This window comes from Nicotiana sylvestris, chromosome 12, assembly GCF_000393655.2.
Source record: "Nicotiana sylvestris chromosome 12, ASM39365v2, whole genome shotgun sequence".
NCBI classification, from domain to species: domain Eukaryota; kingdom Viridiplantae; phylum Streptophyta; class Magnoliopsida; order Solanales; family Solanaceae; genus Nicotiana; species Nicotiana sylvestris.
The window spans coordinates 81,382,888-81,454,976 of record NC_091068.1 but is presented as its reverse complement, the minus strand read 5'-3'; the positions used below and the strand labels follow the sequence as shown (position 1 = coordinate 81,454,976).

Below are 72,089 nucleotides of genomic sequence, written 5' to 3'. Positions count from 1 at the left end.
AGGTATTAATGGCATTGGCACGTGAGTCATCCGTGCAGCACGAGAGATGTCCATGCGGTTGTGATTAGTAATGTAGGCACAAGATGCCAAGTGATTAAGGTTCATGATTTGGGACCCATGATTTGTGATTATGAGGTGTGGTACCTCGGGGTAATTCTTGTATAAACCTTGTGTGAGAGTGGTTGATTATTGGGTTGTTACTTGTTTTTATTACTTGGTTTGACTGGACTTTAATTGTATTCTACTTACTTTACGGCGTTATTACATGTTTTCTCCTCGTTGATAATTGTTGCTTCTAGTTTCCATTTGTAAGTATTGTATTGTTATTCTTACCATGTTTAGCTTACATTGATATTGTTCCCTATTAGTTTTATATTCATACTTGTACATGTTATTATGTCTAGTAGGTGTCTTGATTGTTCCTCGTCACTACTCTACCAAGGTTAGTCTTGATATTTACTGGGTACCGTAGTGGTATACTCATGTAACGCTTGCTGCACATTTTTATGCAGATCCAGGTACCTCGAAGCTTGCTGGTCATTAGTTAGCTAACTGTGAGTTGCGGCAGAGACTTCAAGGTATACCTATCATTGCGTTCGCAGGCCTCGGAGTCACCTTCTGAAGTTTTATTTAGTTACTGTTTACTTCTATTCCAAACAATGATATATTTGATATTCTTAGTTAATCTTATAAAGGTTTTTGACTTGTAATACCGGTTTTGGTTTGTTGTATATCTACTTTGGATTGTTGGGTTTGTATAGAAATTCTTGTTTCATGTTTAATAATTAACTGTTTAAGTTTATTGATAACTTCTTATGTGTTAGGCTTACCTAGTCCTAGGGATTATATGTCATCACGACTCCTAAGGAGGGATTTTGGGTCATGACAAGTTGGTATCAGAGCTTTAGGTTCATAGGTGTTGCGAGTCATAAGCAAGTTTAGTAGAGTCTTATGGATCGGTACAAAGACGTTTGTACTTATCTTCGAGAGGCTATGGAACTATTAGGAAACTTCACTTCCTTCATTCCTATTGTGCGAGTTTATTGATTTCAGAGTTTGAGCCTTTTCATTCTAGTGGTTAGGGCAATTTTAACAAAATAGGTGGACGAGAGATGTTTTTTATAATGACCCGGCAGGTCATTTTAAGTGTTGTAGCCCCATTCCCCCGTTTACTGCTTATTTTAAGCTTAGTTGTTGTTATATGACTTGCCGGGGCAGTTGGTTCGATTCTGGGAATATTTTGGAATTAGTTGAGACACTTAGTCTCAAGGTTGGAAGTTTAAGTTGAAAAGGTTGACCAGATGATGACTTATGTGAAAATGCCCCCAGAATGGAGTTTTGATGGTTCTGATAGCTCCGTTGGGTGATTTTAGATTTAGGAGTGTGTTTGGATAATGATTTGGAGGCCCGTAGTTGATTTAGGCTTGAAATGGCAAAAGTTGGAAAATTATAAGTTTTTGAAATTGAGAAGTTTGATAGAGAGTTGACTTTGGGGTTACCGAGCTCGGATTTTGGTTCCGAGAGTTAGACTAGATCTATTGCATTTATCACTTGTGTGCAAAATTTGAGGTTAATCGGACGTGATTTGATAGGTTTCAGCATCGATTGTAGAAGTTAGAATTTCCTAGTTTTCACTAGGCTTGGATTGAGGTGTGATTCATGTTTTTGATGTTGTTTGATCTGATTTGAGGCCTCGGCGAAGTTCGTATCATGTTTTGGGACGTATTAGTATCTAAAAGTATGTTTAGATGGGGTCCCGGAGGCCTCAAGAGTGATTCAGATTGAAATCTAGAGTAGAGAGGTTCTCTAAAGTATGTTCCTAGCAGAGTGATTTCATATTTTAAGGTCCAACGGATGGTTGGGAAGGAGTGTCTATCATATTTGGCTTTTGTGAGGGATATTGGTATTGATACCCCTACTATTGATTCTACTCCGGTGGTGCGAGACATTCTAGATGTGTTTCCTGTAAACCTGTCGAGTATGCCACCCGACAGGGATATTGACTTTGGTATTGACTTGGTGCCGGGCACTCAGCCCATTTCTTTTCCTCCGTATCATATGACACCAGCTAAGTTGAAGGAATTGAAAGAGCAACTTCAAGAACTTCTTGATAATGGGTTTCTAGTGTGTTGCCTTAGGGTTCACCGGTTCTGTTTGTGAAGAAGAAGTATAGTACTATGCGGATGTGCATCGACTATAGGTAGTTGAACAAAGTTACAATCAAGAACAAGTATTCTTTGCCGTGTATTGATGATCTATTTGACCAGCTTCAGGAAGCGAGGGTGTTCTCTAAGATTGATTTGATGTCTAGGTATCACTAGTTGAAGATTTGGGACTCAGATATTCCAAAGACTGCATTCAGGACCCATTATGGTCACTATGAGTTCCTTATGATGTCTTTTAGGTTGACCAACGCCCAGTAGAATCATGCATCTGATGAACAGTGTATTTCAATCATATCTCGACTCGTTTGTCATAGTATTCATTGATGATATCCTGATGTACTCTCATAGCGAGGAAGAGCATGCTCAGCATTTGAGGATTGTATTATAGCGGCTGAGGGAGGAGAAGCTTTATGCCAAGTTCTCCAAGTGTGATTTTTGGCTTAGTTTAGTGGCGTTCTTGGGGCACGTGGTGTCTAGTGAGGGGATTAAGGTGGATCCAAATAAGATAGAGATGGTTTAAAGTTGGCCCAAACCGTCTTTAGCTACTCAGATTTGGAGTTTCCTCAGCTTGGCCAGATATTATCGTTGCTTCATAGAGGGTTTCTCATCTATTGCACCGCCTTTGACCAAATTGACCCAGAAGGGTGCTCTATTCAAGTTGTCGGATCAGTGTGAGGAGAGTTTCAAAAGCTCAAGACTGCCTTGACCACAACTCTAGTTCTAGTTTTGCCTTCAGCTTTTGGCTCTTATCCAGTGTATTATGATGCTTCTCGGATTGGTATTGGGCATGCCCTAATGCAGGAGGGTAGAGTGGTTGCAAATGCTTCGCGTCAGTTTAAGCCCCATGAGAAGAACTACCCCGTTCATAATTTAGAGTTGGCGGCCATCATTCATGCATTGAAGATTTAGAGGCATTATATCTACGGTGTGTCTTGTGAGGTATTTACGGATCATCGGAGTCTCCAGCACTTGTTCAAACAAAAGGATTTAAAATTGAGGTTGTGGAGATGGTTGGTGCTACTAAAGGACTATGATATTACCATTCTATATCATCCTAGGAAGGCCAATATGATGGTCAATGCCTTGAGTAGAAAGGTGGTGAGTATGGGTAGCCTTACATTTATTCTTGTTGGTGAGAGACGGCTTGCAGTTGATGTTCAGGCCTTGGCCAACCAGTTCGTGACATTAGATGTTTCGGAGCCTAGCTGGGTTCTACCTTATGTGGTTTCTCGGTCTTTCTTATATGATCACATTAGAGAGCGCCAATATGAAGATCCTCATTTGCTTGTTCTTAAGGACCTAGTTCAGCACGGTGATGCCAAAGATGTTACTATCGGGGATGATTGGGTGTTCAGGATTCAGGGCCGGATTTTTGTGCCCAATGTAGATGGGTTACGTGAGTTGATTCTTGAGGAGGCCCACATTTTGTGGTATTCCATCCATGCGGGTGCCGCAAAGATGTAACAGGACTTGAGGCAGCACTATTGGTGAGGAAGATGAAGAAGTATATAGTGGGGTTTGTAACTCGGTGCCTAAACTGTTATCAAGTGAAGTATGAGCATCAGAGACTGGGCGGATAAAGTTCCAGAGTGGAAATGGAAGTGTATCACCATGGAATTTTTAGTTGGACTTCCATGGACTTTGAGGATGCTTGATGTTATTTGGGTGGTTGTGGATCGGTTGACCAAGTCCATGCACTTCATTCCAGTTGGAACTACTAATTGTTCGGAGTGGTTGGTTGAGATCTACATCCACGAGATTGTTCACCTTCACGGTGTGCCGGTGTCCATCATTTCAGACCAAGGCACGCAGTTTACATCGTAGTTTTGGAGAGCTGTGCAGCGAGAGTTGGGCACATAGGTTGAGCTGAGTACAACATTTGGGAGGTTCTTGGGATCAGTTCCTGCTGCTCGCAGAGTTTGCCTACAACAACAATTATCAGTCAAGCATTCAGATGGCTATGTTTGAGGCTCTTTATGAGAGATGGTGTCGGTCTCCGATGGGTTAGTTTGAGTCGGGTGAGGCTAGGCTATTGGGTACTGACTTGGTTCAGGATGGTTTGGACAAGGTTAAATTGATTTAGGATCGGCTTCGATGAAGCAGTATAGACAGAAGAGTTATGCCGATTGGAAGGTTCATGATGTTGCTTACATGGATGGGGATAAGGTACTGCTCAGAGTTGCACCGATGAAGGGTGTTATGAGGTTCGGGAAGAAGGGCAAGTTGATCCCTCCATATATTGGGTCATTTGAGGTGCTTCAGAGGATTGGAGAGGTGGCTTACAAGCTTGCCTTGCTGCCTAGTCCATCGAGCGTTCATCCAGTGTTTCATGTTTCTATGCTCCAGAAGTATCCTTGATCAGTTACATGTTTTAGATTTCAGCACAGTTTAGTTGGATGGTGATTTGACTTATGATGTGGAGCCGGTGGCCATTTTGGATCGACAGGTTCGAAAGTTGAGGTCAAAATACATACCTTCAGTGAAGTTGCAGTGGAGAGGTTAGCTTGTTGAGGAGACTACTTGGGATATCGAGCGGGAGATGCGGAGCAGATATCCACGCCTATTTGAGACTCCAGGTACGTATCTAGACCCTTTCGAGGACGAACGTTTATTTAAGAGGGGGAGGATGTAACGACCCGGCCAGTCATTTTGAGTGTTGTAGCCTTGTTCCCCCATTTACTACTTATTTTATGCTCAATTGTCATTATGTCACTTTGCCAGGGTATTTGGTTTGATTTCGGGGATGTTTTGGAATGAGTTGAGACACTTAGTCTCAAGGTTGGAAGCTTAAGTTGAAAAGGTTGATCGGATATTGACTTATATGTAAATGGCCCCGAAATAGAGTTTCGATGGTTTCGATAGCTCTGTTGGGTGATTTTGGACTTAGGAGTGTGTCCGGATAGTGATTTAGAGGTTCGTAGTTGATTTAGGATTGAAATGGCGAAAGTTGGAAAATTAGAAGTTTTGGAAATTCAGAAGTTTGACCGAGAGTTGAATTTGTGGTTACCATGCTTAGATTTTTTATCCGAAAGTTGGAGCAGGTCATTTATATCATTTATGACTTGTATGCAAAATTTGAGCTCAATCGGATGTGATCTGATAGATTTCGGCATCGATTGTAGAAGTTGGAATTTCCTAGTTTTCATTAGGCTTGGATTGAGGTGCGATATGTGTTTTTGATGTTGTTTGATGTGATTTGAGGCCTCGACTAAGTTTGTATCATTATTTGGGACGTGTTGGTATGTTTAGATGGGGTCCCGGGGGCTTCAAGAGTGATTCAAATTGAAATCAGATTGGATTTTGGAATTTTGGAAAAGTTGGTGTGATCAGGTTTGGTGCAACCACACCTGCGAGGGATAGGCCGTAGGTGTGGGGCCGCAGAAGTGGCCATGGGGTCGCAGATGCGATTCTAGGCGAGTTGGGGTGTTTGTGCAGGTGCAAGGGAAAATTCCGCACATGCGATCTCGCAGATGCGGAAGGTTGGTTGCAGAAGCAGAAAGGCTCTGGAGTGATCGGTCGACAGAAGCTGATGGTTTTGCGTAGAAGCGCACCCGTAGGAGCGGGATTTGGACCATAGAAGCGGTTGTTCGGCCCTTAAGTGAGTTCCGTAGATGCAGATTTTTGACCGCAAAAGTGATACTGCAGAAGAGGATATTTGGAATGCAGAAGCGGAATCTCTGGGCAGAATATTTAATTCGAGGATTTCTCTCATTTTGAACTTTGCAAACTCGGACTAAGGCGATTTTTGAGAGCGATTTCGAGGGGTTTCTTAAGATAAGTCACTTGTGATCATTTTTATTCAATAATTTTGCTTCTCCATTGAATTTCCCACCTAGTTTGTTTGTTTTTTGAGGTAGAATTTGGGAGTTTGAGGTTATGGATTTGGAGAGTTTAATTTGGGGATTTGAGTGGCTTATTAGAATTTGGTAAACTTGGTATGGTTGGACTCGTGATTGAATGAGCTTTAAGATTTAGCGAATTTTATCAAATTTTGAGACGTGGGCCCGGGGGTCAACTTTTGAGCTGACTTTTTCACTTTTGATTAAGAACTTAATATTTTCTTATGGAATTGATTCCATTAGCTCGTATTGTTTGTATCGAATTGTTTGTGGCTAGATTCGAGGTATTCGGAGGCCGATTCACGAGGCAAGGGCTTATTGGAGTAGGGATTTGCACGACTTGAGGTAAGTAACACTTCTAAACTTGGTTCTGAGGGTATGAAACCCCGAATTTTGTGTTATGTGATTGGTGTTTAGGTGACGCACATGCTAGGTGATGGGCGTGTGGGCGTGCACCGTAAGGATTGTGACTTGGTCAATATGGAACCGTATAGTTGAAAAATCTTGTCGTTATTGGTATATTCTCCATGTGTTAGAGAAATTGAGCTGCAAGTCATGTTAGAAATCATGCTTAGGCTACATGTTGGTATTGTTGGGAACCCCAGAGGTTGCATTACATGTTGAATTATTTGCTTAATTTGAAATCATGCACTCAGTCACAGCTATTATTTGCATATCATATCTCAGTCTCTATTACCATTTATTGATACATCATATCATCTTTGTTTGGGTTGTTCATCATAACTCTTGTGAGCCTGAGAGACTGGAGATATTGATGACTGAGTGAGGCCTAGGGCTGATTGTGGGGATATTTATGAGATCGGGTTGCACGGCGCAGCCTGTGTTATTGATCCATGCCATGATTGGCTTATTATAGCGCTTGGGTTGGATTTGCCCCTCCGGAGTCTGCACACCTACAGTGAGTGCATGTACCTACTGAGTGCGAGTGCCGAGCGATTGGGAGGATTGAATGACTGTGAGAATGGAGTGAATGGGAGGACTGAGTGATTGATACTCTAAGAGTATGCATATGATTTCATCGCTATTTTGTCATATATATATATATATATATATATATATATATATATATGACATGTAGATATCGATATGCATCATTTCTTATTTCAATTGAACTAGACATATTTTACATGTTTGGGCCTTAATTTTTAAACTTGGAAGCACGCCTACATTTCTGTACTAAAATTTTATAATTGAATTGTACTTGTGAAGCCTGTCACTTATTTTAGACCAATAATTAGACTTGTTACTTGCTGAGTTGGTTGTACTCACGCTACACCCTCCACTTCGTGTGCAGATCCAGGTATTTTCGAACACGGTGGTTGCTGATTCTCAGAGTTGTTCAATCTTTCATAGATTTTTGAGGTAGCTTCTTTGGCGTCCATAGACCTTGACTCTCCTCTCCTATCCCTCAGTTTTTATTTATTCAGTTTTAGTTTCTTATACAGTGGTTCAGACTCTGTATTTGTATAGATGAACTCAATGACGCCCTGATTTTGGGAAACTTCTGTATTGAGTTGCGACGGTACTATCAATTTTATGAGGATTTTATTTATTTAAACATGTTTTAGCATATCTTAAATTTGAAATTGTTGGAATGTATAAGTAGTCGGCTTGCCTAGTACCATGATAAGCATCATCACGACAGGTTGAGTTTTGGGTCGTGACATTTTTTAAATCAAAGCGAATAGGTTAGGGGCAGTTTTGGCCCTTTTTCGAATTGTGAATTTGCTATGTGAGTAGAAGATGACAAGATGGAACATCAGTTTATTGCATGCTTCAAAACTGCCTATGTAATTAATGCCAGAATTTTTCCATTGAGTCAACTGACTTGATTTTAGTGGCATTTTCTTACTTTTTCTTAGTACTTTGTTGGATGACATGAATTTGGTATGGTGTAGTTCCATAGTTTGACATAACTTTTCTTAGGATTTCACACAAGCAATTGGCTACTTTGCTAGGAGGTATCAAGCATATTGTGCTTCTTGATTCTCCCCTATATTGTTGTATCAAAATTAGTTCTTTAATATTTTATATTTACAAAGATCTCTTATTGCACTAGTGTAGGAATTCAAGAAAGTGAAGGAGAAGACTTGTGGAAACTATAGATTAGATGTCAATTACCCTAAGGATAAGCGTTTGTTCTTGTTACATAGGCAATATGACAGAGCGGATGGCAGTTTCCCAAGGGATAAGCCTTTATTCCTATTTCATAGGCAATATGACAAGGTCATTCGGAAGGGCTCCATACAGTTTGGGGTTAACACTGTGGTTGTTCCCTTTCCTTTCAATCGAGTGATTTTGACTTATCCTTATTGTTTACCTTAAAAATGGTAATAACAATTAAATTTGGTTATGGGACTCTAAAAATACGTGATCTATTTTATGCTAGTTTGTTAAGCAACTGATGCTATGTATGTGAAACTTAGAAACAAAATGAGAGTTAAAGATAGGGTGATAATCAAACCGATAGGTTAATTATCGGGGCCTCGAGCTTGTCGATTCGGGGGCCTTGAGGTCGATTTCGGAGCTCAGCTGGAGCTATCGGGGGTGGTCAAAGTATGGCTAACAGTTATAATAAAATCAACGAAGGCTCTTTATGGCCAATGATAAGCAATAAATGATGAACAACAATGAAGATAATAAATGAAAGCAATAATATTAAGAGAGTATGTTAGAAAGCAAAGGGAATGTTCTTGTATATTTCGTGTGGAGAAACTGAAGCAACAGATATTTACAAAATTGCAAGGATCCCCTTTATATAAGAGGGGAATCTTAACATAGTACAAACTACATTTATTACAAAAAAAAGGGATGGGACAGCTAGTTGATGTCATGATGCGGGCTCAAACTAGCCTCAGACTAGCCTGACAGACTTTATTGGCTCTAGCTGCACCTCTTGGGAACTCCCCTATTTTCCAATATAGCCGTTGGTCTACATTGCCCGGAGGCTGAGCCTCGACAGCCCTCGGAGTCGAAACTCGACCCTAGTCTCGAGCCTTGGGAAGTATGTTCGTGGGGCATCATAATGACGAGGAAATTGGTCCCTCCGATTTCACCGTGCACAGATAGTCTCCGCATTTCTTAGAATGAAAGTTATAGGAAACGACTTTGAACCTTTTCCCCCTCCAATATTCTTTTAACGACGGCAGTCATAAGGTGTCAAAAGATGGTGCATACACAACCCTCGAAGGCCTCCGCATTAATTATGGTAGTTAGATACCCCTTAGCCTCCTTCAATGCGTACGCGGGGCTTCTATAAATACTCCCCTTCTCGTTCTTTCCCACTTGCTACATTTCCAAAACCCAAAAAAGGTTCCCTATTCCTTTACCCTTGTTCTTTCCTAGGAACGCGCCTCCCCTTTTTCTTCCAGAATTTTTCGGTAGTGGCGAAAACTTCCACATCTGTTTCTCAAGAGAATGTGGCCTCATCCTCTTCTTTTTTATCTCAAGGTGAAGTGGAAATGCCTCATCGTGCTGAGGAATACATTCCAGGATTTTCACGATGGCTTCTGATTTCAAGGTCGAGAGGCTTTCTTCGAAGCTGGGGCACAGTGAGCCCGTGACTCAGTATATTAGCTCGATAACAGACGTCGAAAGAGTGAAAGCTGATTGCCGTTGGGGGGATGCGGTTCTTGTGGAGATTCTTCCTTAGGAGGAGGATATTACAACATATAAAGCCGGTTTTCTCAACATGTATACTTATCTATTTACTCTAGGGCTAGTGGGGCCATCTTCGCCCCCGATCGACCCCGTGATTCTTGACTTCTGCCAATGATACCAAGTGACCCTTGGTCAAATTCATCCTTCATTCTGGCAAGTTGTTTACATGATCAGGTACAACGTGAACATGATCGGGGAGATGCCCTTCACCCTTGATCATCTGATCAGGATGTACAGCCCCTGTCTCATCCGTGGGGGTCTGATCAAACTCTATTGCCGAGCCTCGAGAACCCTCTTCGCCTGCACCAAGGAGCTCGAGAATATGGGATGGATAAGCCACTTCGTCTGAGGTGGAAAAGATGTCGTTTCCCGAGAGGTGGAATGTGGAACGTAAGTAGACATGTTACCTAGTTATTTCCTCGCTTCTTTTTTACTCCACTCCCTCAGGCACTTAATTTCTCTTGCTAATGCAGCTGCAGCAATTTATTCTAGCACAGTCACAGACCTCCTGAGTTGGGTCGGCCGTGTGGACTCGATTTGCTCGTATGTTGAGCGAGTGTGGCGTGACTTGTCCCAGGCTCGGTGGGAAGCTAAAGATCATGGTGAGCCTCTACCCCTGCAGCGGTCATTCTTCTCGAACTAAATTGCGACTGGTAGCTCTCTTGTCCCCTGTGCTTACCTCTCGCATTTGTGCAGGTTTGGGGGAAGTCCCCATGATGAAGGGAGCATTACCTGGTGGGGAGGATGATTTGGTACCCGATGAAGAGAATAAGAGACAAAGGGATCCATTGGACGGACCTTCTGAATCTAATAAGATTAAGGCAGAAGAAGCCAAGGCCGACCCGGCAGCTCTAACCCCGAAGATAGCAGGAAACCGTCGAGTTGAGGGTGAGGAGGAAAATATCTTCTCGATAGCCCCCGAGGGAGGGGTAAACTTGGTCGATACTGGGGCCGTAGAGATGGCGACTTCCGAGCTGGAGTTTGATGTGGTTGTGGTCCTACATCGTGGCAGAGAGACAACGTATTCTTTCCCCGAGCTGGTCGATGATCAGAGTTCCTCTCGGTCTGGGGTGCCTTCATCAGGTGGTTCGGAGGGGCCTAGTTCTAGGGCCTTGAATGGATAAGGGATGGTCCTGACTGACCCTGCCAGTGCCATGGTCGTGATTGATTCTCCTCAGCGAATGACCCTACCTTTTAAAGGAGTGTAAGATGCCCCGCATGAAGAATCTCCCGATGCAAGGATGCCCGTCAAAGGCAGAGATGTGCTTGAAAGGATTCCAACCGTTCTCGAGGGAGTCCTTGAGATCGATGTTTCCCTCATCTTTGGTGAGATGAGCAGGCTTTGCAAGCAGGTAATCTTTGCGAACCCTGCCTGTCACTCGGTCCTTGATTGTCTTTACCTTTGTCTTTCTAAATTGTCTTTTTTTGTGGCTTCAGGCCAAGGTGCTTTACAATCAGACTTTCGCCAAGTATCAGGTCGAGGTGACCTGTCTCGAGCATGAGAAGGATCTTCTTACTAAACAGGTTATCTAGTCCCCGTTTGGCATTATCTGAATGTTTTGCCATATCCCAATATTTTAACATCTTCGATATGATTTGTGCAGTTTGAGAAGGAAGGTGTCCTACTGAGGGAGGAGCTTCGGGACAGAGACTCTGAGGTCTCCGAATTCAAACGGCGTGAGAGAGAGATAAATTCCGAGAGGGATTCTCTCCAGGAGAAGGTGACCTTAGTTGGGCGTCAGCTTAGTGGGGTGAGGGAGGATAGTAACAAGTACATAGGTCTCCATTTTGAGCTGGTGGCTGCATTATCTGGGATCAAAACTGAAGTCGAGACGCTTATATCTTTGCATGGAGATATTGTGACAAGTGCTCAAGCCGGGGGGTGACCTAAGGGGCCGAGCTGAGATTAAGTCGGGTAGTAGAGCGTGCTCGATTAAGATTACTGAGGCACTTTTGGGGACATACATGCAGGAGATATCATTTTGCCTGCCGAGTTCAAGAGGGTGAAGACCCTAGAGAAGAGAGGTGCTACCTTGCTTGCTTTCGGATGTGCACCGAATAGTGGCTTAGGAGGTGATAAAAATGAAAGTGGAGCCCCCGGAGAGGAAGAGGCCATCGAAGAAGGGCCGCTGAAGGACCCGTAGTTGTCGGGGTGCAACCTTTGGTAGAGACATTGAAGATGTAGGTTCGATAGTAGATTAGGATTCTATTTAGTTCTCTCTTTGTAAGGGTTCTTTTTCAAAACTTGTAAACATCCCCCTAGAGGTTATAAGAAGGCTTTTTATTTCCTATCCCTTCCTTCCTTTTTGTTTTTAGGAAATACTATGTGATGTACTTTGACTTTCGACCCAAGGTCCCGGACTTCGGGTTAGACCTTCGGGCTTTGCTATCGTCGGGTGACTTGGCTTTTATGTATCCATCTGGCACGACCCTTGATCTTAGCGCTGGTGACAATGACTCATACATACTGGGTCAGTTTGCCCTTTTTAGCGTAAGCTGGCATTTGAGCTCTTATGATTTTGCTCTCAGGAGTTTTTATTAGATTGGGCTCAGTCTCCGAGTCGGATCTCGACTTGATTTCATCTGACCCTCAAGTTTTTAGAATTTTGAGCTGGCCCTTAGGATCTTACGTGTCAAGTTAGAATGACCTTATGTGTGGGCTGGCGACTATGGCTCTTATGCCTTGGGTCGAAGCGACCGCTTATGTGGGTTGGCGACAATGGCTCTTACACCTTGGGTCTGAGCGACCTTTTATGTGGGCTGGCGGCAGTGGCTTTTATGCTTTGCTCTTAGGCATATTTTGTTAACTATTTTGGGTTCAGTCTTCGAGTCGGGTTTCGACTCAAGCTTATTCAACCCTCAAGTTTTGGATTTGTGTGGGCTGGCGACAATGGCTCTTACGCTCGGGTCGAAGCGACATTTTATGTGTGTGGCCTTGAGGCTCATTAGGTTGGCGACAATGGCTCTTACGCTTTTCTCTTAGGCATATTTAGTTAACTATTTTGGGTTTAATCTTCGGGTTGGGTTTCGACTCTAGCTCATTCGACCCTCAAGTTTTGGATTTGTGTGGGCTCAACAATGGATCTTGCGCCTTGGGTCGAAGCAATCTTTTATGTGTGTGGCCCTGAGGCTCATTAGGCTGGCGACAATGGATCTTATGCTTTGGGTCGAAGCGACCTTTTATGTGGGCTTTATTTTTCCCTCGATAAGGATTTTTTGAAATAGTGTTTGCCTGACTCTTCGACAGCTTAATAAAAAACCTCGATTGTGAGTCGTTATATGGCGATGATCGAGCACCTCGGAAGGTTTGGCTCGGAGGCTGAGTATCTCGAAACCGATGTTTAGGAGTCGATATGGTCGAAGCTCTTTTGCCTGTATCGAGATAGCCTGTTTAACCGGTTCTTTTCGAAGTAGATTCGAAGTAATTGAAGGCCTGTGATTTTGTAGCGATGGTCGGGCGTCCTTGAGTCGTGTTAGTTCGGCTGGTACAGCCTTATGACCAGAGTCATTTGTGTTTGGACGGAGCCTTTAAGTACCGAGTGAAGTAGTTTCGGTATCTATATCGAGGGTATGCCTTTTTAGGGGTCTTACAAGTTCGATATATAGCTGAGACTTTGAGATCGGGTTTATGCCTTTAGTAAGGTCTTACAAACTTTTACATTCCTTTGAGGTCTTATAGTTTTGCATAATTGGTACAAGTATTGTTCATGCCTTGCTTGAGGACTTACAGATATTATTTTTGCCTTATGTAGGTCTTGCAGGATCGAGGCTGCCCGCATGTGGCCTTACGACCTTGGGTTTTGATAAGTTGATGGAGGTGGCACTTGATGATAGTCCCTGAGTTGTCGAGAGTTTCTTGACTTGGGAGCCATTACTTGTAAACTTGGTATTGCCTCATTGAGGGCTTACGATTTTGACGATTCCGACCCTGAGGTCATGCGATTTCTGAGATTTCGACGTCAGTCTCCGAGTGTTCGGGACACCTTCAGTTTTGGAGACATTTTATGATCTTGATGTTGCCCCGTTGAGGGCTTATGAGTTTGGAGTTTTGACCTGGGAGTCGTTCAGGTGTCAAATTGTTGATGCTAGTCTCTGAGTGTTCGGGACATTTTTGACAGAGGAGTTCTTTTTGCTAAAATGTCGAGTTTCTTTTGAAGTGTGAAATGCTTTGATGAAAAGTGCTCTTCAATTACTTGGTACAAGTAAACGTGTTTTGCCATTAAAAGATGGGTTGCTCTATATGGGCACGGTTCGTTCGACCGTTTGGCCCAGTATATTACTTTTCCTATCGAGGTCCCATTTAGGGTGTCTTGGCTTTCCCGAGTAGGTGACCTTCCAGGGGGGCAGTATTCGAGGTGGATTGTAAAAGAAATCTCGAATACTTGTTAAGTCTCCTTAGGTGTCGTATGGCTGTTGCCTAGTTAAAAACCTTGCTGGTAAAACCCTTCTAGGGACAAAATCCGGTCAAAGGAAAAGAGCGTAACGCATGTTCGAGGATGTTCTCAGAAGTTTCAATTGGATGCCCCAGCAATAATATCGTTTTAGCATTGATATGTTCCAGTTGCTTGGAAGTTGTTCGCCCTCCATGGTACCGAGATTATAAGACCCTTTGCCGACTACTCCGAGGACGTGGTACGGTACTTCCCAATTTTGGCCTAGCTTTCCTTCATTAGTGTTTCGGGTGTTAAGGGTGACTTTCCTTAGAACCTAGTCCCCAACTCCGAAATGTCGGAGGTTTGTTCTCTTGTTATAATATCTTTCGATCCTTTGCTTTTGGGCGGCCATCCGGACCAGCGAGGCTTCTCGTTTTTCATCTAGCAACTCGAGGGCAATTGTCATGGCCTCGTTGTTCGAGCTTTCAAAGGTGTGTTGGAATCTGGCGCTCGGCTCCCTGGCCTCCACTGGTATCAAAGCCTCGGTGTCGTTTACTAGAGAGAAATGGTTTTCCCCTGTGCTTGATTTTGAAGTTATTCGGTATGCCCACAGCACTTCGGGAAATATCTCTCTCCACTTTCCCTTGGCGCTTTCCAGTTTTTTTTTAAGTTTTAGATGATGGTTTTATTTGTGGACTCGGCCTGGCCGTTTGCACATGGGTGTTAAGGCGTCAATAGGATTCTCTTGATTTTGTGATCCTTAAGGAATTGTGTTACCTTGCTTCCGATGAATTACCTCCCGTTGTCACGTGTTATCTCATAAGGAATCCTGAATCGGCACATAATGTGGTCCCAGATGAAGTTAATGACTTCCTTTTCTCTTACCTTCTCAAAGGCTTGAGCTTCCACCCATTTTGAGAAATAGTCAGTCATAAATAAAATGAGTTTAGCTTTACCTGGTGTCGTCGGCAGGGGCCCGACAATGTCCATCCCCCATTTCATGAATGGCCATGGTGATAAGACTGAATGTAGTTGTTCACTGGGTTGGTGAACCATAGGGGCAAATCTCTGGCATTTATCGCATTTTCGGACGAACTCTTAAGTATCTTTTTCCATGTTGTCCCAGTAGTAGCCTGCCCTGATTATTTTTTGGACCAAGGAGTCGGCGCTGGAGTGGTTTCTGCAAGTACCCTCGTGAATTTTTTGGAGCATGTAATCTGTATCCCCCGGCCCTAGACATACTGCTGGAGGGCCATCAAAAGTTCTTCTGTACAGAGTCTTGTTTTCATCGAGCAAAAATTGGGCTGCTTGGTTCGCAGGGCCCTCGATTCCTTTGGATCCACGGGCAATTTTTCGTCTTTCAGATAATCAATATATTTATTTCTCTATTCCCATGTTAGGCTAGTGGAATTAATCTCCATGTGACCTTCCTCAATCACTTATTTAGATAGCTGAATAATAGCCCCGAGGAGTAGGTCATCTTCTTGAACAGACGATCCCAGGTTTGCGAGGGCATCGACCTCGCTATTCTGCTCTCGAGGTACATGGACCAAATTCCATTCTTTGAAGTGACGTAATGCGACTTGGATCTTGTCCAAATACCTCTGCATCCTATCTTCTCGAACCTCGTAGCTCTCATTCATCTAGTTCACTACTAGGAGTGAATCGCATTTTACTTCGATGGTCTCGGCTCCCAGGCTTTTGGCCATCTCTAAACCTGCAATCATAGCCTCATACTCGGCTTCATTGTTAGTCAATTTTGCAGTTTTTATAGATTATCTGATCACGTCGCCCGTAGATAGCTTTAGGACTATACCGAGTTTGGAACCTCTCACACTTGTGGCGTCGTCAGTGAACAGGGTCCATACCCCGGAAGACGTGCTTGATTTCACTAAAAGTTCCTTTTCTACCTCGGGCATGAGGGAGGGCAAGAAATCGGCCACGAAGTCCGCCAGAATCTGGGACTTGATGGCCGTTCGAGGTTGATACTGGATATCATACCCCTCGAGTTCGATGGCCCATTTGGCCAATCGACCCGATAGTTTGGGTTCGTACAATGTGCTTTGGAGGGGGTATGTCGTCAGATCGCAAATATGGTGGCATTAAAAGTAGGGTTTCAACTCTCGTGATGCGCTTATTAATGCAAGAACTAATTTTTCAAGGTGTGGATACCTAGTTTCAGCATCCCCTAGGGTCTGGCTTACATAATAAATAGGGAATTGCGTACCTTGATCTTCTCAAACTAGTACGCTGCTTACCGCTATCTCGAATATGGCCAAGTATAGATATAGTGTTTCATCCTCATTTGGCGTGTGGAGTAGAGGTGTGCTGGTCAGATAACGCTTTAGCTCTTCTAAGGCGCATTGGCATTCCGGAGTCCATTCGAAGTTGTTTTTCCTTTTGAGTAAGGAAAAGAAGTGATGGCTCCTGTCGGATGACCTTGATATAAATCTACCCAAAGTCGCTATTCGTCCTATTAGCCGTTGCACGGCCTTTACATTATTTACCACCGTGATTTCTTTGATGGCCTTTATTTTATTGGGGTTAATCTCGATCCCCCTGTTTCATACCATGAAGCCTAAGATTTTGCTTGAACCTACTCCGAAGGCACATTTCTCGAGGTTGAGCTTCATGTTGTAACTTTTGAGGATGTTGAATGTTTCTTGCAAATAAGTTAAATGGTCCTCTGCGCGCAGGGACTTAACTAGCATGTCGTCAATATAAACTTCCATGGATTTATCTATTTGACTTTCAAACATTTTATTAACTAGTCGCTGCTATGTAGCCCCTGCATTTTTTAGTCCGAAAGGAATTACATTGTAACAGTAGGTACCATACTTCGTGATGAACGAAGTCTTCTCCCTGTCCTTGGGGTTCATCTGAATTTGGTTGTACCCCGAGTAGGCATCGAGAAAGATGAGGGTGTCGTGGCCGGCCGTAGCATCGATCAGGCGGTCGATATTAGGCAAATAGAACGAATCCTTAGGACACGCCTTATTTAAGTCTTTATAATCTACGCACATTCTTAGTTTATTTCCCTTTTTGGGTACCACTACTACGTTGGCCAGCCATTCAGGGTACTTTACCTCTCTAATAGACCCTATTTTAAGGAGTTTTGTTACCTCATCCTTCTTGAATTCATGTTTTATCTCGGACTGGGGCCTTCTTTTTTGCTTCACCAGTTTAAACCTGGGGTCGACACTCAGTCGGTGGAAGGTTATTTCTGGCGGGATACCTGTCATATCTAAGTAAGACCAAGTGAAGTAGTCGATATTGGCAATAAGAAATTGAACGATTTTTTCCTGAGTTCGGGGGTTAGTCCCGTTTCCAGGTATACCTTACGATCGGGGAGATGTTCGATCAAAACATCTTGCTCCAGATCTTCGATTGTCGATTTCGTTGCATCCGACTCTTCTGGTGCAACGAAGGTTCGAGGAACGAGGAAATCTTCTTCGTTATCCTCAGGGGTCTATATGCTCCCAAACACATCCGAGGTCGGGAGTATGGGGATAGACTCCTCCTGGTAAACCACGGACATTTCTTTCGCTGCATGATGTTCTCCATATATGGTCGTTATGTCATCCTTTGTCGGAAATTTAATCATCTGGTGCAGGGTTGACAGTACTACCGTCATGCCGTGTATCCATGGCCTACGAAGCAAAATATTATACCTTATGTCGCCATTGATGACTTGAAACTTTATGTTCTGAACTATGCCGGGCGTGTCGACTGGGAGGGTGATTTCTCTTTTTGTTACTTCGCTGGTGATGTTGAAGCCGTGGAGGACCCGGGAGACGGGTATGATCTGGTCGAGTAACCCAAGCTTTTCTACTACCCTCGACCTGATTAAGTTGGCCGAGCTACCTGTATCCACGAGCACACGTTTAACTTGGACGTTGTTTAAAATAAATGAGATTACCAGCACGTCGTTGTGTGGTTCTGTCAAGGTCTCGAGATCCTCTTTGCTGAACGCAAGGGTGTCTTCAGCCACACGATCTAGGATCGGCCCTTCTATTGCGGCAGATATTTTTGTCCACTTGATCATGGGCCCTTGGGGAATGTCAATCCCTCCAATAATCATATGAATTACATGCCGAGGGATCTCTTTTAGTGCCCAGGTTGGAACAGCCACACCATTCTCTCCCCGGTTCTCCAGGTAGTTGTTTTCTTCTCTGTTTATTGAGTTGGGCATTTCGACCTGAAATTTGAAGATCATGGACAAGAATAGGTGTGAAAGATAACTTGTGTTGCGTGACGAAACCAGCAAGAAAATAATTACTATTATTTTTAGCCCCACGGTGGGCGCCAAATTATTTACCGTGAAAATGGTAATAACAATTAAATTTGATTATGAAACTCTAAAAATAAGTGATCTATTTTTATGCTAGTTTGTTAAGCAATTGATGCTATGTATGTGAAACTTAGAAACGAAATGAGAGTTAAAGATCGGGTGATAATCAAACCGATAGGTTAATTATCGGTGCCTCGAGCTTGTTAATTCGGGGGCCTCGAGCTCGATTCCGGAGCTCAGCTGGGAGCTATCGGGGGTGGTCAAAGTATGGCTAACAGTTATAATAAAATCAACGAAGGCTCTTTATGGCCAATGATAAGCAATAAATGATGAACAACAATGAAGATAATAAATGAAAGCAATAATATCAAGAGAGTATGTTAGAAAGCAAAGGGAATGTTCTTGTATATTTCGTGTGGAGCAGCTGAAGCAATAGAGATTTACAAAATGACAAGGATACCCTTTATATAGGAAGGGAATACCAATATAGTACAAAATACATTTATTACAAAGAAAAGGGGATGGGACAACTAGCTGATGTCATGATGTGGGCTTAGACTAGCCTCAGACTAGCCTGACAGACTTTATCTGCTCTAGCTGCACCTCTTGGGAACTCCCCTCTTTTCCAATATAGCAGTTGGTCTACGTTGCCCCGAGGCCGAGCCTCGATAGCCCTCGAAGGTGAAACTCGACCCCCGTCTCAAGCCTTGGGAAGTATGTTCGCGGGGCATCATAATGACGAGGAAATAGGTCCCTCCGATTTCACCGTGCACACTTATCGAGAAAAACAAGTTCATTGGTAATATAAGATCAGAAAGGAAACTAATGAAAAAGGTGAAAATCATGACATCCAAAACCATATTGTCTCAGTATGCTGAACAACTATAGACTTTCTAAGGCTAGCTTTTAAGAAATAAATATTATCTGTTTGAGTGCAATGATGAGGTGTTTGTTTTGGAAAGCTGTCACTCAAAATACAAGGAAAAAATTGTAATTGTTAAATCCAATTGCTTTTTATATGATTCAATTTTTCATGGGTAAATTTCTACAACTATTGTCCCAAGAAATATCTTATCTGTCAAAAAAGATCCCAAATGCAACACTTGTAACCTAGTTTATAGAATAGCATGCATATGTCACATAATAAGCTTATATCATTACAGGTGAATCCTTATGCCAGAGTTGAAATATGAATCTTCAAATGCATTTAGCTAGATACAAGTTCTTTGGTGTTCCAGTTGGATCAACTGTTCATCACTTTAGCTATTATCTCAGCTTGAAGGTATATATTTTTTATGTATTATCTATAATGACCGGCCGGTTGATTTTAGTATTATACCCCAGTTCTCCTATTTATTCCTTATTCCATGCTCATTTTTTGCTATGTGACTTGTTGGGGTGGTTCGTTGGGTTCTGAAGATGTTTCGGAATGAATTGGACACTTAGTCCCAAGGTAAGAAGCCTAAGTTGAAAGAGTTGACCGGATGTTAATTTATGTGTAAATGACTCCGTAATGAAGTTTTGATGGTTCTGATAGCTCTGTATGGTAATTTTGGACTTAGGAGTGTGAACGGATATTGATTTGGAGGCCCGTATGTGATTTTGGCTTGAATTGCCGAAAGTTGAAAAAGTTGAAATTTGGAGAGTTGAGGAGTTTGACCGAGAGTTAACTTTGTGGTTATTAGGCTCGGATTTTGGTTCCAGGAGTTATAATAGGTTAGTTGTATCATTTATGACTTTTGTACAAAATTTGAGGTCAATCGGAGTTGGTTTGGTATGTTTCGGCATTAGTTTTAGAAGTTAGGAGTTCATAAGTTCATTAGGCTTGAATCGATGTGAGATTCATGGTTTATTGTTGCTTGATGTAATTTGAGGCTTCGAACGAGTTCATATGATATTTTAGGACTTGTTGGTATGTTTGGTTGAGATCTAGGGGGCCTCGGGTGGATTTCAGATGGTTAACAAATTGAAATTTGACTTAGAAGATTTGCTAAAGTTGATGTCATGACTCTTGTTGGTTTCCTTTTACGCGATCACGAGTGGAAGTTTGCGACCACGAAGAGTTGTTTGGCGACTGGTGGAAGTTGTTCTATGCGATCGCGAGAATGGGTCTGCGATCGCGAAGCTTGGAGAGTCAGTGCTAAGCCAATGCATGTGTTGGGTCACATCCGCGAAGAAGGAAAGATAAGGCTAGGGAAGTCCACGTGATTGTTCTTCACGATCGCGTTAAGGAGTCCGCATTCACGTAGGTTGATGGATCTATGCATCGCGTTCGTGGTGGTTTATTCGCGTTCGCGAAGGGTACTTTGAGGGAAGCATAATTTTGTTGGGTAGAATATAAGATTCAAAAACGAGGGTTAGAGTAATATTTCATAATTGGACTTTGGGAGCTCGGATTGAGGCGATTCTTGGAGGTATTTTCAAGGAATTGATTGGGGTAAATGATCCTAACTCAGATTTGGTTAATATACATGAATCTATACTTGATTTTACCATTTAATTAATGTTTTGAGTTGGAAAAATTGGAAAAAATTGTAGAAACTTCATAGACTTAAATTTGGGGATTTGAAGGTCGAGTTGAGATTGCAATTGAGTAATTTTGGTATTGTTGGACTCGTTGTCGAATGGGTGTTCGGATTTAAATAATTTTTTGGTTTTCGAGATGTGGGCACGGGGTTGACTTTTTGACTTTGGTTAAGAACTTAGCTTCATCATGTGGAATCAATTCCTATGGCTTATATTAATATTATTACATTATTTTTGGCTAGATTCTAGCCTTCCGGAGATTGATACGTGTGGGAAAGGCTTGCTAGCAGAGTGACATGATTTTTTTTAGGTAAGTATCTTATTTAAACTCGGTTGAGGCACTAGTTGCCTTAGTTGTTATGATAGCTACATGCTATTGGGTGCGCACATGTGTGGGGATGAACCGATGTGTGGACACCCGGGTTTATTTATTCATGTTTGGGTTGTGCTCAGGCTCTCATAAACCTAGAATTTGACTATTAAATCTTTAACTATTATACTTCACAAATTTGTAATATTGTTGTAAACTATTGGGGCCATGTTTGAGGTCACATAGGGGTTTGATCCCTTAATGACTGATAAATGTTATCCTTTGATGAAAATTTACCAGTTTGAGCTATGATAGTACACTTGTATATGCCTATGCTTAGAATGTCGTTTATACCAAAACAGGAGCATGAGATATGTTATTCACTCATTTCATACATGTATATTTGTTTAATTGCTCATGTATGATGTGATTGGACTGGATGCATGTGACCACACCGGGCAGATTGTGTTGTTATGCCTGCGACCACGCCGGGCAAATTGTGGTGTTATGCATGTGACCACGCCAGGCTGGCAGCACGTTGAATGTTTCGTGGTTGCGTATGGATATGGATCCATACCCCTAGGGTTACCCTCTCATGTTTCTCTCTTGATGGCATAAACGCGGTTATTGAGAATACTGATCAGTGGTTTGGAATGGATATGGAAAAGTTGAGGTTATTTGGCTAGTGTTTTGTTGGATTTTGTGTTTCATCTTTACTTGCAATTTCCTGATCATTTATCTGATTTAGCTGCATATCACCTCAATGTGCCAAGATATTGTCTGAGTAGAGTATTTGTGAAACTGTACATATACACACACGAATTTTTTCTCCCTAAACTTGATGAGTTGATTTCAATATAGTTTTGTACCGGAATTAAAGATGAAACAACATAGGTGATAGCTACTATCATTAATATTTTGTGCTCATTTTACCTTGCCGTGTTAATTTACGATACTTATTGAGTATATTGGGTCGGTTGTACTCATACTACACTTTACACTTAATTGTGTAGATCGAGGTATGGGGACCAGTTATCAGTAGTAGGTTGCTTTTCGGACTATCTACTAAAGGCGAGGTAGAGTTGCATCCTTGGTTGCAATTTGAGCTGTCTTTTCCTTTCATATTGTTGTTATAGTTCATACAGTGTATTTATTGCTTAGTTTCATACTTGTATTCCATTATAGTAGCTCATGACTCCGTACTTACTAATTTTTGGGGGGATTTACACTATATTAGCACTTTTTATTTTATTGAGACCTTAGGTTTATGCTATTTCTATGAATTTCATATTATGTTGCCTTCGTTATTATATTTCGGCTTGCCTAGTTGGTATGTTAGGCGCCATCACGATGGGTTAAGATTTTGGGTCGTGACAAGTTGGTATAAGAGCCTTTGGTTTATAGGTATTATGAGTCATGAGTAGTTTTAGTAAAGTCTTGCGGATCGGTACGGAGACGTCTGTATTTATCTTCGAGAGGCTACCAAACCCTTAGGAAAACTTCACTTTCTTGTGTTCTTGTGTTCTTGTCGTCCAGATTTGTTGAATCCGAAAACTAAACTTCTGCTATTCTATTCTCTCATAGATGGTGAGGACACATGCTATCAGAACAGGTGGACGGCCACCAGTACCACCCGCTAGGGCCGCGATAGAGGCTGAGGTACAGCTCGTACATCAGCTAGAGCAGAACTTGTAGACCCACCAGTTGCTCCAGCTCAGGAGAAGATCCTAGATGTGGTTGAGCTGGTAGGACCAACTCAAGCACCGGTTGCGCCCATTGTGATTCCAGGACTTCAGGAGGTTTGGACCAGATATTGACTATATGCACTAGCCTTGCTCAGGCAATTTCAGTTCAGGCCGCACCATCCACTTCTCAGGCTAGGAAAGGTGCTTAGACTTCCACCGCCCGTACTCCAGAGCAGGTGATGCAGGTACTTCAGACACCGGGGCTACTACCAGCCCAGCCGATTGCAGTTGCTTAGTAGGTGGGTCCCCATATGAGTGACGAGGAGCAGAAGAGACTAGAGAGGTTTAGGAGGCTCAAGCCTCTATCATTCAGTGGGACTAAGTCAAAGGATGATCAAGACTTCTTGGATAGATGCCAGTGGATTCTTCGCACGGTAGGTATTCTGGAGACTAGTGGGGTCTCATTTACTACTTTTTAGTTGCCGGGGGCAGCCTTCAGATGGTGGGAGGCCTATGAGTAGATCAGGCCATTCGCGGCTACACCACTTATATGGCACGAGTTCTCCATTCTCTTTTTGGTTAAATTTGTGCCGCCGACCCATAGGAAGGAGCTGCGTAGGCAGTTTGAGCAGCTACGCTAGGAGGGTATGTTCGTGACCTAATATCAGATAAGATTTTTAGAGTTGGCTCGTCACGCGATCCGGTTGGTTCCCACAGAGAGGGAGAGGATTAGGAGGTTCATTGATAGCCTCAAATAAGGATTGCGTTTTGTTATGACTCGAGAGATTGCATTAGGTTCTAGGTTCAACGAGGTGGTTAATATTGCTAGGCGGCTTGAGAAAGTTCATAGTCAAGAGCGTGAGGATAGGGAGGCCAAGAGGCCTCATTGTTCGGGTGGTTTCAGCGGTGATTCTTCCGGATGAGAGTCTCATCAAGATAGGGGTTGTCCTTATAAGCCCACTTAGATGGCTCGTTCGATTCATCGTGGTGCATCAGTTGGCCATAGTTCCTACATCGCTCGTTCGAGTTAGTCATCCTTCAGTGCGTTACCAGAATAGAGTTCTTACCATGTTTCACCTTCCCAGTCTTCTACAAGTAGTTCCTTAGGTTATCAGGGTCAGCAACCCGTCAGGAGGGATTGCTACGAGTGCGGGGATTTTGAGCCATCTCCAGATATATTTCCCTAGATTATTGAATCGGGCACCATAGTAGAGGTCCCATGCTATGACTTCCACTTTTACCACCCACTCAGTTAGCTCAAGATGGAGCTCAGGCAGCTAGAGGTCGCCTTAGAGGGGGAGGTCGATGAGGTGGCAGTCAAGCTCGATGTTATGCTTTCCCTGCTAGGCCAGAGGCTGTTGCTTCAGACGTAATGATCACAATATTGTCTCAGTATGCCGCAAAGATACTTCTATATTATTTGACCGTAGTTCTTCTTATCCATATGTATCATCATATTTTTCTCGCTATTTGGATATGCCCCGTGAGTCCTTAGTTTCACATGTTCATGTATCTACACCAGTAGGCGATTCTATTATTGTGGACCATGTGTACCGGTCGTGTGTGGTGACTATTGGGGGATTGGAGACTTAAGTTGATCTCTTATTGCTTAGTATAGTTGATTTTGACGTGATTCTAGGTATGGATTGATTGTCCCCATGTCATGCTATTTTGGATTATCATGCTAATATCGTGATGTTGGTGATACCGGGGTTACCTCGGATCGAGTGGATAGGTTCTTTGGACTATGTTCCCAATAGGGTAATTTCATGTCTGAAGGCCTAACAGATGATTGGGAAGGGGTGTTTGTCATATTTAGCTTTTGTGAGGGATGTTGGTGCTGATACTCTTACTATTGGTTCTGTCTCGATAGTGCAAGACTTTTCGGGTGTGTTTCTTGCAGACCTGTGGGGCATGCCACCTGATAGGGATATTGATTTTGGTATTGACTTGGTGCCGGGAACTTATCCCATTTCTATTCCCCCATGCCGTATGGCACCAGCGGAGTTGAATGAATTGAAATAGCAGCTTTAGGAGCTTCTTGATAAGGGGTTTATTAGTCCTAGTGTATCTCCTTGGGATGCACCAGTTCTGTTTGTGAAGAAGAAGGATGGTACTATGCAAATGTGCATTGTCTATAGGCAGTTGAACAAAGTTACAATTAAGAATAAGTATTTTTTGCCGCACATTGATGACCTATTTGACCAGCTTCAGGGAGCTAGAGTGTTCTCTAAGATTGATTTGAGGTTTGGGTATTACCAGTTGAAGATTCGAAACTCGGATATTCTGAAGACAACATTCAGGACCCGCTATGGTCATTTTGAGTATTGTAGCCTCGTTCCCCCATTTATTTCTTATTCCATGCTCATTTGTTATTATGTGACTTGTCGTGGTGGTTGGTTGGGTTGCGGGGATGTTTCGAAATGAACTGGACACTTAGTCCCAAGGTAGGAAGCCTAAGTTGAAAGAGTTGACTGAATATTGACTTATATATAAATGACTATAGAATGAAGTTTTGATGGTTCCTATAGCTCCGTATGGTGATTTTGGACTTAGGAGTATGACAAGATATTGATTTGGAGGCTCGTAGGTGATTTTGGCTTGAATTGGCAAAAGTTAGAAAAGTTAAAGTTTGGAGAGTTGAGTAGTTTGACTGAGAGTTGACTTTGTGGTTACTGAGCTCAGATTTTTATTCTAGAAGTTAGAATAGATCCATTGTGTCATTTATGACTTGTGTACAAAATTTGAGGTCAATCGGAGTTGGTTTGGTATGTTTCAGCATTGGTTTTGGAAGTTAGGAGTTTATAAGTTCATTAGGCTTAAATCGATGTGCAATTCATGATTTTAGTATTGTTTGATATGATTTGAGGCTTCGAACGAGTTTGTATGATGTTTTAGGTCTTGTTGATATGTTTGGTTGAGGTCCCCGTGGGCCTCGGGTGGATTTCGGATAGTTAACGAATTGAAATTCGACTTGGAAGATTTACTGAAGTCGTTGTCATAACTGTTGTTGGTTTCCTAGTACGCGATCGCGAGTGGAAGTTTGCGATCACAAAGAGTTGTTTGGTGACTAGTGGAAGTTGTTATATGCGATCACGAGAATGGGTCTGCGATCATGAAGCTTGGGGAGTCAGTGCTACCGAACACGTGTGTTGGGTCGCGTCCGCAAAGAAGGAAAGAGGAGGCTGGGTAAGTCCACACGATTGTTCTTCGCGAACGTGTGAAGGAGTCCGCGATCGTGTAGGTTAATGGCTCTATGCATCACCTTCGTGGTGGTTTATTCACGTTCGTGAAGGGTAATTTGAGGGCAGCATAATTTTGCTCTTCGCGATCGTGAGGGACTTTCCGTGATCACAAAGAGGAGCACCTGAGCATAATATAAGATTCAAAAATAAGGGTTAGAGTAATATTTCATAATTGGACTTTGGGAGCTTGAACTGAGGCGATTCTAGGAGGGATTTTCAAGGAATTGATTGGGTTAAGTGACTCTAACTCGGATTTGGTTAATATACATAAATCTATTATTATTTTTACCGTTTAATTAGTGTTTTAGGTTGGAAAAATTGGGGAAAATTGTATAAACTTCATAGACTTTAATTTGGGGATTTGAAGGTCGAGTTGAGATCGGAATTGAGTAATTTTGGTGTCATGACCCAAGTTCTCCCTCCATGAACTGTCGTGACGGTACCTAGTCTCTACGACTAGGTAAGCCTAATAAATTGCAAAAAAAGGGAAATGAAATACGAAACTAGCAAGTTACGGATAAAACATAATAAAAGAGTCTAAAAATGCCGCTCGATAAATTCAATACATACTCTCAATACTGAATCAAACTCCCAAAACCTGGTATCTCATGAAATCACAACCTGTAGAAACACTATATAGTGTTCTAACTCCAAAATGTCTAATCAAAAGTAAATACAGGAAGTCTAAAGCTAGAGGGGATAATAGAGAGGGACTTCTGGATCTGCGGAAATGACAGATATACCTCGAAGTCTCTGATATCACTCGCCTCACTGGTAGAATGGCTGAGCAGAAGAACCTAGATCTGCACATGAAAAACATGTGTAGGAAAGGGCATGAGTACACCACAGCAGTACCCAGTAAGTGCCAAGCCTAACCTCGGTCGAGTAGTGACGAGGAAGGTCAGGGCCCTACTAGTTACATATATATATATATATATATAGAACAAGGTAAAAACAATATGAAGTGCGATAGTAAAATTGAAAAAACTAACAGTCGATAAAGAGTAAAATCACAGACAGAATATACTCAGTACATAGAGATAGCAACAGGGGATCTCCCAAGATATCGTCCCGTAGCCCCAAACGTAAATGTGCAGAGGATATCCCGGGATATTGTCCCATAGTCCGAATCATAAATATACAAGGGAATCTCCTGGAATATCGATCCGTAGTCCCAAAGTAAATATCCAGTACAGGGGAATCTCCCGGGATGTCGTCCCGTAGTCCCAAATAACGTTCAGGGGGATCTCCCGGAATACCGATCTGTAGTCCCAAAGTAAACATGCTGGGGGATCTCTCGGGATATCATCCCGTAGTCCCAAAGTAAACACACAATAGTCTCAAGAAAGAATCTACAGTTCTATTCGAGAATAAATGGGAATTTCTACTCTAAACATGCTGCACAGAATACAAGTAAGCAGTTAAAGCAGGTAAGACAATTAAATCACATAAGCATGCTTTTCCTAAGCTAAACAAGAGGTTTCAAATACAAGTATTGCTCAATTACAAGAAAAACACAGATATTTACTTAATGAAAATGGGTTTTTCCAACATTTAGCACGTGTGCGCACTCGTCACCTCACGTACACAGCATTCATATAACAACAATACCAAATCCTAAGGGAAGTTCCCCGACACAAGGTTAGACAAGACACTTACCTCGAACCAGCTCAAATCAATCCGAAATCACGCTCTTGCCACGAGTATCCAACTCCGAGTGGCCTAAATCTAGTCAAATCAATTTCATAATGTAAATATAACTACAAACAACGAATTTAGCTAAAGGAATCGAAGCTAAGGTAAGAAAATAGAAAAATGCCCAAATATCCTCCCCGGGCCCACGTCTCGGAATCGGGTAAAAGTCACAAATTATGAACACCCATTCACTCATGAGTCTAACCATACCAATTTCACTCAAATCTGATACCAAAATCTTGATCAAAATCTCAAAATTAGACCTAAGAACTTTTCCCCAATTTTTCACCCCAAATCCGAAATTAGATGATGAATTCATGTTTAGATTAATGGGTTATAATCAAAAAGGAGTTAGGAATCATTACCCACAAACTTCCACCGAATATCTCTCTAAATTTCACCTCCTACCGAGCTCTCAATCCAATTTTTGAGTTATGAACTCAAACCCTCGATTTTCTCTATTTTCTGCCCAGCGATTTCCGCTTCTGTGAGGGATTAACAGCGCCTACGGTCCCGCCTCTGCGGCCAACACTCTGCACCTGCAAATTTTCATTAAACGGCCAAATTCCGCACCTGCGCCTACTTACTCGAAGATGCGGTCCTTGGGCCGTATCTGGGACCAACTTCACTTTTGCCTTAGATCGCACCTGCGATTCCCATACCGCTTCTGCAACGCCACACCTGCGGTCCAAGCTCCGCAGGTGAGAAACCAATAGGTTCAAAAACTTCAGCAAATTTCCTAAGTCCAAATTCCTTTTCGTTAAGCATCCAAAACTCACCCGATGCCCCCGGGACCTCAATCAAACATATCAACCAGTCCTAAAACATCGTACAAACTTAATCCAACCCTCGGATCATATCAAACAACGCTAAAACCACGATTCACCCTCCAATCCAAGCCTAATTAACTTGAAATTTCAAGAATTCTACATCCGATGCCGAAACCAACCAAACCATGCCCGATTGATCCCAAATTTTGCACACAAGTCACATTTAATACTACGGAGCTATTCCAACTTTCGAAATCGGATTTTGACCCCGATATCAAAATCTCACTATCGATCCAGAAACTTCCAAATTCAACTTTCGACATTTCAAGCCTAAATAAGCTACGGACCTCCAAAACACAATCCGAACACGCCCCTAATCCCAGAATCACCCAACGGAGCTAATGGAATCAACGGAATTCCATTTCGGTCCATCTTCACATTGTTCCGACTACGACCTAAATTTTAAAGCTTAAGCTCTCATTTAGGGACTAAGTGTCCCAAAACACTCCGAAACTCCAAACGACTCCTCTCGGCAACTCACAATAGCAGAAATGAACACAGGGAAAGCAATTAATAGAGGATCGGGGCCTTAATTCTTAAAACGACCGATCGAGTGGTTACATCCTCCCCCTCTTAAAACATTCATTCGTCCTTGAACGAGCATAGAGACATACCTGAAGTGGTGAAAATATAGGGGTAACGGCTGCACATATCCTGCTTGGTCTCCCAAGTCGCCTCCTCGACCGGCTGACCCCGCCACTGAACCTTCACTAATCCAATGTTCTTTGACCTCAGCTGTCAAACCTACTTGTCCAATATAGCCACTAGCTCTTCAACATAAGATTAATCCTTGTCCAACTAGACTGAACTAAAATCCAACACGTGCGACGTATCACCGTGATTCCTCTAAAGCATCGAAACATGAAATATCGGATGAACTCCTGCCAAGATGGGAGGTAAGGCAAGCTCATAAGAAACCTCCCTAACACGTCTCAATACCTTAAAATGACCAGTAAACCTCAGACTCAATTTCCCCTTCTTCCCAAATCTCATAACGCCCTTCATAGGTGAAACCCGAAGCAAGACCCGCTCTCCAACCATATAGGAAACATCACGAACCTTCCGGTCCATATAACTCTTCTATCTGGATTGGGCTGTGCGAAGTCTATCCTGAATCACCTTAACCTTCTCCAAGGCGTCCTGAACCAAGTCTCCAAGGCGTCTGGAATACCATGCAGACGAACAATCTCCCAGATATAAATCTCTGCCAACCGCTCCGAAGAATAGGTAGTACACACAGGAATGAAATGCGCGGACTTGTTCAGCCGATCCACAATCACCCAAATGGCATCAAACTTTCTCAAAGTTCGTAGGAGTCCAACTACGAAGTACATGGTGATCCGCTCCCACTTCCACTCTGGAATCTCTATCTGCTGAACCAGACCACTCGGTCTTTGGTGCTCATACTTTACCTGTTGACAATTGAGGCACCGAGCTACAAATCAAACTATATCCTTCTACATCCGCCTCCACCAATAGTGTTGTCTCAAATCCTGGTATATCTTTGCGGCACCCGGATGGATGGAATACCACGAACTATAGGCCTCATCTAGAATCAACTCCCGAAGCCCATCAACATTGGGTACACATACCCGACACTGCATCCTCAACACCCCGTCATCACCAATGGTCACATCTCTGGCATCACCATGTAGAACCCTGTCCTTGAGGAGGAGCAAATGAGGGTCATCACACTGATGCTCTCTTATACGATCAAACAAGGAAGACCGAGAAATCACGCAAGTTAGAACCCGAGTGGGCTCCGAAAGATCCAATCTCACAAACCGGCTGGCTAAGGCTTGAACATCCATCGCCATGGGCCTCTCCGCTACTAGTAGATAAGCCAAACTCCCCAAACTCTCCACCCGGCGACTCAAAGCATCGGCCATCACATTGGCCTTGCCCGGGTGATACAAGATAGTGATATCATAGTCCTTCAGTAGCTCTAACCACCTCTTCTGGCACAAATTAAGGTCTTTCTGCTTGAACAGATGCTGCAAACTCCGATGATCCGTATAAATCTCACAAGGAACACCGTACAAATAATGACGCCAAATCTTCAAGGCGTGAACAATAGCAGCTAACTCGAGATCATGGACATGATAATTCTTCTCATATACCTTCAACTATCTGGACACATAGGCAATCACCCTACCGTCCTGCATAAATACCGCTCCAAGGCCAATCCTCGAGGCATCACAGTAGATAGTATAAGACCCCGAACTTGTAGGCAATATCAATACTGGGCTATAGTCAAAGTTGTCTTGAGTTTCTGGAAGCTCTCCTCACACTCTTCCGTCCACTGGAACAGAGCACCCTTCTAGGTCAGCTGGGTCATAGGTGCTGCGATAGATGAAAACCCTTAACAAATCGACGGTAATAACCCGCCAAGCCAAGAAAACTACGAATCTTTGTAGCTGAGGATGGTCTAGGCCAACTCTGCACTACTTCCACCTTTTTTGAATCCACCTTGATCCCTTCATTCGATAGCCCGTGACCCAAGAATGCCATGGAATCCAACTAAAACTCACATTTCGAGAACTTCGCATATAATTTCTTTTCTTTCAAAGTCTGAAGCACTATCCTCAGGTGTTGCTCATGATCTTCCTGACTCCGAGAGTATACCAGAATATCATCAATAAAGACAATGAAAAACGAGTCAAGATATGGCCGGAACACGCTGTACATCAAGTGCATAAAGGCTGCTGGGGCATTGGTCAGCCCAAATGACATATCAAGGAACTCGTAATGATCATACCGACTCTTGAAAGCAATTTTCGAGATATCTGGCTCCCCAGTCTTCAACTCATGATAACCTGAACGCAAATCGATCTTAGAAAACACTCGTGCACCCTGTAACTGGTCAAACAGAACATCAATACAAGGCAAAGGATACCGGTTCTTCACTATAACTTTGTTCAACTGGCGATAATCAATGCACATACATATAGAACCATCCTTTTTCTTCACAAACAAGACAGGAGCACCCCAAGGTGATACATTGGGCCGAATAAAACCTTTGTCAAGCAATTCCTGCAATTGCTCCTTCAACTCATTTAACTTAGGAGGAGCCATACGATAAGAAGGAATAGAAATGGGCTGAGTGCCCAACAATAAATCAATGCCGAAATCAATTTCTCTGCCACGAGTATCCAACTCTGAGTGGCCCAAATCTAGTCAAATCAATTCCATAATGTAAATATAACTACAAAAAAGGAATTTAGCTAAAGGAAACGAAGCTAAGGCAAAAAAATAGAAAAATGCCCAAAAATCCTCCCAGGGCCCACATCTCGGAATCGGGTAAAAGTCACAAATTATGAACACACATTCACTCACGAGTCTAACCATACCAATTTCACTCAAATTCGATACCAAAATCTTGATCAAAATCCCAAAATTACGCCTAAGAACTTTTCTCAAGTTTTCCTCAATTTTCACCCCAAATCCAAAATTAGATGATGAATTCATGTTTAGATTAATGAGTTATAATCAAAAAGGAGTTAGGAATCATTACCCACAAACTTTCTCCGAAAATCTCTCCAAATTTCACCTCCTATCGAGCTCTCAATCCAATTTTTGAGTTATGAACTCAAACCCTCGATTTTCTCTCTTTTCTGCCCAGTGATTTCCACTTCTGCGAGGGGTTAACATCACATATGGTCCCGCTTCTGCGGCAAACACTCCGTGCCTGCGGATTTTCATTAAACGGCCAAATACCGCACCTGCGCCCACTTACTCGCAAATGCGGTCCACTTCTGCGGTCCTTAGGCCGCATCTGCGACCAACTTCACTTATGCCTTAGACCGCATATATGATTCCCAAACCTCTTCTGCGGCGCCGCACCTACGGTCCAAGCTCCGCATGTGCGAAACCAATAGGTTCAACAACTTCAGTAAATTTCCTGAGTCCAAATTCACTTCTGTTAAGCATCCAAAACACACCCGAGGCCCGCGGGACCTCAACCAAATATACCAACCAGTCCTAAAACATCATACAAACTTAATCCAACCCTCGGATCACATCAAACAATGATAAAACCATGATTCACCCTCCAATCCAAGCCTAATTAACTTGAAATTTCAAGAATTCTACATCCAATGTCGAAACCAACCAAACCATGCCTGATTGATCCCGAATTTTGCACACGAATCACATTCAACACTATGGAGTTATTCCAACTTTTGGAATCAGATTTCAACCCCGACATCAAAATCTCACTATCGATCCGGAAACTTCAAAAATTCAACTTTCGGCATTTCAAGCTTAAATAAGCTACAGACCTCCAAAACACAATCTAAACATGCCCCTAAGCCCGGAATCACCCAACGGAGCTAACGAAATCGACAAAATTCCATTCTAAGGCCGATGTCGCGCCCCCTTTTCCCTTTTTTGATAATGGAGAAGTCCGGGTTTCGACATTCATGGGGGGGTAATAACTCATTTCCTTTTGGGAATCGGGTATTTTGAAGAGTCGCCACCTAACTGATTATGGTGCGTTAGGGCACCTAGAGGGATTAACTCTTGGACTGGTTTACGATTACCAGAAATTTAGGGTTAGGGCTTGAAATAACCTTGAGTGGAAGGTGTTAGGCACCCCTCTCGGTCCACAATGGTGGATCCCGGCCGAACTTATACTTATGAATTAATCTTTTTAACAAATAAACGGTTTAAGAACATATTTGCAAATAAAGGGGCAGGTTTTAGACATTATATGACTCAAATAATGAGACAAAAGGAAAGACTTGAGCAAATTGCATACATATAGAAAAGTGAAGTTTAAACAATGGGAATTTGGGAAGGAGGGGTCCTAGGTTGGTTAGCCTACAGGATCATCCCACACAATGCCCGGTAAACACTCCTCAATGAGGGGCTACACGTGACATTAGCGCGTAGTCATCATATCCTCACTACTCAATCCCCTCCCCTTGGTCATAGCCTAAAGCGTTCTAATAACCTTAACAGATGTCCTATGCATGCACTACACGTTCCTTCCTTGTGGCCCTGGAGGTATTTAGGACCTCTGCTTTTGGACAGTTCTAGACCTTCCTAAGGTTTTAAAGGATAAAAGTCTAGGCATTAATCAAGAACATGTAGGACTGCATTTAAGGAGAACAGATTATTGGCTCACAGTCACCTCCACAAATAGAACAAGTAAATGCACATCTTCAAACAATCAGTCAGGTATTTAAGAGAAAATCCTAGAACATGATATCTAGGTGAGCAGGGATTATGCAGTATTGACTTAGGGCAAAGTGTAGAAAATCCTATTTAGCTTGCCTACTAATTTAGACCTGTTAAACCTAAACAATTTTAAATAACAAAGCACAGTTTCAGAGTTGCAGAATTTAAATCGCCCTAGAGGCTTGCCTAAACGCATAACAGTGATGTCCTAAGAGCATGATATCTACATTTATTAGGTAAAACAATGAACAGTTTTAAACGGACACTTGAGATCCTTAGACATGCTTTCTAGTGATAGTAAATTAAGGCAGTGTTGAAAACTCATTAAAGAGACAGACATTTGATTAAACCAATTCGAAAGAACTATCATGGATTAAACTGATTTGTTTAACTAAATTGATTTTAAGTTCTATAGGCAGGATTTCTGATTTTAATTCCTATAGGCATGGTATCTAATTGTTAAGAGTTGAATTTCGAACTTATAGGCATGATTTCTAGTGAGACGAATGTAGATACATGCAGTGGCAGAAATTGAAGTCAATCACTTTACACTCTACAGGCATGGTATCTAATTATAAAGTTGATTTTAACCCTATAGACATGATTTGAAAGCAAAGCAAACATAAAAAAGTATTAAAATTATCCTATAGGAATGGCATCTACCCGAGTTACCCGATAGATATGTAGCTACCCAACCCTTTTCACTAATCTGTCCAATGTTGTTTACAATTAATTATTACATACCAGCTGAATAAATTACATAAACAATAAAAAAGAAGAAATTAACTATAGGGAGCCTGAAGCAGGCCCAAATGACTTCCCCAATCCTCTAATAGCCTCAAATGCCAAGGTTCCATAGACAATATCTTGTCTAGGTGTGTCAAAGTTCACTAAGGACCTCACGGATCTCAGGCAGTGCTCACACCTATACTTTTCTCAAACAAGAACTGATTTAGGTGCAGTGTGGAAAGGCCAGCTCTGACATGCTAGAGTTCAGAAAAATCTCAACGATCTCAAGGCAGTACACATGTCAGAGGGGCAGAACCTAATATTCTAGGAGTAGTGTGAGAGTGCTTGACATAGTTTTGTTTTGAAAATAGTATAGAGATGACTTCAGAAGTAGGAAAGTTTTTTTCCAAAAAACAGGAAATAACTTAGTGGTAAAAGACAGTTTGAGAAGAGTATCAAGCAGCAGACAAGCAATTGGTCATATTCAGATCACTTAACAATAGAACTTCACATGGGAATGAAAGGATTGTGGCACATAAAAATCACCTCAGGGTACATGAATAGGGATAGTAGAAACATACAGTCACAAACTGCATACACAATTAGGATCTTGGAGACTTAGTAAATAGTTTAGAACATAAATAATAGTTGGCATGTCTTGAACAGGATTTAGGCATATAGTTTGGACATGCTAAGTAAAGAAGTAAGCAGAATATAAAACATGCATTGAACAGGACAGAATTTTAGACATATTAAGCAAAATAGTAAGTAGGAGAGCGGGCAGAATGTAAAACATACATTGAATAGGACAGAACTTTAGATATGCTGAGCAAAGAGATAAACAGGATTACAAGTTGAAATCACAATTGGTGGACTAAGGCAGGAATGAAACACATAGGCTTTGATTTTCAAAACTTAATTAGGGACATACCAGTTAAGGAGAGCATACACAAAGTATAGAGCAGTGTAGTACAATAACTAGCCTTGGCTTACAGCTGGCTAGTTCAATAGAAGTAGCAAGTAACAGAAAAGAGCAGAAAGCTTAAGTATAAGAGAGAGTTTTTGAACTAGTGTTCGTTGTTATTGTCCCTTGAACTTAAAAGAAGAGGAGGTTTATATAATAATCAAAAGCTTGACACATAAGGTAAGAGATCAATTAAGTAGTAAATCAGGGAAGTCATACGTAAATCAGCAAGATCCTCCCTTAATCAAGGGATAGTTCAATCAATGGTAAAATATACCAAGTATTTAAGGAAAAGAATAAAGTAAAGTTTAGGTATATAATAGGTAATTAGGGGTAAATGCACAACAGTTTAATTAAGGAAATAAATTAATAAATAATCAGCGGAATACAAACATGGTAGGGAAAAACAATTAAGGCAGGCAAATTCAATCAAATTGAGTAAAGAGGTAAGAATCAAACGTTTAAAGGAAAGTGTTCAAATTAAACTAGGAATTAAGGGATTCAGAATAATCAAGGGTTCAGTCGAAGAGAAAGTCATGAAAGAAATAGCATGCTTAGCATATAAGATGAGGTAAAGCATGAGTAGTCAGGAAGCGATACATAATTTCAATAAAACAAAAGTTAAACAACACTGATTCAAGGAGAAGTATAGAAGTCTTGCACGAATAGTCAGTATGAACACAAGTACATAATATCAGTGAAAGTTCAAACTACGAAAATTCAGTAAAAGCATATTAGGACAAGAAAATCATGAGAAGTCACAAGAACCCAAGGCAAGAACATAATCAGATGTACCAATATTCAGAAAATCAAACGAAGAACCCCAAAAAATTAAGGTTTTTAATACAAACGGGCTAGGGTTATAGCAGGTTCATAAAATCAGCCAAAAAAATGTATGAGAAGCAGATGTTTAGACACAAAGAATTATCGAACAAATTTTAAAAAGAAATTCTGGAAACCCTAATTTTAGAAAAAGATGAAAATCACTTGAAATCATACGATTCTTGTAAAGAATCTCAAGGCTATTGTAAAACTCACAGGGACAAACTCAAATCACCTTAGATCTGTACAGATCTAGGAGGTTTTTAGAAAAAAAATTAGGGTTTCGAAGAGAACCATACAGAGATGAAGAAACCTGTTTAGAAAACCATAGATCGTAGCTAATATAGGATGATCTCACTCAAAATCACACCGAACGGCCTGGAACATGCGAGAGATAAGTAGATGCAAGTCGACATAGCCCTGGTCCCTTGAGGGCCTTAAAGATGGCAAGCATGATAGGAGAGAGGCCATTGGAGGCTTGAGAGGTGGTGAGAGGTTACCGGAGATAGCCATAGATGGGGTCAGTGAGATTGGGGATTAGGTTTAGGGTGAGAGCGTTTGCGAGCAGAGAGAATTTTAGGGCGGTGGTATAAGGTGGGAAATGGTTAGGGTTTGGGGGGGTATAGGTTAGTTTATTTTAGGTAATGAGAGATCTGGACCGTTGATCAAAATGATCAACGACCAGGATCTAACAGGAGCAGGGTCGAGTAGGTTTGTTAGGGTCAGACAGGTATTGGGCTTGGGTAATTTAATCAAAAATTGGGCTGGGTATTGGGGCTGAAATTGAAATGAAATTAGGCTAGATTTTAAATAGTCATTTTAACACTATATAATTTATAAGAAATAATAAATAATTTCTAAAAAATAATTCCGTGTACTAAAATTATTTAAAATAGTTATTTAATATTTTAAAAATATAAAATATCATTTTATGCATCAACAATGCAATTATGCATTGATAGGGCTAGTATTACAAATATATGCAAATTAGCTTAAAAATGCAAATGCAATTGTAAAAAAAATGTAATAAAATATTTAAACAATATTTTGTCATAAATTATAAATTTAGATGGCTAAATCGCTACAAAAATAATTTGAAGGATAATTATTGGAAATTTTATGAGCAAAAGGGAAGAAATAAATCAATTTGAAGCCTTTAAAATTATAGAAAAATTATAAAAATGCTTATGCATGCTTATATATGCATATATGCTATTTTGAAAGTATATATACGTATTAAAAATATATAGGGAAAAATTGGGTATCAACAGCCGTCTTCACATTGTTCCGACTACGGCCCAAATTCTAAAGCTTAAGCTCTCATTTAGGGACTAAGTATCCCAAAACACTCAGAAACTCCAAACGAATCCTTCCAGCAACTCACAATAGCAAAAATGAATATGGGGAAAGTAGTTAATAGGAGATCGGGGCGTTAATTCTTAAAACGACCGGCCGGGTCGTTACATTTGGTATGGTTGGGCTCGTTGTTGAATGGGTATTCGGATTTTTTAAATTTTGTTGGATTCTGAGACGTGGGCCCGGGGTTTAATTTTTGGGTTGACTTTTTTACTTTGATTAAAGAACTTATCTTTATCATTTGGCTAGGTTCGAGCCTTCCGGAGATTGATACGCGTGGGAAGGGCTTGCTAGCAGAGTGATTTGATTTGTTTGAGGTAAGTATCTTATTTAAACTCGGTTGAGGCACTAGTTGCTTGAATTTTTGTGATAGCTCTATGCTATTGGGTGCGCATACGCATGGGGATGAACCTATGTGCGGACACCGGGGCTATTTATTCATGTTCGGGTTGTGCTCAGGTTCTCATAAGCCTAGAATTTGACTGTTAAATCGTTAACTATGATGCTTCACACATTTGTGACATTGTTGTGAACTATTTGGGCCATGTTTGAGGCCACATAGAGGTTTGATCCCTGAATGGCTGATAAATGTTATCCTTTGATAAAAAAATTGCCGGTTTGAGCTATAAAAGTACACTTGCACATGCCGACACTTAGCATGTCTTTTGTACCAGTCCAAGAGAATGAGATTTGTTATTCACTCGTTTCATACATGTATACTTATTTAATTGCTCATGTGTGATGTGATTGGACTAGATGCTTGTGACTACGCCGAGTGAATTGTGTTGTTATGTATATGACGATGTCGGGCGGATTATGTTGTAATGTATGTGATCACGCCGGACAGATTGTGGTGTTATGTCTGTGACCATCGGGCGGATTGTACTATTATGGTTGTGACCACGCTGGGCGAGTTATGATATTGAGCTTGTGATCACACTGGGCTGGTAGCACATTGAATTGGTCGTGCTTGCTTGTGGATATGGATCCATCCCCCTAGGGTCAACCTCTCATGTTTCTCTCTTGATGGTGTACACACAGTTATTGAGAATACTGATCAGTGGTTTGGAACGAATATGAAAAATTGAGGGAATCTGGCTAGTATTTTGTTGGATTTTGCATTTTCTCTTTACTTGCAATTTCCTTGATCATTTGTCTGATTTAGCTGCATATCACCTCTATATACCAAGATATTGTCTGAGTAGAGTATTTGAGAAACTGTACATATATACACACAGATGTTTTCTCACTAAACTTGATGAGTTGATTTCAATATCGTTCGGTACCGGAATTAAAAATGAAACTACACAGGTGAAAGGCAGTGTCATTAATAATTTGTGCTCATTTTACCTTCCCATATTTCTTTACGATACTTATTGAGTATATTGGGTCGGTTGTACTCATATTACACTCTACACTTAATTGTGTAGGTCCTGGTATGGGGACTAGTTATCAACAATAGGTTGCTTTTCGGACTATCTGCTAGAGGCGAGATAGAGCTACATCTTTGGTCGCAGTTTGACTTGTCTTTTCCCCTCATATTGTTGTTATAGTTCAGACAATATATTTATTGCTTAGTTTCAGACTTGCATTCAGTTGTAGTAGCTCATGACTCCGCACTTACCAATTTCTAGGGGGATTTACATTGTATTAGCTGTTTTTATTTTATTAAGACCTCAGGTTTATGCTATTTCTATGGATTTCATTATTATGTTGCCTTTTTAATTATGTTTCGGCTTGCCTAGTCGGTGTGTTAGGCGCCATCACGACGAGTTGAAATATTGGATTGTGATATTATCATTCCTGTTTATTTAATTCATATCTATTGGTACATTTAACATTGGTCTTTTGGTTAACAAAGCACATCCTGCAAATATTCAATGTAGTACTATACAAGGAAGGTATTTCTTTTTTTTTTCCTATCACGCATCAAAGATGATGTAAAGCAATTGCTACTTTTCTTGAGGACAAATTATGTTGAGTTGTAATTTGAAAATGCAACATTTAGAAAATGCTTTGTGATCTCAATGCGAGTGAACTTAATATTTACCAAAATTTAAATTTAGAAATATTTTATGTTACTAAGTTAATTAGTGATCCATTTTCAAAGTTCATCTAGATGGTCATGATATGAGATTTCTGTAAGTAGTTTAATGTCAGTTTGAGAATGCATATTTTATTTCTAGAATGAATCCACAACCCTATGAATCTTCAAACAGAATACCACCCAAACCACCCGATATTAATCAATCAAAACAAAAATAGTGTGGCATGAAGAACAAAGCGTCTTTTAGGGATATGCTAATATTCTCAGACCCAATGTTCTTTGCATCAAACTTGAGCCAATCCAACATCGAGCTGTCAGAATCTCTCTTAGAAGAAGAAGCATTTGAGCAATTAATGAAGTCTACCACACGAGGCATAAAAATGATCACACTTACATAGGAGGATATACAAAGAATATATGAGCCATGGAAGTTCTCTATCATTGTAATGCTCTTTGAAAAACGCATACTACATCAATACTTAAAAAAGAAAATTCAAAAGCTATGGCGCCCAACAGAGGATTTTTCATTAATCAACCTAGGGGAAGATTATTACATAATCTAATTTAAAAGAAAAGAAAAATATGTAGAAAGCCTTTCATAAAGGCTTGTGGTTCATCAATGGCCATTACCTCTCAATTGCAAAATGGAAGCCAAATTTCATAGCCACAAAAGAGAAATTGACAACTTCAACAGTATGGATTAGGCTACCACAACTACCAACAGATTTTTATGACGGAAAAATTCTGGAAAAAAATGGAAACTTCATTGGACGTCTATTAAAAATTGATGTTTGCACATCAACCACAATGAGGGGTCGTTATGCCAGACTTTGTATGGAGCTACCATTGGAGTTTCCAGTACAATCCTTCATATATATTGGTAACCACAAACAATATATCCACCATGAAGGTAAAAACTTCTTATGCAAAAATTGCGGAAGACTGGGACACGTAGTAGGTCAATGCATTTACATCCAAAAAGACAACAAGGAAAGTTCCTACCTAGGCTATGAACAACCAAATACAAAGGCGGAAGATCAAGAAGGAGGATGAAAAACAGTTTCCTTCAACAAGGGAAAAGGCATGTTCCAAAAAACAATCCAAAAAACACCTTGAATCCAATGGAGAAGTACGATGGCCCAGGTATCTCGATAAAATTATTCAATGCAAATACGGGCAAGTACATAGATACTCAAATCTTGCAATATAAAATGAAAGATCCTATACAAAACTTGGTTAGTAATGGTGGAAAAATTCCGGCTAGCCTAGAAATAAGCAATACCACCATACTAGTCCAAAACAACTTCTCACTTCTAGATGAAGAGGAATTGGTTCCAATCATTACCCCAACCACCAATCCCACCCCTACCACTGAAAACACTAATCCCACGCATGCTAATAGCCCTTTAAATATCCAACATTCTATTAATAATGCCAAGAATTCCCTCTGCCCTAAAGAGGAGACACAAACTCATCAAAATCCTCAGACAACACAGAGCTCAAACGATGGAAAACTTACCTCCATTCACAACCAGAGAATCCTCAATTATCTTTGTCCAACCTCCACAGGCTCAGGATTATCAGCCTCTCTCGTGGATGGAAATGGGTCTAATGGGACATGCAGTCTCATTCAGCATCTAAGTCAATGGCCAAGAGGCGATAGTAATCCTCTAAAACACTCAATATCTAGCACAGTTAATAACCGAGGGGATAAGGCTTGCAATGAACAACTACTTGAATCAAGTATGGCTCAACAATATCCTACACCCACTAGCACTTTCTATGAACCCTCACCTAGTGCATGCAATGAGAAATCAGTGGAACATGCCACCACATTTCAATCCGATACAACCCCAGAACATTCTCCCAGACATACCCTTCTTCCCATCATAAATGCTAACCCAACTGAACCATATCTTCATGCCATGGGAAAGAAATCAACAAGTTCAGGAACAACCAATGAATCAAATGAACCAACAACCACCATCGCCACACCCATATACAATGCAAGAACTAGATCAGGTAGAAGCATTCATAGAGGAGATAAGAGAACCTCTCAACCTAGGCTCGGAGCAGGTTCTAGAATTCTCAAACCTAGACGGGGTAAAAGTGTATCTCTTCACGGAGATGCAAGAGAAGAGGCATGTGCTCAACTACCCTCTTGCACTATACAATTGCTCGATGGATATCAGACCATCCCAATATCCAACAGTGGGCAACAGAGCCATGATTCTAGTTCCATCACTAAGAAGGAACCCTGACTTTCTATGAGGGGTGAGGGAGAATGGGACCCAACAAACATGAATTTAAATCAATCCGTGAACCATCAAACTAATTTCATCATCTAGAATATAGGGGGGGGGGGAAATAATGACAACCTTACAAGAAAGTTTAGGGAAATGATAGACACTCACAAGCCATGCATGGTAACTTTATTAGAAACTAAGATGATAAATCATGAACAAATGCTAAATGACTTTGGCTTCTCGGAGATGATAGAAGTGCCAGCAGAAGGTAAGTCAGGTGGCATGGTAGTTATGTGGAATCATGAAGTGGCCACTGTCCACAACTTCATCCGTAGGAACCAAGAGATTCATGCAATAATTGAGGTACTTCATATACGCAAAATTTGGTTATTCTCTTCTATTTATGTTAGTACTAACTGTCAATATAGAAATATTATGTGGGAAAATCTAGAAAATATTTATAAAAATTATAAAGGCCCATGGATGGTAGGAGGAGATTTTAATGACATTTTGGGGTCAAATGAGAAATTTTGGGGGGGGGGGAGACCTATTAACAATAAAAGGGCATATTACCTATGGTCAAAAGTTAATAAGTGTAACCTTATGGACATGGGCTACAAAGGTTGTAAGTATACGTGGTCAAACCATAGGCATAGAAATAAAGGCCTTATTATGGAAAGATTAGACAAAATCCTAAGAAATAAAGAATGGTCTGAGTTATTTCCAAATTGCTCTATAATTCATCTGCCTAAAATGTATTCTGGCCACAATCCTATTTTAATTGAGCTAATTCCTAGAAATAGACAAGGTCATGTACAACCTTTCCAACTAGAAACTTATTGGTGTTACTTGTTAGAAAAAATTGGCTTGGTACTGATTATTGTAGTGCCAACAAATATTTTATAGATAGCATTAAGTCTTGGAAAGACAAGACGTTTGGTGATATACTGGGGAAAAAAGAGAGAATTTTTTTAGCAAGGCTCCAAGGTATTCAAAACTCTAGGAATTATGCCCATAGTCTTTTCCTCCAATCTTTAGAATGCAATCTTAAGAAAGACTACAATGACATCCTAAAGATAGAAGAGGATTACTGGGAGATTAGATCTAGAATAATGTGGCTTAATAAAGGGGATGCAAATACCAATTTTTTTCATATATCTGCCTCAAGAAGAAGAAGAAGAAGAAGAAGAAATAAAATTGCTTTCTGTAAGGACGCCGTTGGTAATTGGATTAATGAACATCATTTGATCATGTCTTACGTGTTAAGTTTCTTTAGCAATATTTTCACAACCTCCCATTCATCTACAAGCTGGATTGATATTAGGGAAAAACATTCTAGTCATCTAAAATAAACCTTAATTCACTAGACAACCCTCTTTTAGACAATAAGATCAAGAGGGCTATCTTCTCATTCAAACCTTTCAAAGCGCCGAGGCCAGATGGCCTCCACCCTTTTTTCTTTCAAAGATATTGGAACATCATAGGACAATCTGTCATGAACCTTTGTCATGACATTTTCAAAAATCAAGAAATCCCTAGAGAAATTAATAGAACTTATCTTTGCCTTATCCCAAAAATACCCAATGCTAATAATATTAAGAATTTTAGATCAATTGGCTTTTGTAATACTATTTACAAAGCAATCACTAAAATTCTTGCAAATCGTCTCAAACCCTGCTTAGAACAAATTATTAGTCTTTTCCAGGCTAGTTTCATGAAAAATAGAAGAGCCTCTTATAATGCGATCATCATTCAGGAATTTATTACCAATTTAAAAAGATTAAAAGGCAAACAAGGCCACATGATCTTAAAAATTGATCTTGAAAAGGCTTTCGATCGTATAGAATGGTCCTTTGTTTGCCGCACTCTAAGTTACTTTACTTTCCCTCCTAAATTCTCTAAACTATTACTAAGTTGTATTTCAACAAGCTCTACATCAATTCTTGTTAATGGCTCTATCACAAAAATTTTCGAGCCAAGTCGTGGGATAAGACAAGGTGATCCTATATCACCTTATATTTTCATCATATGTTTAGAAATGTTATCTAGGTATATTGATCACCAGGTTGACATTTGTAATTGGGATCCTATTACGATAGAGAGAAGAAGCCCTAATTTTCTCATCTTTTCTTTGCAGATGACTTGCCATTAATGGCTAAAGCAAATAGCAAATCTTGCCAAGCTATTAAAACAGGCCTTGATTATTTTTGCAAACTTTCAGGCCAAAACATAAATGTGACTAAGTCAAAAATCCCTTTTTCAAAAAAACTACTTACCTCACATTATTAATGACATTACGAATAGCTTAGGTATAAAAAAGAGTAAAACTTTTCGTACTTACCTGGGTTTTCCAATTTTAATGAAAAATCCTAAATCGGCGGATTATCATTTCATAGTTGACAAAATAAGAACAAAACTTGCCTCCTGGAAAATGAGATTTATGAATATATAGCAGGGTGAACTAAACTAGCCCAATCAAGCCTAAACTCCATACCAAACCACTATATGCGATATACTCTTCTACATAAAATGACCATTAAAAACATTGATAAAGTCCAGAGGGATTTTATATAGTGTACAACTGCAGAAAAGAAAAAAAATTCACCTTGTAAAATGGTCTAATGTTTGCTAACCTAAATCCAATGGAGGCTTGGGCATTTATAATGCTAATGCAAAAAATATATGCAACTTAGAGCCCGTTTGGATTGGCTTATTTTAAGTGCTTTTAAGCCAAAATCACTTTTAAGCCATTTTGTAGTGTTTGGATAAAATAAAGAAGTGCTTTTAAGCACTTGTTTTTAAGCTAAAATGATAAAAATAAGCCAAAAATCAAAAGCTAAAATTCCTAACTTATGGCTTTTGGCTTAAAAGTCACTTACAACAAGCACATCCAAACGGGCTCTTAGCTAGCCTAGTATGGAGACTACTAACAAATGCCACAACTCAATGGGCAAGGCTTATTGTTACCTTATATGGGGTGAATACCTCAAAAATTAAATTACTCCTTCATTTGGAAGGGCATTTTAAAATGGTGGGAATTATGTTCAAAAGGGATTACATAGTCATCCCACTACCAATCAAATTTGAACATATGGAACACAAGTTGGATCCCTAATATAAAAAATCTCAGAAATTCGATTGAAGGCCCCTCTCAATCAATGATTACTCCCTAAAAATTAGGGATATATACATTGATCATAAATGGGATTTTACTAAGTTGTCCATTGATATCCCTAATGGTATCAAAGAAAACTTTTTTAGGTGAGAATTAGATCAAAGGGTCCAACGAGGGACGTTCCTATATGGTCTCTAAATACTAAAGATTTTTTCACTACTAAAACTTGCTACAACCTGATTGAACCCCCTTCGCGTAGCCAGCTGAATTATAATTGGATTTAGGATTTATCTTGTCCACACAAGATAAAATCTTCTTATGGCAATGCCTTCATAATAGGATTCTATGCTGAAAATACCTAGTTTATATAGGTATTAATATAGACCCCTTGTGCCCCATTTGCTAATCAAGAGAAGTAGAAACCATCACTCATATTTTTTTTCCACTTTAAAGCCACCAAATCCTTTTGGGATAATATGGGATGGTGAAATGTTTATAATCCAACAGGTGAGCACTGGCTTCTTCAACCAAAAAAATTTGATTGCTCATTAACAAGTAATTTTATTAAGTGGAATTCCTTCTTTCCATTTGCTTTCTGGCATATATGGATAAACAGAAATATAAATATCCAAAACAACACAAGCAACCCCATTAACATAAAGCTCATTAATCAAAAGGCTACTAAATTCACTTTTCTGACTGAAAATAGTTTTGTGCCTCTAAAAAAAATCTCCACTGATGTAACATGGCACAAACCTCCTAAGGGATGGTTTAAATTAAATATTGATGCTAGTTTTAAAGACAGCTATTAAAAGAGTGGCCTGGGAGGTGTATTCCGTAATACAAAAGGAAGTTGGGTGGTTGGCTTTACAGAATCTACATATGCAAAAGGATCATTAGAAGCAGAAATTAAGGCACTTCTTGAAGGGTTTCAGACAGCTCATGAATGAGGAATGTTTCCACTGAAAATAGAAACAGACTACATAGAGGTAATCCACGCTATACAACAAGACAATAGATTATATGATGATCTTGTTACTGAATGCAAGTTGTTAATGCACCAGGAGAAGGCAGTGCTCCTCAGGCACGAATTCAGGCAAGGGAATAATGTGGCGCATCGACTGGCGAAGGAAGGGAATGCTCAATCAAAAGGAAAAAAACTTTTTGTACTACCTCTTGTCTATGTTGAATCATTTGTTAGAAAGGAACAAGAAGAACAATATGTTTTTGTTAAGCACCTATCTCGTGTTGCTTGCAATGTATTAGCAAGCTTAGGAAATCAAAGTATCCTAAGCGACACAAACTATGACTATAATGTATTAAGTATTACGTAGCTATTAATATAAATATTTCCTCTTTGATAAAAAAAAAGTTCATCTAGATGGGTAGTTGCCTTTGTTTGCACACGCTTATTACATGATCAGTAAAAACTTGATCCTAGATACAAAATTATGAAGTAAGAGATTGTTCAAAGTAGTTATTTTAGTAACGAAAAAAAAAAGATTACATCAGGTCCCGTGCATAACACGGGCACGCCCATCTAGAGTGTGTGTGTGTATCCGATTATTTTTAGTTGGAAAACTTATACAAATGGCCCAAATAAGTCTCAACTTACCAACCTCTAGCCATTAGTTATAGACTTACCAAAACTAGCCAAACACATATAAAAATTTAAAAACCAAATAAATAAGATTCTTTCTCTCAAAGAATCACATGCAAAAATCTCCTTCTATATTTTTAAGCGTGATTAACAACATTAGATGCAAGACGGAAGTGAAATTTCATGGATGAGGTAGCAAATAAGGTGATGAATTACCAAAAAAAAAATACAATATTCAAAAAATCTAAGCAATAAAAGGAACTTTTTCAATAGGTATAGTTGAAATTCATTGAAATATAGATAAGCCAATATACAAAATTTGAGGAATATTGGAGGTGATTTGGACTGGTTTTGTACCAAAATTCGTAACTAAATCGAGTTCGAAAAATTCTTCCGCGACACATATATCAAACATGTATCATGCATGTATCTCACATACAGGTATACATCTGATACACAATTGATACAAATATGATACACAAATGATACATAGTCTAATACACATATCATTTTTTTCATATTCAGTTTTTACTTCGAATTTTAAATTCAAGTCACCTCAAAACTTCACCAAATCATCCGAAAATTGAGATTCAAGCTCCTTAAGATATATCCAATCTATTCAAATAACACCCACTCAAAAGAAAGCAAAAATTTGACCTTTTTTGCTACAAATAGCTAATTGGCTAATATTAATAATATTTGGCTAATATTAGTAATATTTTATGAATTGACCAATTTTTATAATGAGCTACTTATAAATGGACATAGCTGGTAGTTTTCCTTTTTAGTTTAAGAGATTAGGCGGATGGTTATTTGGGGGAAAACTTACACAAATGTCCCAAATAAGTCTCAACTTACCAACCTCTAGCCATTAGTGATAGACTTACCAAAACTAGTCAAGTACATATAAAAATTAAAAAATCAAATAAATAAGGTTCTTTCTCTAAAAGACTCACATGCAAAAATCACCTTTCATATTTTTAAGCGTGATTAACAACATTAGATGCGAGACGGAAAGGAAATTTCTTGGATGAGGTAGCAAATAAGGTGATGATATACAAAAAAATATATACAATATTCCAAAATTCTAAGCAAAAAGTGAACCTTTTCAATGAGTATAATTGAAATTCATTGAAAACATATAGATAAGTCAATATACAAAATTTGAGGAAGATTGGAGGTGACTTGGACTGGTTTTGTATCAAAATTCGTAATTAAATCGAGTTCAAAAAATTCTTCTAACGTATCAAACATGTATCATGCATGTATCTCACATACATGTATACATGGATATACATGTGATACACAATTGATACAAATATGATACACATATGAGATTAAGCTCTTTAAGATGTACCCAATCTATTCTAATAACACCCACTCAAAAGAAAGCAAAAATTTGATTTTTTTGGCTACAAATAGCTAATAGGCTAATATTAGTAATATTTGACTAATATTAGTAATATTTTATAAATTGACCAATCTTTATAATGAGGTAATTATAAATGGACATAGCTGGTAGTTTCCCTTGGTTAAGTTTTCCATAACTTTTGGGTCAGAAAGCTCAAAGTTCAGGCCCATCATCCATTCCGGCCCAACCTCAAATCATCATACATCGAACCCATGTTCAAGAAAAGAGCAACAGCTGAAAAGGGAACCAAAATGTTGAAAAGCTTCTGAGTGGAATATGGGAACACGAGAGGTATACGAAGAAAAGCTGAAGAGAGGAAATCTCGATTATGATCCTACAATCAAACCTGGCCTCGGCTCTGCTCGATGCCCTCGTTGTCTTTCTCTCTTGAACCCCACTTCGGTACGTAACATGTTCTACTCATTATTGTGTACCTGTAATTGTATTACATCTTGCCTATTACATGTTTGATGAAATGCCTAGCTAGTAATTCGAGCTTTTTCTGTTTGATTTGGGTTCAGAAAAGTGGAGAATGGGCGATTACTCCTGTACTGCATGATGTCACGGCTGTGGTTAGTATCCGCTATGTCTTTCATATTTTCTGTGCTTGGACAAAGAATGATGGTAGTTCAAATACAAGATCAAATATCTAAGATTTTGTTATAATAAAAGTTACATAAGTATTAGAAGTCACAAACTTCAAAATTAGACATGTTTAAAAATGTATGAAACAAATTGTAGTCAATGGAAGAATGTTTAACTCTGTAAATAGTAATCTGTGTCATATAAAATGAAATAGAGGAGAATGAAAGAATGTTTGACTCTCAAAAAACTTTTGTGCCAACACTTTTTTCAAGTTTTGATCAGTTGTGTTCGTTTGATAGTGCTTGCAAAGAAAAAAGTTACCTTTTTAAAATTAAAAAAGAGCTTTGAATTTTGTTTTTCAGTTTTTTTTTGGAAAACTTGAAAATCACCTTTTAGGAGTCCTTCAAGTTTTCTAAGAACTTTAAGAAAGTCCTCCCAATTGGGCGAATTCGCATAACAAATGTTTTGAGTCTCAAGAGTCTTAATGTTATATGGATGTTTTGTATATTTAAAGATCTTTTTCATAGTAACTTGGAATTTAGTTGAGTTCAATGCAGCTGAAAGTTGCTATTGTAATCCGTGGGATGAGTTTCTTTTTGGAACGTTTTCCACCCTTATTCTGAAAGAAGTCACGACTTACTTTGTTAACAGTCGACACTCTTCCTTATCATTAAAAAAAAAAAGTCGACACTCTATATGGGATTCCTCACGAAGTGTAAACTTATAACTAAGCTGGAATAACAGCGCTCGTTTTACTAATCAAAAGTTTTATAGCCAGTTGACAAGGCTACTAAACCCCAGAGCGAATAGAGTTATAGAGCAATCATAATATGAAGAGCTTTTACCTGTTAATTAAAGTAATATTCCTTACCTTTGAATAGGCTGGCTCGGGAATTGGTGGACTGCTCAGTGCAATTCATGGTTTCAATACAGGCATGATTGATTTATTATGTCTTCTGTGCTTACCTTTCTTATCTCTATTTTGTTCTCTCTTTCTATTAAATCATAGTTGAAATCTTAAACTAAATATTTCCTTCTCTTCTAAGTTTTATCTTAAGAATTCATGGCTGAAGTCTTTAATGTAAGTATCTTTTCAGGTATCCCTTTCGTCCAGAGACATGTGAAAGGACCAAAGTGGCTTCCATTTGTTATAGGGGTAGGCATTTACAACACTTTTCTGTTCCTTACACTTTTCTTGCACTCTCCCTGATTTTAACTGTATTCTTGATTTGTCTTTTCTCTGTCTATCTATAGCTGACTACAATTGGCATGTTATCTACAGCTCCCTTCCTCCCACATTTTCTGTTTACCCTTTCCTTTCGGTGGTTTTGTTTGCAGCTTCCTCCACTTCTCATGTTCTCTTCAGCTAGTGCGGCATTTGGAGGTGATTCTCTGAAGTTATAGTACTATTTTTGTATTTTTTTTATTTATTCCGGGTTCTTTATATTACATGTTGTGCCATTTGTTCCTATTATTGTTGTTACTATTGTTACTTTATTTTCCCTGTTCCTTGAGCCGAGGGTCTATCGGAAACAACCTCTCTACCTCCACAAGGTAGGGGTAAGGTCTGCGTACACACTACCCTCCCCAGACCCCACTTGTGGGATTACACTGAGTTTGTTGTTGTTGTATTTAGCATCTGCTATTCTATAATGACGAAGATGCTATGACACTCAGCAACTTTACATTTCTTTTTTCTTTTTCTTTAATAAGTAACACTCAGCAGCTATACATCCTTATGCAATGTTGCTTAAAAGTTGGTAATTTGGAGGTTAATGTCAATCATGGAGTTACTAGGAATGTATATTTGTCTCTGCTGAAGTTTTCTTTTCTCTATCTTAATATAATCGGATTATCATTTTATCCCTTCAATGTTGTGAACTAATCTAGCAGAAATATATCTTTCATCTGCCCTTTATCGGAGTTAAGTTGTTGGTGATATTTTAAATCCCTGCTATAGTTACTTTACTTTGTAATGAACTGTATAAATATTTGGAATGAACACTGCTCTATGTCCCCAGTAAGGAATTGAAATTTCATGTAAAGCTTGGTTCTTCTATTCAGAATGAAGTATGACGTGTTTGTTTCTGTTACTCCACTAGCACTTTGCCTAATTTTCTGAATCTTGGCCCTTCTCACTAACTCACAAGCTACCACCAGTAGAGTTTTACTGGCTTTATGAAAAAAGAAGATGCAAGAAAGTAAACTAACTTGCTTTTAGAGCATAGCTTGTGCTGCTAATGTTGAGGATTGTCGAGCATTTGACAAACTCACAACACTCATTTCTAATAGAATTTGTTGCTACGAGACACAAACAATATTATCCTTTGGGTTTTTCTTTTCCGCTTTCCATTTTACTTGAGAAATTAGCAAAACTAGGAGATTGAAGGGAGATACATAAGATGCACGCGAGAAGTAAGAAGAGAATAAAGAACAATCTTAGAATTCACACTTAGATATGATAAACTTTCAGCAGTCGGTATAATTTATGTTGAATCTGTTGAAGAAATATTAAATGATCCCATTAATGGATTTGATTCATAAGCCTTGGTGGGCAAAGTCACCTAGTACATGTACTTAAGGGTGTCCAACGGGCCGGGTCAGCTCGTTTATGGACCGGCCCAGATCGGTTGAAACCAGAACCGGCCCGGACCGGTACAAGGGGGCCGGGTGGGGCTAGGTTAAAGGGGTAGGGGGGTTTGGTCCGTTCATGTTTTGACAACCGGTTAACCGGATCGGTCAAACCCGGTCAACGCAAATCACTGTTCATCTGGTTAACCGGCCCGGGCCGGCCCAGACCGGTATAGCGGTAATAGTAATTTTTTTTATATTTTTTTTTTACTTGTGGGCCTAAATTTGACCGTTGGCAACGGTCCATTTCCCATTATGGTTGTTGCCCAATGGCTGAATTGCACAAATAGCCCATTTTTTTTTAAATTAACACCCCTTTGAAAAACTATAAATACACCCACCCTCTTCTTCATTTCTTCACTCATCTCTCATTTCTCATTCTCAAATTCTCAATTCAAGTTAAATCATGCGTCGTACTTCTAGAGTGTGCTCATATGTTTGGAACACTTTGAGGTGGTAGAAGAAAATGAAGAAGTTCAGAAAGTAAAGTGCAAGAACTGTGGTCGAGTCTTAAATCTTCGTCCAAAGTGTGGCACAGGCAGTTTAAAGAGGCATATGAAGAGTTGTCTTGAGCGTCCTCCGGAAATTCGTATTTAAGATTTTAAGACAATTTGTGTTATTTTAAAATTATTAGACGTATTTATGCTTAATGTTTTAGTTTGTTAGATTAATTTGAAGTATTATTAATTTATTATGCATGAAAATTTAGTTTTACTATTTTTTTTGTAATTTTGAAATAAATGTAGCACTTGCAATTTATAAGTGCAATTTTTTCCCATATTCATTTTATTCTTTATATTTTTACTTTATATTAATATAACTTATAATAGTTATACAAATACAAAAAAAAAAAAATTAAAAATTACACTAACCCGGCTCGGCTCGGCCCCTTGTACCCGTAACCCTTACGGTTCATTTTTTACCCGGATGAATCCGAACCCGTTAAACCCGGTAAGCCCCAACCTGTAACTGGCCCGGACCACAACCCTTACGGTTCCTAAATTTCCCTACCCAGCCCGGCCCGGCCCACCCGTTAGACACCCATACATGTACTGATGGGAGGTAGTAGGTATCGATTGAAATAGTCGAGGTGCGTGCAAGCTGACCCGTACGCTAGCATCATAAAAAAAAGAATCAATTCATGATGTGTCCTCCCTTTTTAGACAAAAACATATACCAACTCTGTTAAGGAGGTTTTATCTAAAATTAGGCAAATGGAATATTTTGAGAGAAGTCCTCGTTTGATATGAAAGAAAAGTCTGATTATTGATAAAATATACAAAAACTCTTATTACGGTAAATGAAGTCTTGAGTGTACCTCTTTTTCCAAGTTAATTATCTTACTTCCATCATGATTTGTCCCGTGTTTGCTTTTCTGAATGGCAAGCCTTTCCTATGTATTAGTATTCTTTTCCATGTTTTATGATAAAAAGGTGACATACACCCGCTTTTACATGAAAGATGTTCAAATTGACTTTATCTATACTTTTAGACCATTATGCTCATACCTCCCATTTGATGTAAAATAGTTTGGGTTCTCAAGGCTGGAATTATCAACTCTTTGTCACGACCCGGGATCCCCACCATCAGGACCGTGATGGTGCCTAACATCACACTTGCTAGGCAAGCCAACGTTAGAGATTTATTAGCCAATTCCTTTACGTTTCAGTGATTAACAATAAGCAAGCAAAAACAAGTCGAAATGAACGCGGAAGAAAATAAATAACAACTTTGATTATATACTATTACCACCCAGAATCCGGAGTAACAATTCACGAACATTCTAAGATTTTACTACAAATATTTGTCCGAAAGAAAATACAACTGTTTGCGAAATAAAGAAAATTGTAAAGTATGAGGTATAGAAGGGGACGCCAGGGCCTGTAGATGCCGGCATGTCTACCTTGGGTCTCCTAGCTGACAAATCCTATGGCCAACCTCTCGATCAGCCTGAACTAGCTCCAAAATCTGCACAAGAAGTGCAGAGTGCAGTATCAGTACAACCGATCCCAGGTACTGGTAAGTGTAGAGCCTAGCCTCGACGAAGGAGTGACGAGGCTACGGCGGGACAACCATAATATAACCTACATACAGTGTATAATAAAAGTAGAAAGTAGACCGGATAAAATAGAGTAGTAACTTGCAAGAAGTGAATACAGTTCTCGAAGCATATCATCAGTGTTCAGCTACTACCAATCCTTAAGTGCAATTTAAGACTACCGTTCAGCTAACATAGTCAAGGAAAAATATAAACATATAGGTTATTGCAACATGCAACCCGATCCCACCGTACATCTCATATTCCTCCCTTATTTCCTCTTATTAGCATAAACAACAGAATATAAATAAAAGTGTTGCGGCGTGTAACCCGATCCCACCATATCACAATAATCACAATTAGAGTTCACCCTTATTTCACCTTGTTAGAAACCAAAGAAGTTCTATATTTCATATCTAGAAGAGAAGATTACAAGGCCTATTTATAATACTAATTCACCTAATCTATTAGTTGCCATACACCTAATTACACCTACTATACAACTCATATACATGTGCTAGCTATGATGTAGTACATGTGTATACATGTGCTACACAACTTGTATTACACCTACTATACAACTCATATACATGTGCTAGCTATGATGTAGTACATGTGTATACATGTGCTAGACAACTTGTATGTCAACACTCCCCCTCAAGTTGGAGCATATATATTGATCATGCCCAACTTGTTACAGATATATTCAACTCGAGCTCCATTCAAAGCTTTTGTGAAAATGTCTCCCAATTGATCTCCAGTTCTAACATGACCTGTAGAGATGAGCTTTTGTTGAATCTTTTCACGAACAAAGTGACAATCTATTTCAATGTGCTTAGTCCTTTCGTGAAATACAGGATTAGAGGAGATATGAAGAGCAGCTTGATTATCACACCACAACTTTGCTGGCAATGTTGTTTGGAAGCCAACTTCACTTAATAGTTGATGTACCCATACAACCTCACACACAGATTGTGCCATAGCTCTGTATTCTGCTTCCGCACTAGATCGAGATACGACATTTTGTTTCTTACTCTTCCACGAAATCAAGTTTCCACCAACAAAAACGCAATATCCTGTCGTGGATCTCCTATCGGCTTTTGACCCTGCCCAATCTGCATCTGTGAAACACTCAATGTTAGTGTGTTCATTATTCTTATATACTAGACCCCGTCCTGGAGATCCCTTTAGATAACAAAGAATCTGCTCCAGAGCCGCCCAATGCCTGACTGTTGGGGAAGACATAAACTGACTCACAATGCTGACAGAGTATGCGATATCGGGACGAGTTACTGTAAGATAGTTCAGTTTCCCAACCAATCTCCTATATTTCTCTGGATCTTCGAATAACTCACCGTCTTCTTTCACGAGTTGTGTGTTAGGAACCATTGGCATGCTGCATGGTTTAGATCCCAACTTTCCAGTTTCAGCTAACAAGTCAAGAGTATATTTCCTTTGGGACAAGAAGATGCCTTTCTTGCTCCGTGTAACTTCAACTCCCAAAAAATACTTTAGTTGCCCTAAATTTTTCGTCTGAAATTGAGTGTGAAGGAAAGACTTTAGAGTTGAAATTCCTGTAATATCACTTCCAGTAATAACGATGTCATCAACATATACTACCAATAAAAGAATACCATCATCAGACTTTTTATAAAACACCGTATGATCGCAATTGCTTTTCTTCATCCCATATTCTAGAACAGCCTCACTAAATCTGCCAAACCAAGCACGGGGACTCTGTTTCAGCCCATAAAGAGATTTTCGAAGACGACATACCTTTCCACACTCCCCCTGAGCAACAAACCCAGGTGGTTGCTCCATATATACTTCTTCCTGAAGATCTCCATGTAGAAAAGCATTCTTTATATCAAGCTGATGCAGAGGCCAATCATAAGTAGCTGCCATGGAAATGAATAATCGAACAGAAGCTAACTTGGCGACCGGGGAAAAAGTATCCAAATAGTCGACTCCATAGGTCTGTGCATACCCTTTTGCAACAAGGCGTGCCTTAAGGCGAGCTACTGTCCCATCGGAGTTAAACTTAACAGCAAATACCCACTTGCACCCAATAGCCTTTTTGTTAGTGGGCAGATCGGCCAACTCCCAAGTACCATTCTCATCTAAAGCCATCATCTCTTCTATCATTGCATCATGCCAACCTGGGTGGGACAATGCTTCACGAACAGTTTTAGGTATCCTAGCAGAATTCTAATGATGCAATAAACGAGCTAGAAGAAGTAGACAAATGGTCATAAGACACAAAAGAAGAAATAGGATAAGTACATTGTCGTGTACCTTTGCGAATGGCAATAGGAAGATCCAAACTAGGATCTGAAACACAGGAGGTTGGATCTACCGACGAAGCAGAAGTAGGTAAAGGATCGGGTTCTGAGGTTTGTTGTCGCCTGGTATACACACAAAGAATATGTGGCTGCTCGGATGGTCGATCGAGGGAAACGGGTGACTGAGGAAGAGGTGTTGGAGAACTAACTGGATGTGTGACAGTGTAGACCAAAGTATCATCTTCTTCCTCAGGACTGTTATAAACATATGAAGAAAAGAACGGATAATTTTCATGGAATGTGACATCGGCAGACACTAAGTACCTTTTGAGATCTGGAGAATAACACCGATAACCTTTCTGAAGACGTGAGTACCCTAAGAACACACACTTAAGGGCCTTTGGATCTAATTTAGTTACCTGTGGACGAACATCACGAACAAAACAAGTACAACCAAATATTTTGGGTTCAATAGGAAATAATGGCTTAGAGGAAAAAAGAATGTTGTAAGGAATATTACCATGAAGTACAGAAGATGGCATACGATTTATTAAAAAACAAGCTGTAGAGACGGCATCAGCCCAAAAACATTTTGGCACTTTCATTTGAAAGAGGAGTGCTCAGCCTACTTCAAGAAGATGTCTATTTTTTCGTTCCGCAACCCCATTTTGAGAAGGGGTGTCAACACAAGAAGATTGATGTAGAATACCATTTGTAGCCATATAATCTTTAAACAAATCCGAAAAATATTCTTTTGCATTGTCACTCCTTAAATTACGAACGGAAATCCCAACAACAAACTGATGAAAAAACTTCAATGCTCTGATACCATGTTAGAAACCAAAGAAGTTCTATATTTCATATCTAGAAGAGAAGATTACAAGGCCTATTTATAATACTAATTCACCTAATCTATTAGTTGTCATACACCTAATTACACCTACTATACAACTCATATACATGTGCTAGCTATGATGTAGTACATGTGTATACATGTGCTACACAACTTGTATTACACCTACTATACAACTCATATACATGTGCTAGCTATGATGTAGTACATGTGTATACATGTGCTAGACAACTTGTATGTCAACACACCTATTGCGGCGTGCAATCCAATCCCATCGTACATATCATTTCACCCTTATTCCTGCTCAATATATCACCCTTATTCCACCTGTTGCGGCGCGCAACCCGATCCCACCATATCAATATTCGTTATTCAGCAAGTACAGAAATTTCACAATTCAAATCACATAACCCTTCACAAGGCTTAACTTCAAACCAAAACAATTAGGAAGCTTATACACTATGAGACTTAACACAAGTAATACTACTCAACGAGACCAATCCAGAATATGCCTTGAAAATACCGATAACCAGCTTAAGCAAATAATAGGAGACAACGAAGCTACGAAATAACTAATACTTTCAACAAAGAGAAACAATGTCTAACAAGTAGTAGTTAAGCATGGAAATACAAGTAAAACATGTAGCAGTTAAGGCAGGAAAAAAATAATATAAGAAGAACGGGAAGGAAATAGGCAGAAACAGATAACTTGGTCGCTCATAAGTACTTGTCACCTCACATATACGTCGCTCACATGGATTTCATATAGCAAATAAGTCAAGGGTTCCTAATCCCTCGAGTCAAAGTTAAACACGACACTTACCTCGCTCCACGGGCCACTCAATGCTCAATTACAATGCATAAATTTAGATTTCTCAAACTTTCTCCCAAAAAGTCAATAACCGACCCCGGTCCCGCTTGGTCAAAACTCGAGGTTCGGACCAAAATCCTTTTACCCATTCACCGCCGAGCCCGGATATATAAATCCCCAATTGCAAAAACCCCCAATTCTTCCTAAATCCCTAGTTTTCTACCATGAAAGAACAAAGATTAGGGCTAGTAATTTAATGGGTGATGTTAGAAATGGAAGAAAATGAGTTAAAGAGTATAAACGTGTGAATTGGTGTTGAGTTTTCCCTTCAAAATCGCTCCTAGGCCGAATTCTAATGGAAGGGTTATGAAATTTTGGGAAAAATCCCGCTACTGTTCTGTTTAAGTCATAGGCATCAGGCCTTCTTCGCCCTGCCGCGTTCGCGATGAACAACAGCCCGAGTGGCTTTCGCATTCGTGAGTCCTCATCCGCATTCGCGAAGGCTGCTCCCCCTGGCCTTCGCGTTCGTGAGCCGTCACGTAGAAGAATAACTGACCCCTCCCCCAGGTCCCTAAAGCTTGTTTCGCAAGAAGCTGGCCGCGTTCGCGAAGGCTAAGGCCCCCCATTGTTTCGCATTCGCGACCCAGCTACCGCGTTCGCGATTAAGAAAATCACCCTGCCCCAATTTACTCTTCGCGTTCGCGAGAGTACCTTTGCGAACGCAAAGAAGAAGACACCAGATAACAGCTGAAGCACAAAAAACCAGATTTTTCTAAGTTTCAAAACTCCCGTAGCCTATCCGAAACTCACCCGAGCCCTCGGGGCTCTAAACCAACTATGCACACAAGTCTAAAAACATCAGACGAATTTGCTCGCGCGATCAAATCCCCAAAATAACACCTAGAACTACGAATTGAACACCAAATCGAATGAAATTTTCAAGAAAGCTTTAAAACTTCTATTTTCTCAACCGCACGTCCGAATCACGTCAAACCAATTCCGTTTCTCACCAAATTTCACAGACAACTCATAAATATTATATTGGACCTGTATCAGGCTCCAGAACCAAAATACGGACCCTGTATCAACAAGGCCAAACATCAATAAGTTCTTAAAACTATTAAATTTTCAGTTTTTCAATTTTCAACAAAAAATCATATCTCGAGCCAGGGACCTCGGAATTCGATTCCGGTCATACGCCCAGGTCCCATGTTTCAATACGGACCCACCGGGACCGTCAAATCACGGGTCCGGGTCCGTTTACCCAAAACGTTGACCGAAGTCAACTAAAATTAACTTTTAAGGTAAAAATTCTTGTTTTTATCAACTTTCAACATAAAAGCTTTGCGGAAATATGCTCGGAATGCGCACGTAAATCGAAGAAGGTAAAAATGAGATTTTTAGGGATTACGAGCGCTGAATCGAGTTCTAAAACATAAGATGACCTTTTGGGTCATCACACTTTTAAATGAAGTTGGTTCCAATTATTTATTTAAAATATTGAAAACTACGTTAAGGTTTTCACCTAAAATGATGGCTGGTAAGTGTTATATTAAAAATCATGTATTAAGTATATTGACAGCCAGAGTTATTGTGAATTGGATTGTAACAGATACTATTTGCTTACTTGTAGCTACAAACTTGTACAATTTTATGGAAATTCAGAACTTCCTGGTATTGCATTAATTTTTATGGCTTTTTCAACACGGTGAACTTAGCACCCATGTCAAGTAAAAGTGGGATGTATAGAAGAAATGGAAGAGTGTACAAATCTCAATGATAATTCTTTGAGAGAAGACAAAAGAAAAGGCTACATCACGACTGTAAGTTCTTCGACTAAGTGGTTGAGAAGTACATTCCCGGCCGGTTGGACCATCTAAACTAGGTGACAGGCTGACAACAAATAGTACAATTACAAACAATAAACTAAAGCACCATTTCTTTGCCCTAGAGCTCAATGTCAAAGTGAACTAGTATACTAAATCATGCTTTCTACAGTGTAGGTATTCATAACTTGTTGAATCTATTCCATAGATTCAAACTTGTTAGTTTCAGATTATAGTTGAGCAACCTCTCTATTATGGTAATTGGTAAATTGTCTGTCTTCAAATCCTGTAATATTTTAATCAGCAACGCTTAATCTGAAACATTTCCAGCCATGTATGCCTTTTTGGCACAATAAGAAAAGTTGAGCACTTGAGCAAAAAGGGCGTGATTAACATGAATAGTAGTATCATGGCAGACGGGGGCAAGGAACCGAAGATCCAAAAAACATCATTCGAGTTAGGGAAATTATATGAATATCTGATTCCTGAAGTCTACTAGACTCAGTTTTTTAGTCGTCTCTTTGCCCTATTTTTATTTTCTTAATTTTTCTTGGCACCAAGTTTAAACTATATATTATATTCAAGGGAACTTGGCTCAACAAAGGTGGAAGTTACTTTTTGCAAGCCCAAATTTTATATTTGATCTTTATTGATGCTCTATATATATATATATATATATATATTTGTATAATAATTGTAGGAATAGTTCATGGGAAGGTTCATTTTGAATTAAAACATAAAGTACTTAAATGACAATAATCAAAGATCTTTTTTCCATACTTGTTATCTTGTTTATTGATTTTGAACGTGTAATTGACCAAATTAATGGGTTATTCTGCATTACAGGATATGCACTTCCGAAGTTTACTCAACTTACGGTGACTTCATATTACGCTTCTTCAAGTGCATCACATTATGGAATATCGTTGCTCACCAGACATATTGAAGAGGCCCATACTTCTGGTGCTCAACGTGAAAGACTCAGCTGATTGACTCGAGGTGCACAGAATCAGAGCTAAACTTTACTTCATATTTTGCAATGAATTTATATATATATCTGGAGCAATTGTTAATTCAAAAGATGGTTCCCTCTCGGGTGATTTCTTTGTACATCTTTTTAATCAAATATATATTTTTACTTTGTCATAATAGGAGAGTTTGTGTTTTAAGAAAGCACACGTGCTTCAGATTTTAACTGCTAAAGGAATATTTCGTGCTGAATAATTTGGTAAATAGCCTAAATGGCATAGTTATTGGATCTTGCATCTAAGTGCTTGGTATTGGAAAAAAATGGATCATTACTTGTTTAATGGAGCTGGCAGTGACAAAATAGCCCTTTCTTCCAGTTAATATAACTTTTGGCTATACAAGCAAATAATTGGAGTGAAAACTCATGTTCTACTTTCACATTATTGTGCTACCGTCAAATATTGGTTGCATGTGGAATTTCACCACTGCTACGTTTCTCATCAGCTTGTTAAGAAGATGGTTAAGGAATAGAGCATAATCTTTTTCTGCAAAGATTATATTATTGTTATGTGTGCTGAATTCTTTTTAGTTCATTATCATGTTGCATAAGGTTGCAGTCCTTTGACTTTATGTGGCAGGGGCTTAGTCTTCTAGTCATTTTTGTCTCTCGCCACATGGGGTGTGGTGGGTTGGACGGAAGGTTGAGTTAAATGAGTCGGGACGGGACGGGACGTGCAAGAATTTGGTAAGAAAGCCCCCTCCCTCGGGGCAATGCAATGCATATATAGTGTGTTTTAGACTGGAAGCTTGAATTTCTTGATTTAAAGATGTTAGCTGACAATCGTTTAAAGAAGATTGAGAACATTTTCCGTCACCTCTTAATGAAATAATCAAACTTATGGCTGGGGTTAATAGTACTGCTAATACTTAATTTGGTGTCTCTTTTATAAGCCACTCAGATGCCTGACAGTATTACCTGTCATATAAGGTGAGGAATTTATAAAGGCAGCCCTGACAAATATGGTTAGAAAACGCAATGTTTAATATTATATAAAGCCTATATATCATGTGCTGAAAACAATAAATTGAACATCTGTAGAGGCACAAATAAGCAATAGGTGTACCACTATGTATATAATAATCTTTAAATTACGTGCAAAATTAGTTAAGAAAAAGAGACAATAAAGGCATATAAAACCCCGAGCAAGTTGTGGTCGTTCAGATGCGCACCAAGGTGGGCACGTCCCAATGATATTTGTATTATGTTGATACATATAACAACAACCACCCAGTATAATTTCACAAGTGGGGTCTGGGGAGGATAGGATGTACGCAGTCTTACCCCTACCTTTGAAGGGCAGGGAAACTGTTTCCGATAAACCCTCGGCAAAAAAAGGTGAAGGAAGCCCTAATAGCAAGTAAATACCTACGAGTTGATTAATTTTACATTGGTTGTCGCCTGTCAATCAATTGTAACCCTTTTTGTTGGAGTTTGGGACAATGAGCAAGCTCACACCGATGGAGTACAATAGGGGTTGTACAAAAATGACAAACGAGAAATTCACGGGGTTTCCTAAATTCCACTGGTTTTCTTTGCATAATTTTGTGCTCTGGTCCTAATAATGCACCTCCTCTTATGTCTTTATCATCTTAGATGCATTTCATATGTCCTCTTTGTGTCTGTTTGTTATGTCCTACCATATTTCTGCATTTACTTGGAAGCCTTAGATAGTAATTTGGAGTTGGTAGGGTAAAGTTGATATATAGGTTAGTGATCGTATATTTTTATCCTACATCACTTAGAAATAATGTTTCAATTTATCAAGAGTCCGTAGTATTTCGACAATTCTAGTCAAAAGCAATGAGTGCAGTTAAATGGGTGAAAATCAAATATGAGTAAGTGCTACTGAAAATCACTTTCGAAATATTTCAAAAGGGACATTTCTTTTCCTTCAGGTTTTAGTAATAATAGTACTTTCTGTCCTATATATAGTGTGACTCCTATATACTGAAAAATAACAAAACACCTTTTCTGTCGACCAAAAGAATTTGAGGTGCTTGGAGAATAATCTGTTGTTTTTTCTGGAGCTTCTTTTTTTATTTTTAAATAAAGACTTTTTTTTGTTTCCCACCCGGTGTCCGATACTCGTAGTGGAGCCCGACTATGTCCGGATTTGAGCTGCGTAGGGCCCCATTCAGGGAGAAGCGCTTCCTACCTAGAATTTTTCATTACCCAGGGCTCGAACCCGAGACTCTGGTTAAGGAAAGAACAGCCTCATCCGTTGCACCGCATCCTTTTCCCATATTAATTTATGTACTAGATTTACAGAGGATATAATCATATACACATAGTCACATACTATGATCCACCGGCTTCTCTTTTCCTTTTGCATCTTAGGTAAGTCCTCTATCATTCTTTTAGTACCTGTTTTTGAACTAATTGGTATTTTAAGAGGGGAGGGGAAACGCTCCCTCTCATAAATTTTTCAATTCTCGACAATATACTTTGATGGAGACAATGTGATAAAAGAAAAAAGGTATAAGGTGGTGACATAAAAGGACACGATGGTACAAAATAACCTGAAGGGTCTGTCTGATCGCATTTACCCAAAATGCAGTAGAGATGGTGGCTAACTGTAAGTGTCATTATTTTTTGTGTACAATCATTTATTTGTACGAAGAGCATATATAATTTCTTCAACTAAAGGATATCACTTTCAGCCAATTGCTTCATCCTTGCTTTTGCCTTTTTCATACCTCAAATTGAACATAGGCTATATAAAAGGTCTAACTAGGGTTCCATTTTTCCCTAATATGGAAGTATCAGCTTGTAAGGAGAAGTTTTATTTTGTGTCTCATACAACTTACACTAATTGTATGAGGCTCTTTTTTGTCTCACAAATTTGCGGACTCCAATCTTACACTTCTGGGTCCACAGAAATCTGGGTCCACAAAACTGTGAGATAAAAAAGTTATCTCATACAACTAATGTAAGTTGTATGAGACACAAAATAAAATTTTTCGCTTTTAAGACTACTGTCAGAAGGAAACAAAACTTTAAGACACTGTCAAAAGAGAAATCTGTCCCATTTATTGTAGTTTTCCCCAAAATTTCTCACCCCATTCGTTACTCCCTCAGTTTTATAAAGAGTTCGGAACCAAAATGTGGTTTTTTTTGACTCAAAATACGCAAATAAGTGTTAAAAAAAGTTACCAAACTATATATAACGCCACAAAAAGTGGCGCTATACAGTAACGGTAACTGCACCGTTACTGTATAGCGCCACTTTTTGTGGCGTTATATATAGTAAACCTGACACATCTTACATAGCGCCACTATTAATGGCGCTATACCCCTTATTACCTGACCCCACCAATAATTTCTGGGTTCAATAATTCAAAAGCGTATAAAGCCACTTTTTGTGGCGCTATATACAAAAAAAATAAAACCTCTCCGGCTAGCCATTTCCTATATAAACATCGTAGAATCGCCACAACTTCATTCAAATTTTTTTTTAACTCTTGTTGGTTTCTATTGTTGTTAAATTCTCCAGCATTTTTTCATTATATCTGAAGAACGTAGAATAAGAGTATCATTATATTGGGGGGGGGGTGAGGTTGTGATGGAGAATAACTCTGTGGGCTACAGTTTACCTGCTAAGTGTAATGTTAAATTGCCACTTTCAATGGAGTATGAAACATTGATATCGTTGTTATGCAAAAAAATGAGTGTGAGAAAACGTTCAGTGATATTCAAAGTAACCGGAAGATATCCGTATTCCGTTACGCCGCAAGGGGTTGCTTTTTACTCAGAGTTTAACATCGACGATGATGACACTTTGAGTGATTTCCTGAGGACTCCGGACGAATGCCGGGAATTTCTTGTAATCACAATGTTGGAGATGTACGTGAAGGTCGAAGACGTTCCAAAAAACGAGGTTGTGCGTAGTAGAGATAACCCCCAGTCATCGGGTGGTTATTCTGGATCAGTTTTTGCCGGACATGTTCCAGATGAAAGATTTTTTCTTGATTTAAATTTATCACCGTCGGCGAATGAGCAGCGAGAAAATAATTTATACCCTGCTTTTCCATAATTCACAAGAAGAGTGGTAAACTTCAATTTTCATTTGTGTTAATTATGTATATTTTTGGCGTATTGAATTAATTTTAACGCTCATTTATTTAATAGGGGGTACCGGCCGGATATGAATTTTACAAGTGGCCCATCCGGTAGTCATCACCTAACTGAAAACGTCCATCATGGAATGTCATCACATTACGACTTGTAAGTGAAATGATATAGCCATATATAAAGCATTTATTAATTTAGTAGCTTATATTTTTGTTGAAATGTGCAGTGAAAACGAGCAAGTTGAACTACCCGTACTCACTCAATTGCCCGAAAACGACGTATTACATCAGGATCTGGCAGATGCACAGAGTGAGGAAGAGAACAGCGATTACGATAACAATGCCGATGAATCGGGAGACGAGACACCATTTGCTCGTGAGGATGGTGATGAAGAGGACGAGGAGGAAGGACCCGATTTGAAGAGAGCCCCCCATAGACGAAAAGTGTACGAGTCTGAAGTGCCGTTTCATTCAAGGGAGATTCCTTATATTGATAACTTGCCAGCCGTGCCGGATGTGGAAGCTCTCACAAGGGATTTTGATGAAATCCGGACAGCAATGTGGGATGAGTCTAGACCAACGGTGCTTGTAAAGGGGATGCTTTTTCCTGATAAAACACGCGTAAGCAGGGCTTGTAAAATGCACAATGTTAAAGAGTGTCGTGAGTTGCAGGTATCAGAGTCAAGTCCGACGGTATACAAGGCTATTTGTCGCAGGTGGTTTTGGCCATGTAATTGGATGTTGCGTGCGTCGAAGAAGAAGACAGGTATGTGGAAAGTGGGTAAATACATTCCCACCCACACATGCGAAATGGACACTTTCAACGGGAATCACTTCAACTTGGATATTGACTTGATATCTCTTGTACTTATTCCGCACATCGAAGCGTCCATAAGGTATAAAATCAAAGAGTGCATTACAGCAGTCCACCAGGAATATGGCCACACAATTACTAAAAAAAAGGCATATCTTGGGCGCAAAAGAGCGTTTGAAATAGTCTATGGTAACTGGGATAAGTCATTTGCGGATCTGCCTAGGTACATGGCTGCACTGCAGCACTTTAACCCCGGAACAGTTGTTGAATGGAAGCTTGAGCGGAGTCCGGGTAAACCAGAATATATATTCAATTACGTGTTCTGGGCGTTTAAGCCAGCAATTGATGGTTTTCCGTATTGCCGGCCCGTAATATCCATAGACGGAACTCATGTCTATGGAAAGTACGATATCAAGCTATTGATAGCTGTGGCAGTGGATGCTAATGGACAGATATTTCCTCTAGCCTTTGCTATTTGTGCCAATGAAAGCACAGAGACGTGGACAATGTTTTTGAACCACCTGAAAGAGCACGTGTTCAAACAACGTTCAGGTATTTGTCTAATATCTGATTGGCACGGGGGTATATTAAGTTTTGTGGAGAACCTTCCTGCCTGACAAGAACCTTATGCATACCACCGTTACTGTGTGAGGCACTTTAAGGCCAATTTCAAGAAAGCACATCCCAAAAAGGATCTACATGATTTGATGTGGATGGCAGCAACAGACCACCAAAAACATAAATTCCGGAGGCATATGGATTCTATCAGGCAAGAAGACGAGGCAGCATATCGTTGGTTAATGCGACATGACCCTGAAAAGTGGACGTTGCATGCAGATGGTGGAAGACGCTGGGGAATTCTTACTACAAACGTGTCAGAATCCTTCAACGGGTTATTAAAGTCGGCAAGAGGATTGCCCGTCACAGCCATGGTGCGTATGTCATTCAAGCAGATGGCGGAGAGGTTTGTGAAACGGTCTACAACTGCAACGGAATTGATGGAAAGAGGTGTTGAATTTATGCCAGTGCCTATGAAGAGATTAGAGAAATACAGACGGCGAGCACATTGGCATTCCTTTTTGCAATATGATAACGAACGAGGTATTTTTGAAGTTCGCACCGCTATCCATAATAATCGGGGTAATAATGTACATACTGTAAATGAATCTACAAGGTTATGCTCATGTGGGAAATGGTCAATCTACCACATGCCTTGTTCACATGCCATCAAGTATTTTCAACGTGTTGGTTATGCGGAGACCAACTATATTGATCAACAATATAGCATTTCCAAATACCTAAACACATATAGTGGTCAGTTGCAGCTAGTGGGTGCTGAGCATTACTGGCCCCCAGAACCATTTAAAATGGTGTGTAACAAGTCCTATTTGCGTAAAAGACAGGTGCAGAAGAGAACGCATATACGGAACCAAATGGATGTTAGTGATACCGTATATGCGCGCAAATGTGGTATATGCTCGCAAACAGGACACGACCGTAGAAAATGTCCTTTGGGTGGCAACAGTAATCAAGCTCAGGGCGGGTGTTCTTCTATTGTACCTAACTACCCATGAGTTCATGTTGTAATAATTAGTTGTTATGTATACGATTTAAGTATTTATGAAATAAAATTTTCTTGTTTGTTAATTATGATTTGTACTTTCCCATTTTACCTATTTAAATAATAATTTAATATAATTATCGGTATATTTATTATGTGTGTGTTGTCTTGTCGACATCACGATATTTAATACGCAAAATATAGCGCCATTATATATGGCGCTATGTGTGTCTTGTCTTGTCGAACTGAAAAAGCTGAAAAAGCTGACCGACTGACATAAAGTCGTCTTGTCAACATCATGATATGACGCCATTAGATATGGCGCTATATGTGTGTTGTTTCGCCTATAAATAATGGGGTCATTGTAGTTATTTTGTGTGCTAAAAATTTCCCCCAGAAATATTTCATTAAAAGTAAGTAAGGTTTTTTATTATAAGCAAATATTTCACAAATGGTTCAATCTGGTCGTCCACCAATTTGCTTCTGTGGAAAACCATGCATGATGGATTGTGGGTGGGAAGGTGCTAACGCTGGACGCCGCTATTGGTGCTGTATGAACACGTTGTACAAGCAACCCGACGAACCTACTTGTAAATTTGATGAATGGGCTGAGGAACCATGTTATCAGGAAAGCTACAGGGAGAGATTACAGGATTTTCATAATATGTGGTTATACCAGCAGAGAATACAAAAGGAGGGAGATAGAATTATTACAGAAATGAGGGAGAAACTGAAGGAGGTGGAAGATAAAAAATGGAGAGCAGAATGGAATTGTGAAGCACACAAGGAACGCAACGAAAAATATAAACGGGAACTTGCGGAGGTGAAGGCGAGAGTGAAAGAGTTAGAAGAAGAAAAAGAACAAATGGAAGAACGATTTAAGTGGTTGGAGCGAAGAATAAATGACAACTGAGGATGGAGCATTGGCGTGTATGTGTTTAGTGTCATTTTCATATGTCATGTATTTTTATTATGTTGGCCTGTTATGTTTGTGTTTGTGTTGTAGTAATGTTTTCCTTGTTTGTTGTACTAAATTTTATTTTAATTTAAGTCGAAGTTAAGTTTAAGTTGTTGTGTTACTATACCAAATACTATAAAACGAAATGAGAACTAAAAAAAGTAACTGTCATATTCGATTAAATATTGTTGTTAATGTATACAAAAATATTATTTACACCAAAAAAACATAAAAATGGAAGACCGAATCAATGTGTCCCGCATCCGGTGTGTCTCAAAGTAGCCGTTGGCCTGAGGCGCATCCCCTGCCGCCCGTGTACGCTATCAGGATCATCATCATCAAGTCGTCTCCTTATGGCCGGATGCGGCACATGATGACATGTATCGGTGTTGCTGTCAGGTCCAGTAGAAGGCTACATAATAATATCAAACTTAGTATAGAAAATTACATAACAATTCACAAAAATTTATATTGTCTTACCATAATCGTGTCTGGATCCTGAATGTAGTCATCTGTCGCAGCATCGCATGAAGCTTAAAAAAGTAAATTAATAAAGTTAAAGAAAATAAATAAGTTATAGTAAAAACAGTAATAAAATTAATAATAATAAACTCATACCTGCGCATGTGATGAGCTGCCATAACTCAGTCGGTGCCCACTATCAAAATCTCGGATCGGTCGAGACTCATCAGTGGTAGATGGGCCAGGGAAATATTTAACCAACTCCACTCCTTGAAAATCCGAGCCAGTGATCAAGAATTGACCCGATGGGGTCACCTGCGACGTCCCTGGAGTGTCATAAATGCCAAGGCTGTAAGACGGCATGTCGGTCTCATGCATGCCACCTCCCATATCAGCAGCAACATCATCAGCAGGAGCCTCAAAGCCCCCTTGCTGGGGACCTCCTCTCCGCCCACGACCACGTCGTCCGGCACCAGCAGGTCATCGTGGAGTAGCAGCAGCTCGTCGACCACCACCTCGTGGCATACCACGACCTCGCTGGTACATGGCTGGGTCAACATAATCTGGCTGGTGTGCCAAACACTGATCCGATCGGCCTCGCTGCAGTGTCTGGGCAGCCATATCCATGAAGCGACGACTAGTCCTGCATGATCACAGGATCGTGGACATAACTCTGCATCTGCTGCCCCATACGATATACGGTATGCAATCCAATTGCCTGCACAAAAGTTTTTAATATAAACTACGTATTTGACTCGAAATTACTATTAATGTAATTGATAATAACAGAAAACATACCAGGGCCTCATGTCTCCCGGCGTATGAGACGTACCGACCATCTACCTGATGAACTGGGTTCCCGATAAAAAGTCGGGAAACAGTGCGGTACCATGCCATATAAACTTCGATAGGAAAGTGTTGCGGAGCTGGGGTGAAGTCCCCTCGGCTGTCCCAAATACCCAACTGCGCTGTCAGCCAATCAATAAATGTGTCGTCCACCCTCATCCGATCATCCCTCTCATAATGTAAAGGATCCCATGCAGGCCGAGTCGGTATAGGCTGCGGAAATCCAAACTGACGAAATACTCGCTCTGAGGCATGATGCTCGACAATATCGAGGCACGTGAGAGGGACGGAAGCCCTCCAAATATGGTGGCCGTGCGTGCAATACGCTGGAAGGGTACCTATCAGCTCTTCGCTGTACGACGTCCAGATGAACTATCAAATAATAACATAAACCGTTAGTATGCGCAACACCTAGTTAAACAATAATTGGTAAGTTTAGTTAGATATTCATTTGTGCGTCCTCCAGAAAATCCAACACATCCCTACAGAAGGGGAGATTATGATGGCCATGATACTCTCGTGCAAGTCTACGACGCAATACCCACCTACAAGCTAGAGGAAGATCAGGAATATGTACATTAGCCGGTAGCTGTGGTAGAGGTGGCCGAAGCTGCAGAAATCGCTCCCACACCCAAACCTAACATACAAAGTTGACGTAAAGATTAACTATAACTAGGTAGAATTGTAACTAAAGGACATATTATTTGAATAAGTTGTCCCCTGTAGAAGTGGCAGAAAGCCAGAAACGTCTCTGTGTGCCCATGGATGCCCGGCACATCTGCCTGTACAAAAATGATAGGACAGCACCACCCCAGCTGTAGCTGACTATATCATCGAAGTCCGCAATATGATGCAGAAAACGGAGGCTCACTAGGTTCCCCGAAGTGTTCGGGAACAAGACCCCCCAAATAGAAGGAGCAATAACAGCCTCGTATATTGCTCCACATCCACCTCCGCTGAGTCGTCGGTGATAGTATCGTGGATCTGCACCAAATGGTCTCTAATGGGGACCAACTGCATTCGACTGCTCCCAATTGCTACATCTGGGTCCTCGGACCTGAAGCCCGTGATCCTGTGCAGCATATCCATATATGAATCCCGATTAAAATATCTCATATTCCCAGGCAGTAAAACTGGCAAGCCATCAGTGGACAGGCCATATAAAATCTCGACGTCCTGGAGTGTGATGGTGGCTTCGCCGATGGGCAGATGGAAAGTGTGCGTCTCCGGTCGCCACCGCTCAATCAACGCCGTGATCAAAGCATAGTCGAGCTGTATCCGGCCAATGCTAATGATCCTATATAATCCCATCTCCTCCAGGTGATGGACCACACGGGGATGTAGAACGCGGGGAGGAGTCAAAAACTCCCACAATAAATCCACTCTCCTGCCCCGAAAAGTCTGCGTAAGCAACTCTCCCCCCCATATATGCTCGGATCTATGCTGGGGCTGTAGGGGTAGTAGCTCCGACATCCGAGGGCCGGGATGTATAGGTGCATCCATGTTGTCAACTGTAAATTCATAATTTTTAATAACTATCATTAATAATTATGTGTTTTTTTATAATTTAAATTCATATTTTTTAACAACTTAATTGTAAAAATTATATATATACTTATGAGTTTCGTGCTAGATTTTCTGAGGCCTAGTGGTACCAAACTATCATTAATAATTTTATGTTTTTTTAATAATTTTTATTCATATTTTTAATAACTTAATTGTAAAAATTATATATATATAAATTTTTTATAATTATGGGTTTCGTGCTAGATTTTCTGAAGCCCAGTGGTACCAAACTATCATTAATAATTTTATGTTTTTTTAATAATTTTTATTCATATTTATTTAATAACTTAATTGTAAAAATTATATATATATATATATATATATATATATAATTTTTATAATTATGGGTTTCGTGCTAGATTTTCTGAGGCCCAGTGGTACCAAACTATCATTAATAATTTTATGTTTTTTTTAATAATTTTTATTCATATTTTTTAATAAATTAATTGTAAAAATTATATATATATATATATATATATATATATATATATAAATTTTATAATTATGGGTTTCGTGCTAGAATATAAGATAATTAAACAAAATGAATTCTAAGCTAAAATACTACACAATACTACGCTACAAGGCTCTAAATTTTACTACGCTAAAAGGGTCTACGTTTTACTACGCTAAAAAGGTCTACATTTTACTACGCTAAAAAATAATCTAAACTAAACGGCATAAAAACACATAAATATACATGAGGATATTAACAAACACATTTTTTAGACTAATTTACATATTTTTATACAACACTAAAATTAAATCCGGATAAAATTTAACATGCTAGTTTCGGAAAAAATAAACACAAACCGAAATAGAACACATACAAATCAAGTAATATGCATTGTTATAAAAGTTTCAACTTAAAATAAATCGAAATACCTCGATTTAGAATTTTCGGAATGTAAATAGATCGAAATTTTGACTCCGGAAGAGTGAATCCACAATAACACGAAGCTCTACTCGACAGTGGGACCACCAATCTTCAACTTTTATGTGCCGGGGGGACCCAATTTTTTTTTTTTTAAAATGGGGCAGAATCGGGGGGATCAAAAGGGAGTAAAATAATGGAGATGAAACGAAGAAGAAGAAGACGGAAGGATTTTTAATAAGGGGTATAGCGCCATTAATAGTGGCTCTATGTAAGATGGGATTTTGGGGTATAGCGCCATTAATAGTGGCGCTATGTAAGATGTGTCAGGTTTACTATATATAACGCCACAAAAAGTGGCGCTATACAGTAACGGTGCAGTTACCGTTACTGTATAGCGCCACTTTTTGTGGCGTTATATATAGTTTGGTAACTTTTTTTTTAACATTTATTTGCGTATTTTAAGTTAAAAAAAACCACATTTTGGTTCTGGACTCTTTTATAAACTCTATCTTTCTATATTTGGAATTTTTCAATTTTCAATTTCTCAATTTATCCCTAATGAGATACATTACTATAGTAAAAGAAAATGTAATGACATGTAACACGGCAAATTTCAAGTGTTATTTTGGTATTTCACAGAAGTCTTTTTATCTTTCAAGTTTCGTGTTCAACCAAAACTGAAGTTGCTCTGATGCGGCAGTTTAGATGTCGCACCCGTGTCGACACGACACTAGTATGGGTGTGGGTATGAGATCTGTACCGGATTTGGTC

At 39.7% G+C, this 72,089-nt stretch overlaps 1 protein-coding gene across 1 annotated transcript; it reads left to right on the top strand.

Annotated features, from left to right (window-relative positions):
- The first annotated feature begins 48,338 nt into the window (after nucleotides 1-48,338).
- LOC104225545 (uncharacterized) lies at nucleotides 48,339-60,467 on the top strand. The gene is made up of 6 exons (XM_009777368.2): nucleotides 48,339-48,513; nucleotides 48,633-48,683; nucleotides 49,578-49,629; nucleotides 49,794-49,852; nucleotides 50,035-50,080; nucleotides 59,984-60,467. The coding sequence occupies exons 1-6, from the start codon at nucleotides 48,388-48,390 to the stop codon at nucleotides 60,124-60,126; spliced, it is 477 nt and encodes a 158-aa protein (XP_009775670.1). The 5' UTR covers nucleotides 48,339-48,387; the 3' UTR covers nucleotides 60,127-60,467.
- The last annotated feature ends 11,622 nt before the right edge of the window (nucleotides 60,468-72,089 follow it).

Bases quoted from the DNA above. Each gene is read 5' to 3' on its own strand.
- LOC104225545 (XM_009777368.2), top strand. From the start codon at position 48,388: ATGGGAACACGAGAGGTATACGAAGAAAAGCTGAAGAGAGGAAATCTC. The intron at 48,684-49,577 runs GTTAGTATCCGC...ACCTTTGAATAG, and splicing joins TGCATGATGTCACGGCTGTG to GCTGGCTCGGGAATTGGTGG. The intron at 50,081-59,983 runs GTGATTCTCTGA...TCTGCATTACAG, and splicing joins AGCTAGTGCGGCATTTGGAG to GATATGCACTTCCGAAGTTT.